This window comes from Pogoniulus pusillus, chromosome 19, assembly GCF_015220805.1.
Source record: "Pogoniulus pusillus isolate bPogPus1 chromosome 19, bPogPus1.pri, whole genome shotgun sequence".
NCBI lineage: Eukaryota > Metazoa > Chordata > Aves > Piciformes > Lybiidae > Pogoniulus > Pogoniulus pusillus.
Genome location: NC_087282.1, coordinates 2,008,521 through 2,080,609, shown reverse-complemented (window position 1 = coordinate 2,080,609; position 72,089 = coordinate 2,008,521). Strand labels below are relative to the sequence as shown.

The following is a 72,089-nucleotide window of genomic DNA, read 5'->3' as shown; positions in this document are numbered from 1 at the left end:
GTCTGGGCTGAGGGTGCTTCACTGAAACCATCTGGCCAGATTTTAGAAACACAATTCAGAAGCAGCATTAAAGGGCTGGCCAACATGCAACCCCTAAGGTGTACGTAACTCACAGGGCAACTTCCACCCCAGCTTGGCTCCTTGAGAGATGTGTACAGCTCTGAGTTGGGTCTGCTGGGCAGCCTGCATCTGCTGTGAGCAGAGATTCATCTCCCATAGGCAGCTGAAGTCAGTATCTCTGTGTGACCCTGGAGTCTGTGCTGGCTTTATAATACAGCAGGACTATTTCTGCTGTTATTTGCAGTTCTGAACAAATTATCTCCCCCACATTTGACTGATAAAACGGTGCTAGTCTTAGCCACAGGAAGATTTGGGAAAGTAAGCTGTATATTTTCTTTGAAGTCAGCATAAAGACCTCCTCTTACTCTGCACAGAGACCTGCAGTATTTGGTCTGAAGACAATGGTACTATAACTGCCTTGACTGCTCTTAAGGACAACGCTTCCCAGAGTCATCCAGATCACTACTCTCAATGTAGGAGAAATGAAGATGACAGCATCTTAAATTTGGAGGCTATTTTAGAACAAATGTCAGTGAACCACTTCAGCTGACTATAAAACATCCAGCAGCTTAACTGAGATGATGAAAATTCACCTTTAAGAAGGGAGATATTTTTAATTTAATTTTGTAGCTTGCTTGCCTGGGTTTTTTGGTGGAGTTTGTTTGTTTTCCTGGATAGCTGTTCTGAAGTCACAGCCTATTTTGGGAAGGGCCTGTTGAACTGTTTCAGAACATGTAATACACGCTAAGGTTGCCTTCAGCATTCAACTGTGGATGAACTGGCAGGAGGTTCAGTAATACAGTGTCAGATAATGTGTTGCCGTGGCAACATTGCTGCCTGCTGCCAAATTTTGGAGCTCAAGTTTCAAAGATGATCTCAAAGCAAGGTCTTTTCCAAAAAATCTCTAGGCTCATATTAAAAAGAAGGAAGCACAAAACCATCCTCCTCTCAGAAATATCCACCCCCCCCATGAAAGCAGGCAGCCCTTTCTTGGTCATTTACTTCCATTGCTATTACTCCAACTCTTCTGACCTCAGTATTGACTTCTCTTATACTAAAATGCTGCATTTCCAATATGAAATTGCCTGACTTAAAATCAGGCATGCAATATTTATATCCTTCTTTTCAAGCATGTAGAAGATACAAATGGCATTTCTTAGGCAGGCAGCAGAGTTTAAAAGGCAGCTCTTGTATTGCAGCTCCTCAAAGCACCTTTATTCACTGCGCTGTGTAGTCACCTGTAAACCTTAGAACTACAAAGAGAAATGTCAAAATAACTAACTTTTCTGTTTCCTGGAAGTTCTGCAACAGCAGTAGAAGTGGTTGCCTTAATTTATGGGGCTTAGGGGAGTGTGAAAATGCTCTAGATCTGTCATAGAAGTTTTATTAATGCAGAGGGCAAGGCAGTAATGTTAAACGTATAATAACAGGGCTTTGGTGTCATTCACGAACTGCAGCAATGGCAGAATTCTAGCAATATACTCCAGCTGCTAAAGCATTTGAACTTGGGATTCCAGCACTAAGTTCTCAAGCAGATATTTAAACTGCGTTGCAATGAAAAAGAATCCCAAACCACAAAACAAACCCTCATCAACCTGCAACAACTCAAAGACTCTATACAGAGGAAAAAATGGCAGGAGATAATGTACACAGTTCTTTGTTTCTGTTTGGTTTTGGTTTTTCTTAAGAATGTCAACCTCTTTCCACTTGGTCTTCAAAAAGGCCTACTAAAAATAAGAGATGTAGTTTAGCAACCACTGGCACTTCAGATACAGATCTTCAACATCTTCAAAGTTCCCCTCTGTGATGGATGTGCCTATGGACTTTCCTGAACTGTTCATTGCCAAGCACACAAAATAATCCCCTCAGCAGCTGGCAAGGCACCGGCAGCTCAGAATTTCAATGTGCATGGTCTGCCTTGCACGTCTTGCTTCTGCTGCTAAAAATGAAATGCTCGTGTAGCACCTTTGTACTCTTCAGCAGTGAGAGTTCTGCAGCACAGAGGAGCAACCTGCCGCAGTTATGGTAAGTAAGGAGCCAGTTGATGCTCTCAGGAATGAGAAGCACTAATCAAAATGAATGCAATGACAATCTGCAAAGACTCTGCTCTTCTTCTTTCGGAAGGCTTGGCAAAAGCAAAAGTCTGCATTCTCAATCCCCTTGCTCTTTCTGAACAAGATGGTTCCGCATCACTAGAGATTTTCTCTGCAGATAACACTATAGCAAAGCTGGGTAAAGGACTACAAATAAATCCAGGTTAGTCACAATGTGTATGGTGAAATCCAACAAAGCATGAGGACACTGCCTTTAACAGCACCATAGGGGCATGCTCCCAAACTTTTAGAGCTGGCTGCTGCCAAAGCAACACAATAGGAACCAAAATCATAAAGCACAATCAGGTCTGGCTGATTTTTTAAAAGTAGTATATTGGGGAACTACCTCATTCCAGGTGGCTTAGCATACAAATCAGACTGGCTGGCAGCAGAGTAATTGCTTTGTTTCCTTGCTTTCTGTGCTAAGTGCATGCGATGTTATTGCATGTACCCTCCTAAAGCAAAGAGAATCTCCATCAGCTGTAAAAAAAATTACAATCTTTGAAACTACTTAAATCACAACACCCCCATGAGTCTCTGCTGTGCTATGCTTTACACAGGGGTCTTATTTGTACTTCCTATCATTATATGGCTACACATCTGCAAATGTATTTATTGTTAACGGATTACGGCAATAGATTTGAATCCTTAGAGGAAAGTTCAAGAACAATGTTCCATGCAGAGAGGCAATATGAAAGAAGACTTTTAAAGACTCACACTATTTCCTCTGCACCCATTTTCAGAAATTACCTTGTGTCTTTAATACCTTTCTAAATTTCTTAGGTGCTTAGAAATTCTAATTACCCAGTGGCATCCACAGATTTCACTGGGTCCCACAAATTTTTGAGTGCTCAAGAGTTGTATAGATTCAGACAAAAGAAAGGACTTAAAACCTCCCAGGATGGTTGAGAAAATTCTCTCCTTACTGATGCAATCAGCTGCCAATGTCTCAGTGACAGTCTCTGGCCTTTAAAAATATTTTTATGAGTTACAGGCAGAATCTGAGTCCTGCAGAAAGGCAGATGTGCCAAAGGAAAGCAAACCTCCTCTCGCTTTGGAGATGCTGTGTTACAAGGTTAACAAGAAAGCAGATTTGTTAAAAAACAAGCACAAAGTAATGTCTGCTTTATTCTCCTGGTCCTCAGCATAAGAATCATCAATTGAAAAGGGCTCATATTGGAAGTGACCTCAGAGCTCATCTACTCTAACCACCTCACCATGGGCAGGGATGTCTCTCAACTAGACTCGGCTGGTCAAGGCCTCATCCAACCTGGTCTCCAGCACCTCCAGAGAGGAGGCAGACACAGTCTCCCTGGATGGCTTATTCCAGAGTCTCACCACCCTCATATGGAAGAACTTCTTCCTCAGCTCCAGTCTAACCCTGCTCTCCCTCAGCTTCAAACCATTCACCCTTGTCCTGTTGCTAGACACCCTTATGAGAAGTCCCTCTGCAGCCTTCCTGTAGGATCCCTTCAGGTATTGGAAGGCAGCTCTGAGTTCCTCCAGGACCTCAGGCTTTTCTAGGATGAACAACCCCAGCTCCTTCAGCCTATCCTCTTAACAGAGGTACTTAGGAAGATACTTAAGTCAAAGAATCCTCCACTTCAGAGCTGGGTGAAAAGGCAGCTCTGATTTTGCAGGTTGCTGAAGAAGGAACACAACTCTTACACTGGCATAAAAACCCAGGCTGAGTAATCTTTGCCTTTCCATTAAAGTTTCTTGGTCTTGATACCAGTTCTGTGAAAAGGATATGATTAAACATAGAACCTCATCTACAAACAATGTGAATCACACAACAGATTGTGAAATGTCTGTGGTGTTCCCTTTAGAGGGTCAAAGCTATGCTCTTTCTGAGAGGACTCTGTGTTCTGGTACCACAGCAATGCCTGTGCTCAAGCAAATGAATTCAGGAATCTCAGTAAGATAAAATGCCAAATACTGTCACGCCAACTGCATCAAACACCCTGACCCCTAATGTTAAAACTGGGACCTCAACATTATTTGAAGTAAAGAGCCTTTTAAATTGGCATAATCAGCCAAGAACATCTCTTCTTTGTGACATACACTTACTTTTTTAGTCGTTACCAATTTATGTCACAAGTTTCATTTTAGGAGGCTTGAGAGGCTTTATTCCTTCTAGCACAGCTCTCTGATAGTGTATTTGCCCTATGATTTAATTTATTACAACAGATCTCTCTTTGCTATCTCAGGAATTTCTATGCTTAATGTATGCAGCTGCAAGTATTTTGCTCAAGTAAAGAGAAAAAAGCTACCTTCCAAGACAGCTTCAAGAGAAAGAAATAAGGGACTGGATCAAGTCAGACTATTGATGAACTTATGAAAAAAAATTAGACAGAATAGTGTACACTAAACCAAGAGATACTCTTCTCTGTCTCACCCCCGTCCTAGTCTGTAGCTAGACTTTTGAACTGTTTCATGCCAAACAATCATATTTAACGTCTTGAGTTCAGTTCTGTTTCAGCAGGCTGCCATTCTCTCTTCCTTTGGGAATCCAACATTAATAGTATTTGCCTCAGAATACTGCATGCCATATTCAGTAATCTCTGCTTCCTTTCTCTTTCATATTTGATATCACTTGCAAATTTGATCATTATTCTGTTTGGTATCCTGTTTATTATTAATAAATATATATGGAGATGAGACATCCTGGTTTTATCTCATGATGCAGTACTCCCATGAACAACATCCATGTTTTTCCCCCAGAAAACATAAAAACATTGACTAAAACAATCAATTTGGATATTGAGCCTGTCTGTCCTAGAGAGAATGACAGAACCAAAGGGGTTTTTCTTGCATAAGAAGGACAGGACTTGAATGATTCAAATGCATTTTTGTGGTTTTATATTCTGGGCCAGAAGCTGAGAGTAAAAGTGCATCCTTAAGGCATTTTGGTAGCTGACAACAGCCAGAGCCAGGCTGAATGACAGTAACATTGTGATGTGGATCTGTATGGCTTTTTTTTTCAAAGTAGAAATTGAGTTACTCTGTGCTTTTGCAGGTGAGAGGACCAAAAGCATAGTGTTGGGATGCTGGGAGACAGTTTACTGACAAGGATGTCGGTTTACAGCACTTTCTCAGAGCAGCTTTGCCTGTGACATTTATAATCATGTGATTTTCAAAGAGATTCTGTCCCTTACATTCTTAAGGCATCACAAAGGAGAGCTGAAACATTGGGGGAAATTGGTAGGAAGACTGGTGACAATTGAGACTCTGAAAACAGAAAAGAATTCGCTGGATGATTACACCATGAATCCCCAACCATAACAGCCTCAAACTTAGTTGCCTTACTTGTGAAAAAATGGCATGCTTCCCTGGGGGAACCTAAAGGTAACCCAGGTGGTGCACCAGAATGCCTGTTTCCACGCTTGTAGGTACACTAAGCCAGCCTGTGTCAAGCTGAGTATGTATTTGTGCTCCAATCAATACCTGCACTGGAAGTCAGAGAAGTCATTAAGGAGAAAGACTTGCATTGACTGCCTCAAACTTCCAGAAGAGCGGCCCTAAGGCAGTTCGTTTTTCCATGAATAATCAAAGAGCTCTGTAACTTTTGCTGTCAATAATTTGGAGGAGATGCATAGACACACATTCTAGAGATTCTTCATTGACACATAAGGCACCTTTCAGAAGCCCCAGAAGACATTTGTGGGGTTAAAACCTAAATGCACCTAAGAATCCTTATGTCCCACAGTGCACAGAAATACAACTGCCTCGAGGGCCTGACTCTGCAAATTAAAGGCAACATTTAATACCTTTTAAGACACAATGAACAAGAGTCACATTCAAAAACCTACCAGAGAAGCCTGACTTTGGGCATAAATCCTTATTCTGCCAAGCCTTTGAGATGATACAGACTTGTACTGACAAGTTTCAAGTCTAAATACTAGGGTTTGTAAAGGGTATGCCAGATCCTTTCCGTGCTCTTTAATATCCAATGGTATTAACTGGTGGATAAATAAGGTTTGTTTCTACAAGTGAACTAGCAGAAAATGGAAGTGTTTACTACATAAACATAGCTGCTGTGATCAATTAACATAACTATTGTGATCACACAGTGTCAGCATCCTCCCAGTACCTACAGGAAGGTTATCAAGAAGACTGAGGTAGGTTCTACACACAGCATGGCAGGATGAGGGATGATACCAGGCAATTTACTTCTGTTTCTATCACTACTAACTGCTTTTGTACACTGGAAGCACCACTGTCCAAAAGGAGGCTGTCACCTCTCAGTGAAATGGAATGAAAACATCCAGTAGTTTGTATTTCACAGCGTATAGCTACATTTCCAATTCCTTGGATGTAATTTTTTTTCCCTTAGAAACGTTTTACATGAGCAGTAATGAAGTCAAACTGTATTTAGCTCCTAGCTGCCTGCCTAATTTTCCAAGTTATTCCAATATGGGTCTAACAACTTAACCATGTATGCATCTTGCCAATGACTGGTCAGATTTCTTTTCTTACCTTATTTCAAACTCTATAAAAACACTCTTGTAGAAGATATTTGAGAGCCAGTAGAGGAAGAATGGAAAGAATTTGTTCTGGAGTACCTGAATTAACAGGACACTTCAAGAAGCAGCAAATAAACCATGAAACAATAATTAAAAAAATCAAGTAAAACCCACAGACCCATTCTGACTGGACAGTAGATGCCTTAGGATTCAACTCTGTGCTTATTTCTAGGAGGTGTGATGTCTGAGTGCTTCTTGGATTAGCAGGAGGAAAGGGATGTTTCCTGCATTTCTAAACCATGCAGCATTTTCCCAAACTCTTGGTGCGGTTCCCAGAAAACAACTGATGAAACATCGAAGCAGTGAGACTGAGAACAAAAGGCTGCTGGCCTCTGGCACTGAAGAGATGTGCCATGTTACATGGAGTTCCATGGCTTCCAATAAGAGGAAATGGATTTAAGTTGTGTTGGGAAGGTTTATGTTGGACATTAGGAAAAACTTTATCGTGAGCGTGGCGAGAGATTGGAACATGCTGCCCAGGGAGATGGTAGAGTTGCTGTCCCTGGGGATGTTCAAGAGCTCAAGAATACAGTTTAGTGGTCATGGTAGCTGGGTTACACCTGGACTCGATGATCCTAAAGGCCCTTTCCAGCTTTGGTGATCCTATAATTAACTAAGTAGTGAGAAAATTTGTTTTATTTGTTTGGGGTTTCTTAGAGGTCAGTAAAGGCAACAACACCTTCTGCATACCACATTCAGCAAGCCGACTCGGGGTAAATCAATCATAGAATCAACCAGGTTGGAAGAGACCTCCAAGATCATCCAGTCCAACCTATCACCCAGCCCTATCCAGTCAACTAGACCATGGCACTAAGTGCCTCATCCAGTCTTTTCTTGAACACCCCCAGGGACGATGCCTCCACCACCTCCCTGGGCAGCCCATTCCAATGGGAAATCACTCTCTCTGTGAAGAACTGCTTCCTAATATCCAGCCTATACCTACCCTGGCACAACTTGAGACTGTGTCCCCTTGTTCTATTGCTGGTTGCCTGGGAGAAGAGGCCACCCCCCACCTGGCTACAATGCCCCTTCAGGTAGTTGTAGACAGTAATAAGATCACCCCTGAGCCTCCTCTTCTCCAGGCTAAAAAGGCCCAGCTCCCTCAACCTCTCCTCATAGGATTTGTGCTCCAGGCCCCTCACCAGCTTTGTTGCCCTTCTCTGGACATGTTCCAGCACCTCAACATCTTTCTTGAATTGAGGGGCCCAGAACTGGACACAGTACTCAAGGTGTGGCCTGACCAGTGCTGAGTACAGGGGAAGGATAACCTCCCTTGTCCTACTGGCCACACTGTTCCTGATGCAGGCCAGGATGCCATTGGCTCTCTTGGCCACCTGGGCACACTGCTGGCTCATCTTCAGCTTACTATCTATCAGTACCCCCAGGTCCCTTTCCTCCTGGCTGCTCTCCAGCCACTCAGTCCCCAGCCTATACACTGCTTGGGGTTATTGTGGCCAAAGTGCAGAACCCTGTACTTGGCCTTGTTAAATCAAGTTGTTCTAAGAAATACTAAGGTTGAGAAAGAAGGGCTGCAGCTTAAAGAGATAAGCATATGAGAGGCTGAGTTCTCACAGAAGGCAGCCTACCACTAGTAGCCTAATGCTGAAATAGGTAGTAATTGGTGAGACATTCAAATGAATAAAGCTACTTGGGACAAAGTGTTGAGGATACAGCATGTGATAAATTGGTTACATTCAGCACATATCATATTGATTATGTTAGAATAATAACTTCATGGAGCCCTCTGACCAAAAAGAAGAGAGGTCGTGTCACTGTGCCACTTCTGAACTCAGCTTGGATGGCTGGTGATGGTTTTCACTACCTTCTCAGCTTCTGGAGAGATGATCCTTACACCGTTTGCAGTGTCTGTATGCTTACATCATAGTGTATGACACAGTGACTTCTAACAGCTTTATGTTAAAGACAAAGCTTGCTTGTCAAGATCCCTTTGTTGTATAATTTATGAGCTTGCTTAGGATACAGTAACCCGTGACCATGTTTCAATCTACATAGTTTATATTGAGTGTCTGTGAAGTGACAGATTGATTAGTATGTCATTGAACTTAAAGCCGTGAACGCTGCACGTCACGCTTGTGTCCAGGTGTCCCACTGAGCACATATCACAATAGCTCAGTGTGCTGTGTTCTCAGCTGGTGAATGATCATATTTATTGGCAGTGGAAACTGACTGCAAAAAGATATTTCCCCCCTCATGTCTTTCCTTTCTTTTTTTGAGGTCTAGTTTAAGATTTTCTATTACAAATACAATTACCAGTTTTATGTCCAATGGTTTTGACTTGGCATAGGGGAACATTTTTATCTTTTGCATAATCTTCCCAATTTTAGGTCATAGATAGGTCTAAGTCATAGTTCCCTTCAACAAAGATCAGTAAGAGAATGTAATTTCTTTAAATGCCTGGCAGAACTTCGAAGCAAAGACCCAAGCAGGCAGCCAAATACACTGCACTATGAAATCCAGGCCAGTATCTCTGCAGATTACAATGGGCAGTTAAAAATCAAAGATGGAGCAATAGGAAATGTTATGAGTCATACAAAAACCTTGGTCTTTTGGAGCCATGCAGAACAAAACATTTCCAAGAAATGTAATTTTGTCACTCAAAAGAAAATTAATATTGAGTTTGAAATTTCATAAGGATTTGTTCTCCTTGAGTGCATTTGAAGTTATTTTAAGACAAAAATTCCCTTTTGAAGCCACTTGGAAAAGTGTTTTCTTAGAAAGTCAAAAAGCACCTATCAGCTTTCTACTCTACATATAATAGTGAGCCAAGCACCACTTGTACATTTCTATCTATGGATTGCTTTTTTCCATCTCTGCCAATCCCTCTTGATAGCTGGAAGTGGCACTTTTGAAAAGAGGCAGATTTCCTACAGAGCAGTAGCTCTATTTCATTTCTCTTCATAAAAATTCCATGAGTTTATGCATGTGCTACATCAAGAAAGTCTGCAGACTTTGTAAGTAGCCAGGGAAGGAGCTGAGGAAAACTGCCTCCAGCATTCTTTGTTCCAAACTCTCCTACCAGCTGGCAGAGCTTTAGAACAGTCACTGCCTCGGCAGAAGGGAAGTGAGTTTGCAGAAAGGCTGTGTTGCAGCTGTACCATACACCTGCAGACTGAAAAGATGGATGCTGCAAGCTGGTAGTGTGTTCAGAGAACCACTGTCCTTGTTAGTGTTGGACAGGGGCAAGGATCACAGAATGGATGAGACTGGAAGGGACCTCTGGAGGTCATCTCATCCACAGTGATCCTTAAGGGAAAAGATGAAAATCAGGCCAGATGTTCTAAACTGATCAGCACATTTAACTCTTCAACACGATGCAACTTAAATCACCGTGCTCTGGAAGCTGCTCATGGGTCTGCTCCTCAGATCCCTTGAATACAGCACCCAGACTAGGAGCAATTCTGAAATATCCTGGTCCTGATCCTTTGCCACCTTCCTTCGTTATTCAAATCTGTTGGCAACTATCTTCTCTCTCTCACCTGCCTCAGCTCCTATTAGCAACAGCTACTATGGCTGTGTCCTATTAGCCAGCCACTCTCAGGCATATTTTGGTGGGTGGAAGAGACTATTTAGCTTGGCCATGGGTTCTACTGTTGTGCACAAGTATGATGAAAGGCTAAACTCCACACTCCCGAGAAAGACGTAATTTTTCCTAAGTTTTCCTGCCTCTTCCCTTTTAGAATCATAGAAATCAGTCAGGGTTGGAAGGCACCACAAGGATCATCTAGTTCCAACCCCCCCTGCCATGGGCAGCAACACCCTACCCTAGATCAGGCTGCCCACAGCCTCATCCAGCCTGGCCTTAAACACCTCCAGGGATGGGGCCTCAACCACCTCCCTGGGCAACCCATTCCAGGCTCTCACTACTCTCATGCTGAACAACTTCCTCTTCACATCCAGTCTGAATGTCCCCACCTCCAGCTTTGCACCATTCCCCCCAGTCCTGTCACTCCCTGAGATCCTAAAAAGTCCCTCCCCAGCATTTTTGTAGGCCCCCTTTAGATACTGGAAGGCCACAGTAAGGTCACCTCAGAGCCTCCTCCAGACTGTACAGCCCCAACTCTTTCAGTCTGTCCTCACGGGAGAGCTGCTGCAGCCCTCTGAGCATCCTCCTGGCCCTTCTCTGGACACGCTCCAGCATCTCCACATCCCTCTTGTAACAGGGGCTCCAGAACTGGATGCAGTACTCCAGGGTGGGGTCTCAGCAGAGCAGAGTAGAGGGGGAGAATCATCTCCCTCAACCTGCTGGCCACACATTTTACAATGTTGTGTTGTGGTCCTTGATTTTACCAGTGGGTAATGAAATAATCTGTGCATTTCTTCCTGGCCACAGCAGCTTGAAAAGTCAGAGAAACATCTCAGATATTACTTGATATTAGAAAGATTGGTATGAAACTTGTTTTACTTCTTTGCATCTGCTCACATTCTTTTCCACTGTTTTATCTCTTGAGTTTCTTTTTGAGTTGTGTTTAAGCTCACTTTTGCTGCATTAGTGTCATCACTTTCAAGTCCTTCTTCGTGGGAGATCCTTCCCAGCTGGCAGTAAAGTGGATACTTGTTTCTTATTTCACTCTAAAATTAGGGGTTCATTTTGGTGGTGACAACATTCTTCCTGTTTAGCAAGATCTTAATCAGAGTTACTTCTATCAGACTTGCTTCTCACATTCTACTTCTTTGGAGAAAATGCTGTGATTCTTTCCAGCTTTGGCAAAAGCTTTGTAGGTGGGGTGCAATCTGTAGTACCATTTCCAGTTATTTGAGGAAGCAATTGTGTTTAAATGTGTCAACACTTTCCCTGCAACGGTTCATCTCTACTGCCTCCTGCAGTAGGAAGCCTCTAAAGGAACTTGATTGTCTTGAACTGATTTGCATTTAGTGAGATTCGAAGTTTGTTTTTAAAGGAGTGTTGAACTTTCCTGCACTTTTCAGGTCTAGCTACTTGGTTTTGGTTTTGTCCTGTTCCTTTCCATTTCACTTTGACTTTTGTTAATGGTAGTGTTTTGCTGTGCAGATGTTTCCTGGAATCTCTCTTTCACAAAGGATGGACTAATGGGAATTCTCTTGAAGCACTACTTTCAAAACAGTGCAATAAAAATACTCCACTTGTTGTTCTCTTTATCTGGCCTCATACTGAGTGTAACTACACAGGCTGAGGACATAAACCTGTATAACACAGTGTTTGGGTGGTGACCCTGCAGCCTTTAAACATGGCTCTTTATTTAGTTATTAACAATCTATGCATGTGTAGATCTTTTAGGATGTTTTCCCCAAGTGTGGAGTGTACAGTACTGATATGAGCTTGTAACTGACTTTGCACTTTGCAGAAAGCCATGTCAGATTAGACACCAAATATCTTGCAAAGTATGAGAAACCATTCTTGGTGTGCTTAGCTGGCTTGTTTCATTGCCTCATTCATTGCACACGGAGTTTTCCTATTTGGGCTAATGAGCTTGAAGACCTCAGGTCTAAAGCTGTCTTTCATGATTATCTAATAACCCCCCCTACTTTCAATCAGGGTGCCTCACACCAAAGATCTACTTGATCAGCCCTTGCTAGCAACCTAATCCTTGAAATACTGGCTTCAGTGCCTGCAAAATCATAGAATCACAGAATGGTTGAGTTGGAAGGCACCTGGGAGCTCATCTACTAGACTAGATGTCTCTCAATTAGACTCAGCTGCTCACAGCCTCATGTAACCTGGCTTTCAGCACCCCCAGGGAGGAGGCAGTCACAGCTTCTCTGGACATCCTATTCTAGAGTCTCACCACTCTCATACTGAACAACTTCTTCTTAGGATCCAGTCTAATCCTGCTCTCCCTCAGCTTCAAACCATTCGCCTTGTCCTGTCTCTAGACACCCTCATGAAAAGTCCCTCTGCAGCCTTCCTGTGGGATGCTTTCAGCTCTTGGCAGGCAGCTCTAAGGTGCCCTTGGAGTTTTCTCTACTCCAGGCCGAACACCCCCAGCTCCCTCAGCCTATCCTCATGGCAGAGATATTCCAGCCCTTGGATCATCTTGGTCTCACTCCAACAGCTCTGTGTCCTTATGATGAGGACACCAGAACTGGAGGTTCATTTCCTTAGTTATTCTGCAAGAAAGTTCTACAATTGTTTTTTATTACTCTTTGCTGGGCTTGTGGGAACAGAGAGGGATATTTCTAACAGGCTTTTTAGACATGCAGTGTTCTACCAGCCCAGGGCAAATCAAAAAAGACTAAGAAATCATTTGCCATGTCTCTTTCAAGAGGAGAATAAACATTACATAACTGCATGAATATATTCCACTTGCTTTAGATCCTCAAAATAAATGTTCATATTACTAACTAGAAAATCCAGACATCTTGCTATGCATTAGAAAACTTTCTGTAAGGTGTTTTGGTGGCAGATGAACGTGGGAGGCAGCTGCTGCTAAAAGGAACTTTAAAAGCCCATTTCAAACAGGGTTTGTGGCAAAGAAAATTCTCTTCTGATAGGTATTTATGCCCAAAGTAATGCTATAATTAGCTAATTCGACTGCCATTGTAGGTATTTACACCTGCAAACTTAAAATGACTGTAAACACCTGTTTAGACTCTTGCTATTGAAACATAGCTTTCAAATGATCTGGAAGCTTATCCTGTTGATAATGATGGCAAATTTGCTGCTAGATGTTAGTCTGCCATCATATTTGGTACAATTCCCTAATGTGGTCAAAGACCTTCCTCAGATGCTCATGGCCATTGAAACAGAGGGAGGTTTTTCAGAGAACAATGACTTGATTTTCCTCAAGCTACTGGGATGGGATGAACCATATGGAATCCTCCACAACTGCAGGCAGCAATATTTAGCTGTTTTGCTGCCAAACTGGAGCTAAGATCTCTAGAATCCATCTCTTTTTCATAACTGACAATTGCATTGATTTTACCTGGCATTACTGTAGCAGTTAGTTAAACATCCCAGACACTTCCCAGGATGTCAAACAGTCACAGAATAACAGAGACCGCTAGAGCTGATCTAATCTGATCACCAGCTCAAAGCAAGTTCAGTTGGGGCACCTACAGAGGACAAAGAAGGAGGTGTCACATCCTCTCTTGACAACCTCTTCTCACCTGTTTGATCAGCCTCCTGGATTAAAAGCTTTTCCTATATCTAATCATATTTTGCCCTGTACCAACATGCTCTTGTTGCCTCTAGTCTCACCACTGGGCACCTTTAAAAGAGCCTGGCTCTGTCTTTTCCGTACTCTTCCATTAGGTACCCAAAGGCAGCAGTAAGATGCCTGTAAGCCTTTTCTTCATAAGGCTGAACAAATCATATTCTAGCAATCTCCCCTCATCCATCATCCTCTGTAGTGACCTGGACTTTCTTGGTGGCCCTGGCTAGGGTGGCTGTAGCCCTAGAAAATCCTTACTTTTGGATATTTCCAATTACAAGGGGAAAAAACAATGCCGCTGTGGTGGATGCTTATCTCAGTAAGACCAAACATGCTAAATTAGGACCAGTAAGAACAGAAGAATATCTTCTGACATAGAGAAGTTTGAACACACAAATATACCTACAACTACATTACAGATTTATACAGAAATCATGAAGTAAACACATTGTATTCACTTGCAAGGGAACAAGTTTCTTCTCACCAGAAGATAGATCTAAATGATTAAAAGCAGGTATGTGGAATATAGATGCATAAAAGTGGCATAGCTTTATGCTACATACCTGCTTCTAATAATTCCAGGCATGATGTTTTGGATTATCAGATCACTCCTGCTTCCCTGGTACAGTACATGGCATTTTTAGCCAGAGTGGTAACAAGCTTTGTGAAAAATAATCTACTTATGCCCTACCTGTAAGATATACTGTGCTGACTCAAGCTGACTTATTAAGCAAGAGTCTTCTCAGCAAATCTCCAGCACTCTTTTAATTTTAGCTAGGTGCACTTTACATCTGCCTGAGCAGGCACTGAGTTAGTGAGAAACAGAGTAATTCACAAGCAGAAGTGCTGCTTGTACACATCCTCAAGTAAAATCCAAGGGATGTGCTTTTGATGATATCTTGGGTAAAGGATGAGTCCTGCAAAAGGGATTTAAGGAAAGGAAACCCACAGAAGCTTTGTGCCACAGTGAAAAAATATGGATTAACTTTATCAGAGCTGTTGCTAAGAGGAACTGACAGAGCTGCTGAGATAGCTCAATGACCTGATTAAGAGAGCAGTGAGAAAACATGTCCTCTGTCCTGCTCTGCAAGGTTTTGTCCTGGATTGTTGTGTTGATTCAGTATATAGACACTTCTTCCCTAATGTAGATCGCATGAAGGCAGTCCTGAGGAATATACATAGATACCACCAGGTCTCACTACTTTAATAAGATTGAAAAGAAGAGCATCCATATGCGTGGAGGATGGAATTGAAAAGTTATACTACATTAAATTAAATATTACATAGTTGCAATGGAAGAAAAAAAAGTGCCTGAAACCTCTATATCCCCAGAACATTTCAGACTGTTACAGGTCACATCACAGGCTGACTTCTGGACATACACTAATCCCTCTTACTCAGTGACCAGCATTTGCATTTATCCATTTGTTCCCCGTGAGTTCTTTAAACCTCTGAAGTTTGGGAGCAGCTTCTTCATTAGCTTCTAGTCTCGACAACCTCCACTTGAACCCCCCTAATAAACTCAGAAGCAAGCCTTTACCTTAATATGAAGTCCTAGAACTTGCACCCATTTTCTAGGGTCTGTCCATTCTTAGAACACATGAAACAGAGGAGTATCTTTACAAAATGTTTCAAGAGCAGCTACAGTGAGTTCTGACAAGTGCTGTGAGGCCAGCAATCGCTGGCAGAGCAGCGGGGTCAGCGATGGGAGCGACTGTGCCAAAGCACTGCCAGCCTTGCTGGGCCTTGTGCTCCAGCTCCCACAAAATTGATTTTCCCATAGGAGAGAGGATTCCTATCTGCAACCAAGTTTCTCTTGTTCTGTCTGTCATAGACCTTTACCCTATTATCAAATCACAGGTTAATGTACAAGTGATGACAGTAGCGCAGCCTCTGTGTTCTATGCAGCAATAAATATGCATTGGCTATGTTTGTTACAAATATTTCCTTCACTTCTTCCTTTGCCTTTTTGGCCAACTGTTTGGCTGTTTGTATGAAGCCCTTTCTTTCCCTCTGTGTGCCCAAATATTCCAACATCTTTAATCTATTCTACTTTTCTTCACCTTACTGTAATTTATCTCACGTGCATCCAGTCCCTGATGTTGCACATCATCTGCTTGGAAACTGGGGACAGGACAGGAGCTTGACAGCCCAGCAGAAAGGCTGAAGGTTCCTCAGTCCTATCCTCTCAGTTTGCTTTATCTTTCCAAAGCTCCACTTCATAGTTCTCTGTTTGCATTTTAGTGTTTGAAGGTTCAACAGCCTGTCAGTAGAGTTTAGAAGACAAGGAAGAAAAAAAGTCACAATAGAGACAGAAAGAAATTAACACTGGGAGTTCTGAAGAGATGTCAGGAGATGTGTCAGAGAGGGGTATTCCTCTCTAGCTCTGAATCCTCTTTTACTGACTCTATCTTGCAGCTTTTTTTTTTTCTTTTAATTTCTGCTTGCTGTTAACAGCTCTACAGATCCTCAGTGTCAAACTGTGGAGGATGTAAGGGGAAAAAAAAAACCAACCAAATGCAGTCCATTTAATTATTCTCAGTTTGCATTGAAACATTCTGTGTATATTATTTCTGAAGACCAGGGAACAGATCTCACTGCCTGTTCCTGTTAACAAATGGATGGGAATGAATAGACAGCATCCATTAAATCTGCTGAAAACATGTTCCAGTGCACACTGTCAAAAGAAAGGTGTCTGCTGGAAAAAACACTCTCGTTTCAGTATCCGTGAGAAATGAAGAGCAGGATGGCAAAGGGTGTTTGCACAGGCACTTAGCCAGGAAACGGTATGTTTTCCACAGATACTGGCATTCAGGGAGCACATCTCTGATTTTCATGAGCTCCCTTCCTCTTTTCTCATCCCCCTGTAATTATATCCAGAAATCTACCTATAGGTGAGTAAATACATTCAGCTTTGCACGATGTATTCAAACGCTGCCTCTTTGCTTTAGCTAAGTGCTACCACGCTGAGACCATTTGTAGGAATTTTACACAGCAAGATAAACACATGCAAGCCCCTTAAGGAAACACATGAACTGCAGGAGAGTTTCACAGCAGATCCTCACAGAAAACCTACGTAAGGAGACTGCAAAACAATTCTCTCTAAACCTTCTGTGAAAGGCAGCACTGCTTATTAGCAGGCTTGATGGAAAAGCTCGTGAGATAGAAAGTCTTGTCACTTTATTTGCGTGTGCTTCCCTGCATCTTAAGTTGCAGCTTCGGATCCCCTAGGATCATGTGAGGCTAGGTTATATATTGGAGAGCTGTGCTATAGAGCTGCGAGCGTGTAAGCCTAGCAGCTGGGTAGTGTTACGGTTGCTGCTTTCCTGTGCTAAGCTGATTTACTTGTTTAAGGTCTGACCTCATCATCCTGTCAGTATGGATTCCCACCTATACAGTTAGCAGCAGCTTAGCATCGGCTTGAAGAGCTTGCAGTATATTAGTCAGAAGAGAGAGGGAGAGAGCTGCCGGTATTTGTTCTTTTGTTGTGTTTTCTTAAGAAGAGGAGTTGGAACAGAGGAGATAACAAAGAATCCATTTCCCTTCCGAAAGAATAGGCTTTTGTTGGTTTTGGTTTGTTTTTTTTTCTCCTGGAAAAAATGTCAGTATCTGGCAAGAAGGAGTTTGATGTGAAGCAGATCCTGAGGCTCCGCTGGAGGTGGTTCAGTCACCCCTCGCAAGGCTCCACAGGCACGGGGGGCTGCCATCAGCAGGAAGGATATGAGCACAGAGGGACACCAGTTCAGAACAGGTTGAAGAACCACGCTCGGGACAGAAATGGGCTGAAGAAAACCAGCAGTCCTGTCCACCACAACATACTGGCCCCCGTGCCAGGTCCAACCCCAGTGCACCACCGATCTATTCAAACCTGGCATCAGCAGAATCTCATAGAACAGCTTCGATCAAATGAGGATATCCCTAAAACAAGCACTGAGGAAAACTGTCTCAAAGAAGATCCAAGTAAAAGCACACAGGAGTTGCAGATGATCACAGAAGAAAATTCAGATGAATCTGCAGAGAGGTAGGAGTTTTAAAGTCTGCACTTAGCCATACTTCTAACCAGGTTCTGCCCTCGTGTTCTGTCTTTGCTTTTAACCGGAGTTCCTTACAGCATTAGTCTCACTTAATCTGTGTGCACACCCACACTCAGATGCACAGGAACAGCTTCATGCTAGAGAAATGAACACTGTCAGGAAATGCTGATCTTTGCCTAAAACACATTATTGCATAGCTACTCCTTAAACACGGAATCTGCCAGCTTGTCACATTTTCTGTTACGTGTTTTGTGTGTCTTGATCCATTATGTCTAAGTGCAATGCAAAAGGGAGCCTTCTGAAAGAGTGTCCTCATTCTGACTCTATCAATGGGTGCAACTTTGACAAATGAGAACTGCAGGAGGTGCACAGTCTGTGGGGTTGCCATCGATCTGTCAAATTTCTGACAGCTGTTGGGGTTTTTTTTACTACCTTCTTGGCAAGCATAATTAACCTTGAACTCAGTGGAAAGGAAGCATCATTACTTGCCTTTCATTAAGCTTTATATAAGACATAGTATTTTCATGGCTTGTTTAGTATACTAAGACAAATACTTTCTGCAAGGTCAGGTGAAAAAACATTACAGCTCGGAGCCCTTAAAGATCTAAGCACAAGAGAAGAGCTACTTTAAAAATGTCATTTCAGAGAAGAAAATATTAAGAGCAGTTATTTGGTTAAGTGTGCCTTTAATCTCAGTATTTTTTAAACTGCCATCAGTATTATTAGCTTACACAGCAACAACTTTAGCCTGCCTTTACCCCACCTTGGACTCAACGATGCATTCAGAATGTGATTATTTGCACCATTTGATGAGATTGCCATCAGTGCTTGGGGATAATTTAGATGTCTTACATTGTATTGAAATACAAATCTAGAATGAGATAGTTTCTCTCAGTAAAACCAAAGCTGACGTTTTGGTGTATTTTTAGCAGTTACTATTTTTGATGTTGAACATCTGGTGGAGGGAACATCTGCAGACCAACACAGTAACATGCATTTCAAAATGTCATTTTGAAAACGGTACCTGTAGCCAACCTGTACTTCATCAGCTCATTACAGGGTGAAGTCAGTGAGGTGTGTGATAATTCTGTGTGTTTGTGATGGTCTAGTTTGTCACGTGTGAGCAGTGTACTCATACTATAACATTTTGAATGACAGTACAAATCTCCTAGGAGGGAAAACCCAGTAATTTTAGACATACCTTAAAATGAAAGTAAATTTCATTTGAAGTAAAATAAGGAACACTATCAATTAAAATAAGATTCTACATCAGGTGAAGGAGGCAAAAAAACCCATAATCCTTTCAGTTTGGAAGCCACTGTCTTCTGAAATAAGATGTGACAGTTTCTCCAGCTGTATCTAAACTTTCTGCCAAGACCTCATGAAGTTTTGTGCCTCCATTCTCACTCAAATTTAAGTCTTTCTGTTGAGCTGCTTAAGCCTGCAACTTTCAGCAATGTTTGGGGAAGGTACCCATCTTACAGTGCATTGTTAGATATAATAGGGAGCAGTTCTGTGAAGTTATCAGTGAAAATGTTTTATGCACGCTGTAGGTTAAAAGCTATCTTAACACACACCTTCAGAAGCTGAATTTGTAAGAAATTGTTTGGAAAATTATTCATGACTATGAGTTCCTCTACGGTTTTATTTCAATAAAATAAAATAGATCCTTAAAGACACCTTAACATAGCTTAAATATCTTAACTATGTGCCACCAGAGATCACTGAGTAAAATCACCACTCTCTTCCACTGTAGCATCCAGCAGAGGCCACAGATGAATCAGTGTGCTGACTGGGTTGAAATGAAATGAAGAGAAGAAATCAAGAGAAGCAGCCCTATATCTCTATTTATATCTAGTTGTTAGGTGTGTTTGAATATTTTCAGAGTGATTCCTTATGCTACATCCTTGACAACATCATTTTAAATAGTTTAGGGTCTCCTTCTCCTTCTAGGTGTTCCAAATAATCACAGTAAATTGTAATCAACAGGATCTGCTAGTAATTAACATAGCTGAAAAATCAGCTTTTGAAGGATCACTAAGTCATTGCTCCATGAGCTACACAATTATTGCAGCACTATGCTCTTGCACTTTTTTTTAGCTGGGGATAGGTTGGACTGGATGATCTTGGAGGTCTCTTCCAACCTGGTTGATTCTATGATTCTATGATCATAATCTGACACAAATTTGTCTCTTATTCCAGAAAATCTTCAGACTGGTTGTTTTTAATCCAGTGAGTTCACCTCTGCCTGTCCGAGTCCCATTTTTAGCTGAAGGCTCAAGCTACATGTCACTTGAACATTGAAAATGGTAGAAAAGGAGAGAAAACGAGGCCAGTACCTCAATCTTGAGCAGACTATTTCTTCTAGTGGTTTAATGGTTCCTGCAAAATGCTTTGGAAGCATGGAAGCAATATTCCATGTTTCTTCAGAAAAACTTGAGTTGTCTTTCCCTAGAAGCCTCAGAAGTCAATGTTTTCAGTGACAGACTGAGCTTTGATGAGCTAAGGCTGAGGTACTGAGGAAGAAAAGGAACTTAAGAATGTTCCAACCAACACTGCCGCTTTGACTGTAACAGTATCGACCTGCTTCTTTCTGCTGCCTTCCATCTGCCTTGGTACTCCTGTACCCAAATTAAATAGAAAGACCCAAAGAAGCACTTCAGACCCACGGGCCTTTTCCTGGATGATATCCTATGACATGACTGACAAAGTAAATGAGGATGTAAGTGACCAAAACTCAGCTGTTTTGTGGTAACAGTAGCCAGTCAAGATGTGACCAACCACTAAATGCTAGGTGCATAACAAATACATGGCTTAAGTAAGGCCTCCCAGCATGCCTAGGGACTCAATTATCCAGTGCTGCCAAGGGAACATACTCCACAGGTACCATACAGCCTCTAGAAGCATCTATAATGATGGGCCTTGACTTGTAAATCTTTCTGGAAGTTGCATCTATAGTTTTGAAAAAACCTAAGCAGTGGATGCCATACATCTCATTGATCTAATCAGGTTCTCAACAAGCCACTCCCTGAATGAGGACTGGGACCCTTTCACAGGTGAAAACTAGAGAAATTGGCTCAAATGTGAACAGCTACTCAGTTATTTTATTTGTACATTGTTTTTTCCCACTATAAAATAGTATGATATCACTGGGATGGTCCAAAACCTGCAGAGAACAGCAATGCAAACAGTGCCAAACCCTGCAAAGAGTTTAGGTTTTGCTTAAAACAAGTAGGAGCTTGAGTGAGCTCTGGAAGAATGCACAGTAAATAAACAGTGAATTGCTTCTGCTGCATTTTAAGTAGTTGATGACTACCTCTGATCTTCTCTGCCTGGAATATTTTGAAGTTCCAGGCTCCTCCTTCAGGGAGACCGTGGAGCAGTTGCATTTCTTTTGAAGAACGGGATGTGTCAGTGGTCCAGATACAGCAGGGAAGACTGAGGATTTCATGGCCAGATTTTGGGTTGCTCTTGGGGGGCAGCAGATGAACACACACTTGTGCATGCAAGCTGAAAACGTACTGACATCTCCTAATAAGAGGAAATTTTGATACTGAATTACCTTGATTACTTGATAAAGTTTGGCCTCAGAGGCATGACTATGCTGACCTTTGAACGTGAGCACTATGCAGAGCATTCATTACCGTGCTACACTGCCACATGCATTTATGCATGCTTGCTAGGAGGTAGATTGTGACTGTACAAGTGTGGTGCTGAAGACTGCCTGTGCTGGTGGTGTGTGTGCCTACTCTTTTCCCAGCTGCCCAAAAGCAGGCAAATTTCAATAATGAATCTGGCATCCATTCATCATTTTTCTACCACATTTTCTTCTAAGATGGTTGAAGAACTGCTGCCAAACTAGGTTGGGTAGTAGCCCCTAGTTTTGCTAAAGATAGGTGCTGTCTGGTTTCCATGTATGAGATAAAACACTCTTCTAACTCACTTGATGTCAGAGTCCAAGCAGTGAGTTCTGATGTACGAGGAAACAGGTATGTGGGAGGAGTACCCGTCTTAATTGAGGCAATGCACTTTCTGTAGTGAGTGTTTATGACATTCACTGACTTTGGTAGCTCATCTAATTGTCTGTTTCATTGTTGTTCAGCCACAGGGAAATAACTAACAGGTCATTTCTTTAACTGTCCTATTTATGTACACACACATCCATAACTATTTTGGATATTATCCCCTTCATGAGAGATTTGCCTGGAGTTCTGTTCTGTTTCCAATAGCAGATAACAACCTTGGCTCACGTTCCACTGTGAAATAAAGGTCCCACAAGGTGAAAATACCCCTTGAATTGTTGCAGTATCCCAGAAGATCCTGAACAGGTGGAAATGAATAAATCAGTGTGCATGCCTGACCCCAATTTCTTGCACATACAATGCCATTTTTTTCTTTAGTGGCTGTGACACAGATCAAGGACACATGCTGTCATGTTGCCTTCTGTTGAGCCTCCCCTATGGGGAGGGCCATAACACCACACATTGATCACATCCTCTAAAATTTGTAACAGATACTCACTGAAATGATGTCTGCTTGATTTTCCAACACAACAAATAATTTCCAAAAGAGAAAACATGTGCTAACTTCCCTGGTGAGAAAGCAACCTATGGCTTATTCTATGAAACCACTGGGCAAAGCAGATTGAGAGGGTTTCTTTCCACTACGAGTCCACGTCTGGGTATCCAAAGAAGCTGAGTCCTGCCACTGATTCAGAGAATAACCAAGTAAACAGAATGACTGTGGTGTATCTTTTGCAGAGATCAGAAGGCACTGCATTCAGAGTCCATCATGACACTCTTTCCCCTCGTGACTAAAAATTCAGTTTCAAGAACACCTCTGGGGCTTCAGGTAAAAGATTAGACATGATTATTGCTAATCTCACTCATCAGCAGCCCTTCTTTTAGAAAGAAAATATAGCTGCCCTGATTTAACTTCCACTAAATATCCAACAGTTTGAAGATCTTAACTTAGCAAATGAATGCTTGTGAGCATTATACAGGACACTGGCTATCTATTCAGATGTCATGCTCATCCTTCTATGACAAAGCTGGATCAGCTAAATGTGTTTCCTTGGTTCTCTACAGCACAGTTTAAGCTCATTATTTCCTTGATCTTTGCCCCAGGCTAGAGATAGCATATTGTTCCCCTTACTCTTATTCCTACATAATTCTTCTTTACAGTATTCTTGTCAGTGTTCGAAGATTGCTGCAGTTCTGGCAATCTTTTTCCAAAGTCTTATGCTACAATAGGATGACAATTTGCACTGCTCTCCCGACTCCCTGCAGCATATCTGTCTGGACTTGCAGCACTGTGGTCAGATCTGGATATGTTCTGGGTATATCCTGACAATTTGGGTGTAGAGCACAGGACTACTTACATGGCATTCTGACTAAAATTCCGTTTGAATATCCCGCTCAGTGCTTTTTTCAGTCAACAGCCCTGTGCTGTTGCTGATGCCTGGCTTGTGAAACTCCAGACCCTGTACCAAAGACCTGTTCCTTAACCATCTGTACATGTTTGCAGTTATTTGTTCCTGGACATAGTACTTTGCACAAATAAATCCCATCTTAGGTTTATCAGCCAACGTCCCCAATTTGCTGATTTAAAGTCCAGTTCTGATCCTATGCTCTCATATATTTGCAGATCCTCTCTGCTTGGCATGATCTTACATTGTAATAAACTTCCAGTCAAAGCTCTCTCTGTATGTCCTTCTCTCTCCAAGTAATCTAGAAAATGTATGAAAAGTCACAGGGGAGTTGGACTAGACCTTTGGAGGTCCCTTCCAACTCAGTCTAGTCTATGATTCTGTGACAGTGGAGCTTTAGTGGAAAGTTCCTTAGTGATTTAGTCTCCTATTTGTCAGTGAAGCACTGACTTCTGTTTCACACCTGTTCCATGACAGTTTACTCCAAACAGTATTTCAGATTTTTAGTACTAGTGGTTAAGATTCTCACGTCCAAGCTACAAGTGACAACTACTTCATTCCGAGCTCTCCATAACGCCTACTACATTCCATTAATGACTGGCTTCAGTTTATTTTGCCTTGTTACTCTTGATATATCCTTGCTGACTGTTAGTCATCTCCTCTATTTCTAAGTGCTCAGAAATAATAGTTGTATTACTTTGACACTGCAGAATTCAGCAAGAAGTAAAAGCTAAGGAGATAAACTACACCTCTGGCCTGTTTATATATGCTCTAGTTTATTTAATTCTAGTAAGAATTTAATATATACTTCAGGAGTGTATCTTTAAATGATTATTTAATACCAATGTGCTATGGATAACCAAAACGTTCCATTATTTCCCGAGGGACAAGTGAAAACTAATTGTCTTCTAAAGATGACCTTTAACTAAAGTTCAAAATATGAACTTGAAACTGCAGACATTTGGAATCAGTTATTTTAACTGTTGTAGCTGATCCCTCAGAAGTGATGTTTGGACAGCTCATGTGGCCTTTGGAGGCTCCTGCACAGTGGAAGTGCAGGCAGCAGCAGGGGTGTGGGGGTAACTTTCCAGGCAGTGACGGTTGGTGAATACCCTCCTGGCACCAGCGAGATGCTGCATCTGCTAGCACCAGGGATTACTTTAGGCACACATAGCACATGAAATAACAGTGGCATTAAGTTGAGCTTTAATAGCATTTAACAGAAAGTCACTCACAATTGACTGAAGAATTATATGAGAGTAACCAAGTCAATTTTCCTTTGATATCTGATGTTTGCTCAGTGTAGAAAATTTGTGAAGATATAGTCATAAGTGGCATCTGATGCAAGGTTTTAATAGAACAGGAGAAGCACTTTGTTCCTGGAAGTCAATAATAACACAAGGAGAGAGAGGACTTTTCAGCCAACAGTGATCAATGAGGTCATTCTGAGTAAATGAATGCTGCTGCCTCATCAAAGAGCCCTTGCTATAGGAATCAGAATCAATGTTTCTCATGAATGATGTTGCCTCATCAAAGAGCCCTTGGTACAGGAATTAGAATCAATGTTTCTCAAAGACATCTTCAGCAGATTTCATTCTTTCTTTCTTTCTTTTTTTTTTGTTATAACAGACTATGAGGAACTTCAAAGGGCAAAAAGTAGGTGAAGTTACTGTGGGTTGAAACAGTTATTAAAAAATAATGGAAAGAGTAGGCTTGTGTTTTGAAATTAATTTGATATTTAGCCTGTGGAAAGAGTGGGAATTTATTGAAAAGACTGGGGGGTTTGCATAAGTTCACACTGAGAATCACAGATGCTAAAAAGCATTACTGGATGCCAGCACTTCTACCCCTGTCCCCCAACTCCCAACCAAGGAGGTTATCACACAAAGCAACCTGACTTCCTGAAAGCACCTGACATTTTACACGCTTACATTTAGCATCCCCAGCTTTCAGAGATGAAATATTACAGACAAGGGGGAAAAAAACCCTATCATTTAAAAGTAATTTAAGAAACTAAGATAATTCTATTAATTAAAAAAAAATACTTTATGATTCAATTAGCTTCTCATTTCCACTTTGTACAGCTTGCTCTCAGCAAAGACAGCTGTTAAATTACTTTTTAAAGAGTTATTATTCTTCTTAAAATCACTTCTTAATGTCTCCAGAAAAAGTTAAGGAGATGATTAAACACATGCAGAGCAGCTTTTGCAGACATACTGTGTCTATGCAATTGTAAGATCAACAGGAAATCATATGGATGTTGAAGGATTCTTGGAAAAAGGGGAGAGAGTTTGCTTGATTGGAGAGCTATAGCTAGACAGCATTCTGAAAGCAATTTCTAATTGATGTTTACTGGGGGGTTTGTGGATTGGAGAGTTTGGGCAATTTGAAATGAGGAATATTACCAACATCTTCCAGATTTAAAGAAATAAAGGGATTTTGTTGGTTGTGGTTTGCTGGTATACTCAAATAGCTAAGCTCATTCAATATCTACCATGTCAGCTTAGCTCCTTTCTTTCTGCTAAAAGAAAGCAATGATACTATATTTAAATAATGGCTATACTAGGTGATAAGATATAGAATGTGGCTTGTGTATGCCATACCAATGTGTATGCAAGCTAAATGAGTACAGAAGTGAAGCCGAAGTACTGTCAGGATTTACAGAAAGAGTAAAAGCTAAGACCTGGACACGAGCTTTAAAAGTAATCTCTAAAACAAAGCCATAAAAAATTTCCTCCCCTGTGAAATCAGGCTCGACCTCAATGACTATCATCAGCTACACTGGCACGAGAACTTTCCCCACAGCTCTGACATGAAATCTTCTCCTAGTCCACTCCCTGCCCTCCTTTTCTAAGCAAATGTTTAATACTCAAAACTCAACTCAAAGCTAATTAAAACAGATAGAACTAGACCTCTGAGCCTGGCTCTTTCTGACAATTCTGCCCACCCAATAATTATTACCATAAAACATTTTTCACTTCATTCTAGTAACTGATTTCTATTCTACAGCATAGGTCAGGGCATTTCACTAAAAAGCTGTCTGCTCCTCACAGGTTACAAGAAGGATGAGCACAAATATTTTAGTGTAGTATCTAATGGCTACCGTGATTTGAGGTTGGTATATCTGATATAGTGTCTAAACGACTACAGTTCTGCAAGGTTTTGTCAGGAGACAGGCACAGTGTTCTCCTGCTGTGCTCTACAATTGTACAAGGCTGCCTTTCTTAGAGATGAAAGAGCACACAAAGACTACACATCTCTAAGTTTGCTCCAGTGTTGTCTCAGCTGAGACCCATTTAGAATCTATATCTCTTACCTGCATATTGACACTTGATTTAATCAAATTCAAGCTCTCTCTGCCAGCTCCTAACTTTCTAAAGCTGTGACTTGATAAGTGGTTGTATCAGGATCTGAAAATCGATACCTATGTTTTGTGCCTCATATTTGTTGTTTACTTCATGTATAAACTCATAACCTCTTGGTATCACAATTTACTCATGTTAAAGATAACATCTAATACCTCTTTTCCTAAGGACACAATCAGAACTAATCAGTGTCTGCAAATACCAGTATTTCCCTGAAGACTGCTACTAAAAAGCCAAGTGGTCACCTGTACATTCTGACCCACACATTACACGATACAGTTGCACAGTTCATCTTCTCATGACATCTACAGTACAAGAATCAAAGTATACTATTTTAACTAGAAGTTTCCTGTTACAACAAGCAGTAGAGACCCCAACATACTTAAAATAAAATGTTCTGAGCATTGAGAAAAAAGAATGCTTCTGCTAAAGTGGACAGCTACTGTCACCATTTTCAGTGCTCCAGTTTACCTGAAGGGAGGCATTCTTGCAAGAAATGAGCATTTTCAAAGCCTTGTCGTTTTAATAGAAGTTGAGAAAGTAAAGAACCTTATTGAACTGGGCAAATATACCTTGATTTAAATGGAAATTGTGAGCAAACCACTAAGATATCCTAGGAGTTGGAGAAAAGCTATTTTAAGCTATTACATATGGCTTGCGTTGCTAGGGAAACCTCTTTTCCAGTGTTCATTTAGCACAGATGCTCAGGAAGGCTCTGTGTCTCCATGTCAGACCCTTTCAGAATGCTTCAGAAAGTGAAGAAATAGAGCTGCAGCTATACACATGTGCAGGCAAAAATAGCTCTGTAATTTTATCTTAGTCATGTTGTGCATCTTTGGGGGAAGTAACTTCTTTCCATTTCTGCCATGATAAATTATAAGCTTTGTCATTAACTTCCTCTCTTTTCCAGACTGAGGATAGTTTCTCAAACATTTCCTTCAGTTTTGATCCATTTGGGTTCATGGTTTACTTAGTCATCTGTTTAGAGCAGAAGATTTACTTTTGCCATACAAGTACTGAAAACACACTGAGAAAGCCAGCCCTGGTGACACCATTTCTGTCCTCCTTTTTCACCCTAGGGCAGCCATGGCTTACCAAACCATACCACATACCCTGCTCCATGCAGACCTCACTGCCACTATGGTCTGCATTCCCTCCTAACCTTTTCATCTGCAGTCTGTCATCATCAGAGACTCACCTGCCTCTCTTGAGCAGGCAGAGGGGCTGACCATGAGCATGCCACTGTGTATGCTGATGCTTGCTGCCTTTTCTTTTTCAGAGAGAAGCAGCTCCATGCATTTAGAAAACACAGAACTGGAATTCTTGAACAGTAATTACTCTTTCAAATTTTGCAGCATTTCCCTTTCTTGGGTTTAAGAGACCTCATTTAGAATCAGAGTGGTGGCAAATGATTTCTGTATACTATTATCCACTCCTGGTTCCTTCCATGAACAGAGTGCCTTCTCATTGTCTCTCCAAGCAAGGTGCTCCACAACGGCATTAACACTGTTGATGAATTCAGCTATGTGAATGGTAACGCCTGTGCAGGATGGACCTGTAAATGCATACAGCGTGCAGCTCTGGAGACACAAGTACATGCAGCCAGAGAGCAGACAGATAACTACTTTTAGGCTTAGCTGCAAGCTCATGAAGCAGCTTTTAAGAGTTGTATTATTGGATCCAAAAGTATGCCAGGAACCAGTATGGTGAGCACTAAACTTACAAGGCCTTGAAGTTTCACTTACAATTGAAAAGTTTTAATCTGAACCCTTCCCAACAAAACAACAACAAAAAAAAGCTAAGAGAAAATGTTTTGTCTTTAAAAAGCTACAAATTAAAGCCTGTTTATGGATGTGCTGCTGAGGAAATCCCATAATATGCTGTTAAAAGCTCTTGACTTGCACTTATTCAGTAAACCAATAACATACTCAATGAAGAAGAGAATAAAGACATACTCTGAATAAATAGTATGTTCTGCCGTTTGAGATGGTGTTTATAATGGCTACATATTGGTTTAAACAAATATCAATAACTACAGAAACCAATCCTGCCAGCAGCGCCTATCCGCCTGCCAGCAGCGCCTATCCGCCTGCCAGCAGCGCCTATCCGCCTGCCAGCAGCGCCTATCCGCCTGCCAGCAGCGCCTATCCGCCTGCCAGCAGCGCCTATCCGCCTGCCAGCAGCGCCTATCCGCCTGCCAGCAGCGCCTATCCGCCTGCCAGCAGCGCCTATTCGCCTGCCAGCAGCGCCTATTCGCCTGCCAGCAGTGCCTATCCGCCTGCCAGCAGCGCCTATTCGCCTGCCAGCAGCGCCTATTCACCTGCCAGCAGCGCCTATCCACCTGCCAGCAGCACCTATTCACCTGCCAGCAGCGCCTATTCGCCTGCCAGCAGCGCCTATTCACCTGCCAGCAGTGCCTATTCGCCTGCCAGCAGCGCCTATTCGCCTGCCAGCAGTGCCTATCCGCCTGCCAGCAGCGCCTATCTGCCTGCCAGCAGCACCTATTCACCTGCCAGCAGCGCCTATTCGCCTGCCAGCAGCACCTATTCACCTGCCAGCAGCGCCTATTCGCCTGCCAGTACTGCCTATTCACCTGCCAGCAGCGCCTATTCGCCTGCCAGCAGCACCTATTCACCTGCCAGCAGCGCCTATTCGCCTGCCAGTACTGCCTATTCACCGGCCAGCAGTGCCTATCTGCCTGCCAGCAGCGCCTATCTGCCTGCCAGCAGTGCCTATTTGTGAACCTCACTCATTTAAGCATCAGAGGGTAATGTCTGAAAACGAGCACATTAAAGATATGTAGGGTCTTAGCCCTAGTACAACAGGTTTAGATGAGGTAGGAAAGAGGCAGAAATTGATTCTTGCTACTAAGTAACTTAAGTGGAGCAACGCAAGCCACCAGTTATCCTGGACATGACAACTACAGCCTTCTGCAGAAAGGTTCCCATTTTGTCCTACACTGGAGAATTTTGTGCTTCATTTCTGGGCCATGCAGTTTACAGAAAACTGTATGTAAAGCCAGACATTCCTTCTCGTGCCATTACTCACAACCCCCTAGCCCCCATTCCATGTGATAGTACAGCTGCTTGGGATGGATTCTTGATCTTTCTGTCAGAGATGCCTGACCTAGTAAAATCGCCCAGCAGAACAGCCAACTCAGTCTCCGGCTACGTCTTGTCAGAGTGGATTTACAAGCAGCATAAGACAGCTTCCTGGGAAGCTACAGCATTGTGATCATGCAGGAGCCAGACTGGTCAATCAGAATGCAAATAAGCAGTAAGAAAAGCACAGAAAGGAACAAGGGTGTAACTCAGGAGTAGTTTTTGCTCATAACTTGTTGCTTTTTAAGTTCACTTAAAGGATCCCCGAAAAAATTCAGAGTGACTTGGTTTTACAGCATGCCAATAAAGTTGATCAGCATGAAGCTCCCACGGGATGCCACAAAGAAACAGAGCTCATGCATACTTCTTACTTCTCATTCAAGAGGTAGCTCAGTTACTATTTAGCTGTTTAAGGTTTCCTTACACTTTTTCATTTAGTGCTACAGTGAAGTTGAACTTGGATTTAACACATTAAGCAAAAAGTAAAGGCAGGATTGGAAGGACAGGTTGGCCTGCTCAGTGGAGCAATAAAGCTCCAATATGTTGCCTAGCAAGCTACTTATTCTTCATCTGGAATGATCCCCTTAGATGTTTTAAACACTACATCAGGTTGAAGCCTCCTTTTTGAATTGTCACAAGTTGTTTTCTTTTGACTCTCTGTAGTTCCTGAAATATCCTTTGTTGCTCCTCATGGATCATGCCATTAAATGAAAAGGTTGCTCCCTTGCTAATGCTGTGACACTTTGAAAATCAGCTGATGGAAACCCCACAGATTTTTACCTTCTCTAATAAGTAGCTTTCAATCACAATCCTTTTTTTCCAGAAAATTTTGAAGAATAACAGAACTGAAATGTGAAACTAGCTTCTAGACTCTTCACTTTCTCATCTGTTAGTTTTCCTTTATTCCATAGACTGTTGTTGAGGGCTTCTTGGTTTTCCCATACCCTAGAATCTCTCTCAAATGCAAGGTCAGTTTCTAAGAGAGACTATTTGAAGGAAAGCCTTTGTAATATATTAAGGCGACCTCTACACTCATGACAAACAGAAAGGTAAGACCCTAGGGACAAAGAAAGAAGAGAAATCTAAAGAAATAGCAAAAATTGAGCAAAGCTGGAGGTGGGTAGGTTCAGACTGGACGTGAGGAGGAAGTTGTTGAGCATGAGAGTGGTGAGAGCCTGGATTGGATTGCCCAGGGAGGTGGTTGAGGCCCCATGCCTGGAGGTGTTTCAGGCCAGGCTGGATGAGGCTGTGTGCAGCCTGATCAAGGCTAGGGTGTCCCTGCCCATGGCAGGGGAGTTGGAACTGGCTGCTCCTTGTGGTCCCTTCCAACCTTGACTGACTCTATGACTCTAAGTTTAGATAAGAGCATTCTGGCACATGTTTCATTTAGTCATTGTTGTATTACAACCCTGACAAAAATTCTGTTGTATAAATGTGACAAAATTGCTCGGAGATTTTTTGGTAAGATCGCCTCACAAAGTGATTTTGCATCCCTCCAGCCTGGAAATGTGACTACTACAGGCACTCCAGGAAAAAAAAAATCTGTCATAATAATACTCCATGCAGTACTTTCCACAGTTCATGTTGATTCCACCTGCACCTTTTAGCCTTTCTTTAGTTTTCTTTTGATTCCATATACTACTTTTATTTAGAGTTCCTGTCTTTATTCTAATCCATTTACATCAAACTGCTGTTGGCACAGACCCTGGCATGAGGGGGCAGTTTTCAGTATTATCTATCAGGACAAATACTAAGTTAACAATGGCAGCAAGAGGATTTCTCGAGACATATTGTCAGAAATAGTGTTAAATACACTTGATACTGGTGGATAAGAGTAGGCCTAATAGCCTGTCTGTAAAGGTAGTAAAGACACTTCTCTTTCTCACAAAGAAAGCAGTGAAAGGGGATAGCACACACAGGTTGTCTTCCCTGCAATCTCTCCTATCAAGAGTCTTTCTGAAAGGCCCTTAATGAAGTATGAAACATGGACTTAACCAGTTTGATCTGCCAATAGTCACACTTAGATTTAAAGCATTTAGGTTTTTTGTTTGAATGTTCTTTGGTTTTGTGCCATTGGCTTCTATTTCTTTTAGTGTGTCCTCTAGCTAAAAATGCAACAAGCTGAGGTCCAGCATTTAGTCATTATTCTTCATTTGTACATTCTGACAGCTCGAGATAGGGCTACATGGTGCCTTCTGGTCACATCAGCTTCTGGTCTTCATAAAGACGCTATTAAATTATCTAACAATATTGTCACCAGCTACAAGAGTGGTGAGCAAGAAGTAGTCAGCCTCACTGAATTTCACTGTCATGACTTTGAATTCCCCTCCAATATAATCACGTAATTTAAATGGTAGATTAGAAGCCAGGCATTGCAGGGACAACTGCAGAATGCTTCTGGTACTGTTGGAGTCTGCACTAATTAAGACACTGGAATATTCCTGATAGCTTACATGACACCACATCTTGCGTGGTAAATTTCAATGTACAATAACTGAGGGAGCTGGGATTGTTCAGCCTGGGGAAAAGAAGACTCTGGGGGGACCTTAGAGCCTTCCAATACCTGAAAAGATCCTACAGGAAGGCTGCAGAGGCACTTTTCATGAGGGTGTCTAGAGACAGGACAAGAGGCAATGGTTTGAAGCTGAGAGAGTGCAGAGTTAGCCTGGATCTTAGGAAGAAGTTCTTCAGTAGGAGGGTGGTGAGATTCTGGAATAGGTTGCCCAGGGAGACTGTGCTCACTGCTCAAAGCCAGGTTGAGCAGCTGAGTTTATCTGAGAGGTGCATCTCTGCCCATGGTGGGGAGGTTGGAAGAGAAGAGCTCTGAGGTTCCTTCCAACCTGAGCCTATGGTGTACTACAGCATATAACTACATACATAATAACCATTCTGTACGTGTGCAAACAGAGTAAAGGTGCTCTGAGGCATTGGGAATGATTTGGGTATTTGAGATAAATGCCCCCCACCACACTGGCCATTATGACAGCAAAGGTTAATTTTAAGATCTTATTTACTATATTCCTCTCTCTTCACCTGAAACATTTCTCTTGGTTATTGTTCTCTATTAGATAACATCAATGAATACAGTGTGTATTCCAACAGAGGAATGGAAGAAGCTCTCAACAGATTGTGTGCCTAGTAGCAAAAACTCAGCCCATGCTAACAAGAACAATCTGCACTAGGCCTAGAAAACAATTTTATAACTAACCTTCCCTGTTGAATAAATAAATACACAATTTCCAAAGGATAACAGCTTACTGGGGAGAGTGTTTGGATCTATCTCTCTTCGTAACATGAAGTCATAAAGGGCTGTATGGTGCTCTGAGGCCAGTTTGGTTACAGCCTCTGTTTTCCATTCAAATTACCCCACCAAACACACACTTCCTATTCATGTGGGAATTCAAAACTTGATAATCCTAATTCACCCTGGCACAAACCATAATGGCAATCTGTATGTTACCATGTCTGGTGGGGAGAACAGAACTCAGAGCAGTTACAGGACTTTCAGTGGTATGCTGAAGCTCCCAAGTCTAATGGTATGCACATTTCTACTTGTAATCTCAAACGGGAAATGGTCTTCCAACTAATGCCAATGGAGAAACCTGGCAGCTTTGTCTTATTATGAACAATAAAAGTTATTCAAACCAGGCAGTTTCAAGAGCTCTGACTTCTAGTGGAACTGTCAGTGTGAACTTCCAATGTAGACAGGTTCTCTGCTAACCTAAAGAATCCTACATTTCAACTGCTTATTTGTTTGCTGTCATTGGTACTACCTTACATTAATGTTACTACCTCAGCAGTCATCAACATATAGCACAATTTTCCATACTCTTTTGGAGTTTTTTACCCATAGTCTCGACAACACAATCTTTATCTGTCACATTTACAGAGAACAAATTTCAGCTACTGGTGTGGTCTAACTACATCAGCATGCAATTAGTACAGGTGCATCGATTATGTCATTGTTTTAACTGTGTTCAGCCATGGCTGAAATATTTTCTTGTTTCTCAGCCAGCTGAGAGGGTTTCTGTAACAGATGCTACAGCCCTATGATTTCGTGTAGGAAAACAGCATCTCTCAATCTCCAACCACATGACATCGCCCAGCAGAGGGTCAGAGCTCAAACAGCTGCACAGAACAGACTCTGCCTATGTGGGGGCTGACTGTAATTTTCTAGAATAAGCAGAAACAGAGAGGAAAAAAAAGAGTTGTGCTGTAAATATTGCTGCACAAACAAACTGAATTGATGAAGCTGCAGTTTTGTCTTGTGCCTTGTCACCGCTAAAGCACAGAGACAGCACCACAGAGCTGAAATCACACTGGGCTAGCAGTTCTGATTAAAGGGGTTTGGATGTCTAATGTCTAGAGCTGGTATCCAGTCTGCTGCTGACGCCTGGTGTGATTTACAGTGCAGAGGTAAGGTGATCCCAAATCAGAATCTGTAAGCGACACTGATAACTGAACTTGTCTAAACTGAATCTCACTAACACTGTGGCAGGTATATCCAACGAACATATATCACAAAATACAAGTGATGGCCTTAGCAAGAACAACAAAATTAAAACACTACATTTCATCATCTTGGTTTCTGCTTCTAAGTTTCCTCAGCTTTATGTTCTGGTTTCTGGCCAAAAGCACATCTGAGGTGGCACTTAAAAAACTTACTGAATTTTAAAAAGCACACGGCAAATAAATGGCATTTATGTTCTAATTAAATAATGAGGAAATTTGAACTTACCCTATATATACTGATTAATGAAGAGAGCTGTGCTGATTAATGAAGAGTACTTTATGAAGACAGAAAAAGAAAAAAAAATAACATAATTCAGGTAAAGAATTGTAGGCCTGGAGTGAATCAGGAAGCTCATCACATTGATTCTCCTGACCAGAGAAGAAAGAAATTTTACCTACACACCATTTTGGAGCTACGGCTTGTCTGGGGTCCAGTATAATCTCTTATCTCACCTGTCTTTTCTTAGCCAGTGCTTCATTCAGCAAGTGTGAGCACATCTTTGAGAGGTAAATATTTTCTATCATTCACTAAGAACAAGAGCAAATTCAAATTCTGAATCTGGATCCTGATCCTGAAAAGCTTGTGGCTCACTGCCATACGTTGATGCAATAACAAAAGCCTGTTTCACCAAGCTGGGAGCATGTGTCATCTGTTGGAGGGTAGGAGGGCTCTGCAGAGGGACCTGGGCAGGCGGGGCAGATGGGCACCATCCAACACCAGGAGTTTCAACAAGGTCAAGTGCAAGGTTCTGCACTTTGGCCACAACAACCCCATACAGTGCTACAGGCTGGGGACAGAGTGGCTGGAGAGTAGCTAGTCAGAGAGGGACCTGGTGGTACTGGTTGTCAGCTGAATGTGAGCCAGCAGTGTGCCCAGGTGGCCAAGAAGGCCAATGGCATCTCTGCCCCTGTACTCAACACTGGTCAGGCCACACCTTGAGTGCTGTGTTCAGTTCTGGGCCCCTCAATTTCAGAAATGTGTTGAGGTACTGGAATGTGTCCAGAGAAGAGCACCAAGGCGGCTGAGGGGGCTGGAGTGCAGCCTTATGAGGAGCAGCTGAGGGAGTTGGGGGTGTTCAGTCTGTAGAAGAGGAGGCTCAGGGGAGACCTCATTGCTCTCTATGACTACCTGAGAGGAGGCTGTAGCCAGGTGGGGTTGGTCTCTTCTCCCAGGCACCCAGGGACAGAACAAGAGGACACAGCCTCAAACTGTGCCAGGGCAGGTTTAAGCTGGATGTTTAGGAAGAAATACTTCGTGAAAAAGGGATTGCCCATTGGAATGGGCTGCCTGGGGAGGAGGTGGAGTCACCATCCCTGGAGATGCTTAAGAGGAGGCTGGATGAGGCACTTAGTGCCATGGTTTGGTTAGAAGGGTTAGCTGATAGGTTGGACTCGGTGATTCTAGAGGTCTTTTCCAGTCTGGTTAACTCTGTGATTCTGTGGTTCTATCATATGCTTGTCTGCATTAGACTGAATTTGCCTGGAATACCTTCAGAACATCACCTGCCTTTGAAACTGAATCCCTGATACATTTCAGCTCTAACTCTGCAAGTTATTCCCTCCTCCTATATTCTTTACATTTAAAACATGCCATGCTAGCTCGATTTTGCAGATGCCATGTGAAATAGTGTCACAACCCATCCGAAAGTCAAGATGACTTCTGACAACTAATGTTTTCCTCCCAGTAAGCTTTGCTATCTTGTCAAAAAAAATAAGAGAATCGTTCTGCTATGATTTACTCTGAACAACCACACTGACTGGTGTTTCTCTCCTTCATGTCACCCAGGCACTTAAGGCTTTTTGATTATTTCTTTGAGTTTTCACTTTACATTGTCCCTTTCAAAAGTTCACCTTTCCCCTTCTAAAAAGCGGCACCATATTTGCACTGGTCCTTACAAATCCCCACAGCAAAACCTCAGAGATTATTTCACTTTGTTCTATACATAGGAGGAAATTCACTGAGTTCAACTACTTTAGAATCATTTAAATATAGATTTATCTCTGCTCTCTCCAGGCTAATCCACCTTCTTAAGGCCTTATTACTAACGCTAATGGTGTTAAAACAACTTGGCACGGTGAACGTGAGCGCAAAGTTGACATTAAGCAATTTGGGTTTCTGATACTTGAGAACAGCTCATTGATAATTTCCTCTCCCAAGTGGAAAGCTAATTCCTTGCTCATGACAGAGCTCATGCAGTTTTACAACTTCTCTTGTGCAATATTCAGGTTTTGTTTGTGCAAACTTGTTCACGTTCTATAGAAAACAAATATTTCCTCCTTTCTGAGCAGGTTCATGTGGACCTTGAACTGTCTTAATTAACTCATCCCACACAGAACAAGATATGACAGGGAGATATATTCTTGCTAGCACACTTACAGCCAGCTTGACTGCTTCAGTATTACAGTCCACAGCACCCCCTGTTCCTACACTAAGGAACATGTATAAATATTTCTCTTCCAATTTGATTTTTACCTTCTGTAATAAAATACAGGTACAATTTTGAACCAGCTGTGGAAGCTAAAGCAGCAATTATAATATTAACACAGTTAATGGAGCACCTATTTTCATTTCCAGTATTTTTCTGGTCCCTGAAGACCTTAGTCCTCCAAAGAATTAATTACATTAGTGGCATTTCTGCTGTAAAGGTCTAGGTACAAAAGTACCTAGAATTGAAGGAAATTATTAGACTTCAAGTCCCTCTGTAAATATTTGCAGCCTAAAACCGATTGTTTTACCATAGACATTATGGGGAATTATTTACTTCAAGAAACTAGCACTAGGGATGGTTGAGTATTGTTTTAATTGATTTCTGCAAACATCAGGGGTGCAATGTAATAGAGCTCTAAATACAATACACAGAGAGAATATAATGAACCTCAAAAGAGATGTTTTCTGGAAAAAAAAATTCTGAGAATCATTAAAGAAAACTTCGGAGGTAAACAGCAAAATACGAATGTTATGGAGTCTGAATTTGGCATCAAGGAGCTGATCCAAAGCTAATGGGCATATAATCCAATTTTGCAGCTCCTTCATTTTCAATGGAGCATCGAAGGAAAACAAATACAGAAGTACAGCCATTAAAGTCACTGAGACAAATTAATTTCTGTAAGCTGTAAACTACAAAGGAGAGGCATTGTGGGTGAACTTGATTTGCCCCTTTTTCTTGTGGAAAAGAAAGAAAAGAAAATGCACTGGAAATTGTAATAGAGAGCTTCAAAAGGAAGCTAGACTTTGATGCACTGATTTGGTATCTCTCATTGTGTTTGCAATTAGCACTTTGAGCTGCCCAGACAGAAAACACAAGTGCACATACTGTGCACACATGCAGTGCACTGGAGGATTATGGTGCTCAGGTCTGCTCTTTCCCAGGGGACAAACAGCTGAGGGCTGACCTACCCCATTTACTCCTGAAATACCACACCTCTGCACACCTTGTATGATCTCACACAGCCTGTGGGCCTGGCAAAGGTGAGCCTCTATGAGTTTCTTTGCTAAAAGGTTGTCAGGCCCTAGAAGAGGCAGCCCAGAAGCAGTGGTCCAATCATTGCCTGTGAAGCTATTTAAAAGGTGCTGAAGGACAGGTGTTAGCAGTGGCCTTAGCAGTGTTGGGTTAATGGATGGACTCAATGATCTTAAGGTATTCTCTAGAATAAATTGTTCTATGAATACACTGGAATCTGGTACATCTGACATGTACTAAAGAGACAAGGGCTCTGAAAGATTTTGACATGCCATTGTACAAGAGCTGCCACATTCCAAATGGCCTATGGGACATCTATAAATATGGCACAGAAACCCAGAAAAAAATCATACCCATAGATTTTCAGATGAAGAAAAAAGAGTTATGTTGGGAAAAAAACAGATCCACAATAGCCATAGCAACTGAGGCTTTGTTCTGCACCATTCTGAAAAGTGTGTAGAAAGTACAGTAACTTCTTGTACTGCAGAAGGAACAGAAAACTCTATTGTCTCTCAATTCAATAATCTGATTACTATTTCCCTTGGATTCTGATTAGCCATTTAATGAGGAATGATATTTGAAGTCCATGATATATGAGATATATGAGGTGCAACTTATCTCTGTTTTTTTGATAATACTACTGATCCCATCCGAGTTATCCATTTTTGTTTCTTTATTTTCTGGACTCAGTTATGAATGGAATCCAATATTCTGCTGAATTTAATAAATTAATTTAATGAATAGATTTTATCTGTCCTAATCACTTATGCACATGCATTAACAGTATCAAAGACGACCTGTAAATGTAGTCAACCAACTGTCATTTCCTGACTGGGCTTGGAAATTTAAAACCCAGCTGCTCTACACCTTACTAATAGATGATATGAAAGGGAGAATTATAGAAGCCTGGAATGGCTTAGGTTGGAAGGAACCTCAGAAATCATCATATACATTCTAAAAGTGCATTGCTTTCATCAGCTTTCAGTTTGGTAATTTGTCTAGCATTATATGGTCCTTGTAAACTGTGTTCTGATTCATTTCTATGGTTTAATGTCATTTAATACAAAAATAAGAAGAGAACGAGAAGTCCTAATGATGTAATACCCAAAATTTCATGCCATGAGGTATCTTAGCTATTAGCATCACAGGAAATTGTATTCTGCTTGTGAATGATCAGGGGCTGTATTTGTCACACTACTACTGTGCGAACAGTGCACTACTGTCACAAAACTGAGGGGAAGCAGGAAAGCCAGTGGTAACTGGCAAACTATGGTTTGTGGGCAGCCTAGTAAACAACTTGCAGATCACGAGCAGAAAAACTGGAAGGAGGCAGAGTAAGAGCAGGGTCCTTAGGGCTTGATGATTTTAAACTCTTTTGTACTGCCATGTGAACAAAAATGGTATGAAGAGCATAATCAGCAGCTGTGAAGCTACACTCATCACATGGCTGCTTTCTCTCACAGGCTGTCAACGACCAGCAGCTCCCTGCTTGGAATGAACACCAATGGCTCAGATGAGTATTTCCAGTCTACAAACCACGCAGAGCAAACGTTCCGCAAGATGGAAAGTTATCTGCAGCAGAAACAGCTTTGTGATGTTCTTCTTATAGCTGGAGACCAAAAGATTCCAGCTCACAGGTACTATTCCCACTATTGCTTACATGGCTTCAAAGCCTGAAACGTCCAAATGCTTGCTCGGTTTATGTCTACTCTGCTTAGTTATCACAGAATCACAGAATGGTAGGGGTTGGAAGAGACTTCTGGAGATCATCCAGTCCAACCCTCTTGGTAAAGCTGAGTCACCCAGGATTGCAATGTCCAGGCAGGTTTTGAAAGTCTCCAGGGAAGGAGACTCCACAACCTCTCTGGAAAGCCTGCTCCAGTGCTCCATGGCCTTCAAAGGGAAGAAGTTTTTCCTTAGATTTATGTGGAATGTCCTGCATTCAAGTTTGTTCCTGTTGTTCCACTGGGCACCACTGAAAATAGTCTGGCCTCATTCTCTCCAACCCCCCCCCCCCCCCGCTCTAGATATCGATAAGCATTGATAAGACCCTCTCTTGGTCCTCTCCAGGCTAAACAGCCCCAGATCCTCAGCCTTTCCTCATCAGAAAGATGCTCCAGTCCCTTCAGCTTTCCATTAGACTCTCTCCAGTAGATCCCTGTCTCTCTAGCTATGAGTGAACAGTGACTATAATAATGATGTGCTCAATATTTCACATTCATTATTCCAAACAGAATGACATTCCAAGATCAACCATTGACATTCTCCATCTCATCTTTCTGCTGTCAAACTGTAGAGTGATCTGTGAAGAAAATCTGCCCAAACAAGCACTAGGGGAGAAAATAAGATTACTAATTAGTCTTTTAACTTTATTGCTCACTGCTGTAGATTTGACTCCTCTGCTAAAGACAATGTTCCTATTGCACACACAATTCATTAGATAATAATACTGCATTTCATGCTTGCTATTGAGATGAATAACTAATTTTCAGTCCTCTTAAAATGCTTTTATTTGAAGGTTGGTACTCAGTGCAGTGTCTGATTATTTTGCTGCAATGTTTACTAATGATGTGCGTGAAGCAAAACAAGAAGAGATCAAGATGGAGGGAGTAGACCCTGATGCACTGCAGGCTCTGGTGCGCTACGCTTACACAGGTAATTCCTCCTCTGCTGCCTTTACAACATCACTGCTGTAAAGGAAGATAAAATCTGTTCGACACATACACAACTGTCACTTCTTCCATTTCATTCCAGTATATAAATACAAGCACAATTCATGCATGGGTGATGTACACCTGTTTCTAGAGAGGATTAATAAATATTGCTGCTTATGTAAAAACTTAATCTAGAAGATACACATGAAACACTGTCTAACATGATGGATAGACTTGATGATTGGGTTGGGTTGGAAGGAACCTCCAAAGGTCATCCAGTCCAAGCCCCCTGCATCAGAGCAGGGACATCCTCCATTAGATCGGATTGCCCAGAGCTCTGTTGAGCTTGACGTTGAAGATCTCCAGAGATAGCGTTTCAACTACCTCCCTGGGCAGCCTGTTCCAGTGTGCCACCATCCTCATGATAAATAACTACCTCTCAGTTTCTATTCTAAATCCTCGCTTCCTTAATTTCAAACCAGTGACCCTTGTCCTATCTCCACAGGCCTTTGTAAACAGTCCCTTTCCAGGAACCAGAATTTATAAATTCATTTTTTTCTTTTTAGACAAAATCAGATCTAATACTGTTACAGTGCCAATAAAATTGCTCCAGTTCTTGCATTCGAAGTCCACTAAATCAGTTAAGTCTGTTAAAATATGTCTTTAAAGAATCCTTCAGCAAGGAAGGAAAATGAACATGTGAATCACAGCACAATTATTTTGAGACTTTTCCAGAGAAGGATAAAAACTAGCGAGTGGAAGGTTTCAAGTAGTAAAAATGCAAAGAAAATGACTGAGATTTTTTTTTCCCCTCTATATGCAAACTGCACAGGTATTCTAGAGTTAAAGGAAGACACTATAGAAAGTTTGCTAGCTGCAGCTTGTCTTCTCCAGCTCTCCCAGGTTATTGAAGTATGCTGCAACTTCCTCATGAAGCAGCTTCACCCTTCCAACTGCCTGGGGATTCGCTCTTTTGGAGATGCTCAGGGCTGCTCAGAGCTGCTGAAGGTGGCACACACATACACCATGGTAAGATAACAATTGACTGCTTTCCAGTTATAGTGTTAACAGCAAGTGAGAATGTTCTCCTGGAAAACATATGGCAAAGTGGAGCAGGGCTCAGGGCTACTGCTCTCTCCTAGACTGATGCTCGTCCTATGCTGGCAAGGTTCATTCTGTAAAGTCTCTGACACAGGGACATCTCTGCCCAGATCAGTCTCTTAAGGGGGATTTAAGAGAAAAAAGCATGCTTGGAACAACAGATATTCAGTTCTGTGGTATCATGACTCAGAGGTTTGCTTTGTGGAAGCACAGACTTATCAAACTTAAATTTGCAGTAGGACTGGTATGTATTTCTTCCAAGAAATGTAACAGGGCTTTAACATGGCTAATGTCAAGAAGCAAACTGCAATGGACCAGTCTTATGCTTTTTATTCAGCACAAAGGACACCCTAAAGCTGATTTTAAGGTGAGACACACAAAAAGAGCCAAAATTAAGAATGTATGAGAAAGATGTGGAATGCTAAAAAGAAGCACATCCCTGTCTGAAGCATAATCCTTCCCTGGCTCAAAGCAAGAAATGAATATTCAAAGTGTGGGAAACAGAAGCAAGATAGCTAGCTGTGAAACCAAATCAGGGGATAAATATTCAGGGCAACAAGATGAGCTACAGCAACTTTAAGCACAAAAAGAATAGCAACTGCTACAGCTAGATATAGAAAAGGAACTACTTGTTAGGAGACCCATGGAAGCTTTATGCTTGAAATATTAGTGTAGTATGTCAAAACCAGTTTAGAGGCTTCATTGTGCTGAAAGAATTCCACCAAGAGATTGTACATTTCCACATGCTGAAATAAACGAGAGTGGCACTTGCAGATTGAGGGCACTGGTTGTGCTCCTGCCTGTCATACTAACGAATGGTTTGTTTAGCAGCAATCTAGATTCCTTCTATATTTTACAGTTGAAAAAGGGCATTAAAGTTAGAGGTCCACTCAGCTTTTGTACAATAGTGTTGTCCTTGCAGCTCCACACCATTGTACACTAATCAAAATCAGGTACCTCTCCACTCTGCTTTTGGCTCTCTTCTCCCACTAGCCATAAGACATGGGAATGAACTTAAAGCATTTAAAATTCACAGACCAGATTTCTGCAAAACTGAAGCAAAATCATATGGTTAGCCATATGATTCTATGATGGCAATCAATAAGAGAGCCTGTTTTGGTCAGATTTCTTTTTAACCATTCAAATCCTCCAGTCTTCCCCAGGAGTTAGACTTTTTTTTTTAAATCTGTGTCACAAAAATGAGAGTTGAGTCTTTAAGAGCAGTGTCTTATGTTAGTCTCAGCAGTATCATGCATGCAGGCTTTACATTATGTCCTCCTGAAAACAACCAGAACTATTTCCTCCTCTAGAGCTGCCTCTGGTATTTTGCATGCAGCCAGGAAAAGAGGATTTTGCATGTTATAAAATCACCTACCAGATTTGCAGCTACTGAAAATTTATAAAGAGAAAATCTGCCCCTCATGGAGATAACCTTAAAGGACATTTTCTTTTAAACCCTTTAAATGATTAAAAAAAAAATACTCAAGAACTCACAACTCCGAGAATAAGAGATCATAACAATGCACACACACAGGGGTGTTGTGGAAGCAGGTAAATAAAACATTCTGTTATGTTTCATGGCAACCTCAACCCCTTGAAAATGTGCACCTTGGGGGAAAGACTACAAAGCTGCTCTCTAAATATAGAGAGAATTCAAATGAACTGGCAGCACTGAAACAGCTTCTGAAGATAACCAACAATAAACACCACATCCACTCAAGGAAACCAGACACAGTGGAGACCTTCCCCTTCAATTACTTTAGACATTGATGGCAAGTATTAACAGTTTCCTGCCTGGTGTCTTTTTGTGCAAACAGAACTTGTTCTGATAAACATCTTGTGCTATATTTGTCCCTAGATGTGGACTGACCTTCCTGTTCTTATTCTCTGAATGTCACAAAATATTCGAGCAGGATGTGCATAACAGAACAAAGTTTACATCTCCTTCAATCACTTGGACTTCTGTATTTACAACCTTGGAACTCTAGAAAGGAGTTTGCATAATCACAGAACTTTTAGAGTTTGGAAGGGACCTCCAGAGATCATGAAGTCGAATCTTCCTGCCAAGGCAGGATCCCCTAGGTTAGCTTGCTCCAGAACACATCCAGGTGGGTTTTCAAAGTCTCCAGAGAAGAAGACTCCACAGCCTCTCTGGGCAGCCTGCTCCAGTGCTCCGTCACCCTTACTGTAAAGAAGTTTCTCCTCATGTTGAGGTGAAACCTTCTATGTTCCAAATTTTGTTCCAAAAAACAAAAAGCTAAGAAACTACTGAAAGTATGTAACACAAATAATCAATTAGTACATGTCTTCATCCACCCCTCTATACTCTGGATCCAAATCAGATCTACTACTTTCTAAAATTCTCCTCTCTCAGCTTCAAACCATTCACCCTTGTCCTGTTGCTAGACAGCTTTATGAGAAGTCCCTCTTCAGCCTTCTTGTAGGATCCCTTCAGGTATTGGAAGGCAACTCTGAGGTTCCCCCTGGATGTGCATTGTTCTGTTCTGCAACAGTAAGGCAGTAAAGAGTACTCAAAATCTCCCTTGAAAGATAGAAGTAGATTCAGTGATCTTCAAAACAGACATTTTTATTTGCTGTAGTGCAGAACAGAACAGGAGCAAGAAATGTGCAATGTCTTCACTAAGAAAATGTTATTTCAAGGTGTGAAACCCATCAGTACATTGGGTTTGGTGTTTCTTCTTAATAGGAGCACTTCACAGAAGTCATAAAAAACCAGGAATTTCTTCTGCTCCCTGCTAATGAAATTGCAAAGCTCTTGTCTAGTGATGACATCAATGTTCCAGATGAAGAAGCCATATTCCAGGCATTAATGAAGTGGGTGAGGCATGATCTGCAAAACCGGCAGCGAGACCTGGGCATGCTCCTTTCCTATATCAGACTGCCTCTGCTTTCACCACAGGTATGCACAAGAAGGGCTAACAGGCAGCTGAACTATTAACTGAAGTTTGCCTCAACCATCTTTGAGGCACAGGAAAGAATTCTGTGGAAATATTCTGATTCTGGATAGGGGTTTAGATGGGGTTATTTTCACCTTTTGTTTTTGTAACTGTTTGGTAGATACATGTATTATTTGTAACCACAGATGAAAAAGAATTTACTGTAAGTAGATGTCATGCTTAGAGACTTGCTCCTACCTTCGCATCATTTTGCTTGCATTAAAGCAGAGTTTCCAGCTAAGATCAGGTGAGAGGTGAACTGAAAATGAGTGTCTGTAGCTACTTCAGTTGAACTACTTCAACTACTAAAGTATATCCAATTGTACTGATTTAGATGTATATAAGACTCTTATTTTTTCTATTTCTTAGTTACTAGCTGATCTAGAAAACAGCCCAATGTTTGCAGATGACCTAGAGTGCCAGAAGCTTCTTATGGAGGCTATGAAGTACCATCTCCTACCAGAAAGGAGGTCCATGATGCAAAGTCCTCGAACTAAGCCTAGAAAATCTACAGTGGGTGCACTTTATGCTGTAGGAGGTATGGATGCCACTAAAGGTAAGATCAGAAATCAATTAATTTATGTAAAGAAACCAGATAATATAGAGATAGATAACAATTATTTAAATATATGTAAGGAAAACAGCATCTGAGGGATGAAAAAGAGGCAACAAAATAAGTTACAGAACACAACACTGTGAAATGGATGCTCTTATTTCTTGCAAGAATCATACTTGTAATTTAGGAGCATCCCCCTTCGGGTGCAGACTAAATAAGTTTGATTCAGGTGGTAATCTTAAAATAGTTTTGTAATGACTTTTGTATAGTTTTGACTTTTCAAATAAGAAGAAAATCATTCCCATTCAAAACATATCAAGGTTCATTTATCACTGTTTAAAGACCTGTTGCTCCAATTTTGGGACAAAACTTAGAAGACTGGAAAGATTTTTAAAGGGCAATACAACCAAAAAACACTAGTGAACTATAGAGAATTCTTAGCTGAAGCTTGTAAAGCCTCATTATAAATTCAGATGGGAAGATTTGTACTTTTTTCATGAGGGCAACCACATGTGTAGCTTTTTTCCAGGCCTTCATACTGAGGTTATTTTCAGACTTGCAGTTGAAAGTTAAATGCTATCATTTGTATTCCAATTTTTATTGTGATTTCCACAACTGCAGTCAGCTCACAGCTTTACCCATTTTAGGATTCTATTTAATAGGTAGTACATGGAAATAATTTTCTACAGGAACCTTAACTTCAAACCCACAGCTTGGAGCCAAAGAACTGTAATTAAAGTCTAAAAAGCTTGCTGAACAGTGGGACTTTGAGCTGTGTGAATTCACTTGCAATAGAAGCAGAAAGCAGCTAATCCATTTCATGGTTTGCAAGAAATTGCTGATGACTGATTTTTCCTTTATGAGAGATCTTGCAGTGCTCCCTTCCTATCTCTGTGGCATCAAATCAGGTGCAAACTACACAGTCATTGCCCTCACAACAGGAAATCTGCCATTCTTAGGATGATTTAGCAAAATGAAGATAAACTGTAGCAATTAATAGTTTTGATAGTTATGAGTTGGATAGACCAGCCAAGAACTCAATCTTTAAACTCACTTCTACCACAAAAAGAATTAATTTTTTTCATAGTTTTTCCTCAGCAAAAGTTATGCAAAGCAAGGGCTATTTCAGTCAACATCTGCACTTCCTCTTGGTGCCTCCTTTACTTATTACCTTGGAATAAAGTCAATTGTTTGAACTCTTGCCTTTTGATGGTCAAGAAGAACAGCATTTCCTCTCCTCCCTACTGTCCTCTACAGCTCTGACTCATACTTTCATCCTGTACTAGACTGTAAGATGAAGGAAACAGCACCTAAGAGACTATGATGTGCTGGAAGAACAGCTCTGAGAAGGGAGCAGCTTCCACCTCTGGCAATAATACGCTTTCTCTGATAAAGAAAACTCTCAGTAAATGCCAGGTTTGGCTTTGCACTTATCTCAGGTGGTACACAAAGACAAACCTCAACTTCAAATGATCAAAAGAAGATCAAAGACCTACTTTTGGGTTGGTATGTTGAAAAATGTGAGTGTGCCTACACCACACTAACTCAAAACCTACCTTCCAGCCTTTGTACAAATTGCAGCCTACAGGGTATGTAGGAACACACTGAAAACTTAATGTAATTTTTCCTGGTTTTCAGACAGTCTGCAAGACACTTTTGAAGCTGAGATCTTCACTCACACATTAGAATAGAATAAATGAGGAGGAGTCAAATCCAAGCAGAGAAAACAGACTAATGAAATGGAAAGAACAGTCAACATAAACCAGTTGCTGAAAATACCAGCTGTCAGGAAAACAGAAAAAGTAGAAGTTCTTTCTTTCATGGCAGATAGAACCAATAGTTTCTTTCTCCATCTATGCAATTGGACTAGTATGCAGAGGAGAAAAAAAAAGATGTCATGAGATAAGCTCTTATTTCACTAGATTTATTGAGTATAACAGATGATCTCTAGCAGATCCCTAAACCAAAGGCTACCTCTCTTTTCTGCTTTATTGCATAGTTGTTTTGCTGTTGTAAACCATTCCTTAGCTACTAACTACAGTAATTCTCCAAATGCTACTTCCCTAGCCTCAACTCTCAGTAAAGGAACAGGCAGGAAATCAGCTCTGTTTTTCTCATCCTGTGGCCTTCAACTAAGCTGAAAATGAGCTTCAGGATGCATTTTACGTGCAACTGACAATTGCCTCCTCTGCCTTGGTTGTTACTCAGCCATCTCTTCATTGTGCTAAATCAGCTCTCAAAGGAGCAATTACGGCTGCTGAGTGACTGACAGGAGCCAGGGCACGGAGAAGTGTTGGATTGGAATGGCAGAGAGTTAGGGCCCTATGAATAGCTGCAGTAAAAGCATTACTAGAAGTTCAGTGACCTGAAGAAATTGGAAATACAGCTTATACATTACAGCCGACAAGCAGCTATTGCAAGGCTGCTGCAAAGGTGAAGCTCAAGGAAGGTACCTGCGGGAGCCAAGGTGTACTTGTACACAGCTAGGCCTTCTGCCTGTCTCCATTACAAAGAGGAGAGCATCCAAATTATTCATGCAGATGTACACCCAAGTCCTAAGACAGACATGTGGATACTGTCTCTCACTAATGGTCTAAACACAAATTCAGATAAGGAATACATAACTGTGAGGTACTATATTCATGAGGAGTATTAAAAACCCAACCCTAAAATACCTACCCTGATGGTATTTACATGAGTAACAGATTTAACTTCTCTCCAAAACATTCAGCATTCAAAAAACCCCAAAATTGCTGGTGTTTAATTTTGCATCTTCTTGGCCCTGGCTTATTCATATAGAGGTGACAGTCCTACATACATGCAACTAAAGCACTTGTCTCACTAAGTTCACATTTTGTAGCTGAAGTTCTCAAGGAGCCACAGAGTCCCTACACAGAGTGTCAATGTCTCACCATTCAATAACATTCTGTGTCTTAACTGACTGCTGGTACCGACCACTTCATGGCTATCTCATCACCACACTCACTATTTCCACAGGTACCACCACAATTGAAAAGTACGACCTCAGGACTAACAGCTGGGTACAAATCGGCACTATGAATGGCAGACGACTGCAGTTTGGAGTTGCTGTCATTGACAACAAGCTCTACATCGTGGGAGGAAGAGATGGTCTGAAAACCTCTAACATTGTCGAATGCTTCAACCCCATCACCAAAGTTTGGACTGTAATGCCTCCTATGTCAACACACAGACACGGCCTAGGTAAGCACTGCTTCGTCTCTGCGATCTTACATCTCTCACAAAACAGTTCTGTTTAACACAAACACTGCTAATACATATTTTTCACTAATATGCTGCAATATTGGTAGAAGGTAACTTACAAAGACAGAATTGATTATTGCTTGTTGCCATAACTTTATGACATTCACAGGGAATGAGTAATATGAACATGAAATCTAGACTTTATTTCTGGAACTATAAAAAAATAAAGGTAAGTTTGCAGTTGAGGAGGCTGTAAGAGGGAATACAATCATATTTGGATGCTATATCACAGCTTTTATGGAGAAGCTGGTTTTTCTTCAGTTTGCAGCCACAGGTATTGCTTGCAATAATTCACCAATTCAAATGACATTGAATATTGTATTTTAATGACTAACAGACAAACACTAACCCAGAATTACTTGATAAACCTTTGCAGCCTCTATCAGCTTAGTCTACTGAAGAACATACAGTGTAGGGTTCTCACCAGCTAGCCTGTCAAAGTTATAAAAGCAAATAATAGTAGGAGGTAAAGGAAAAGCAGATAAAAAACTCAAACAATTCTCACTGAAGTTTTTTAATCACCAATTGCAGAGGCACAATTTTACCCAACCTGTAGGTCATAGTGGTAAATCTGAGTGCCCAAAGTTAAGCATCTATCTGTGCACCAGCCTGACTGGCAAAGCTGCCTCACACTTACAGCTCCTACTCACTTCAGTGTGATTTTGTGGAGTTAGGACTTCTGCAAAAATGAGGTCGTGGATATTTTGGCCTGAAAAAAACAGATCTGGAAGACTTCTAAGCAGGCAAATGCAAACATTGTGCCTTACCTAACAAAGGAAGCAAACAGCAGCAGCAGTAGCCGCAGCTCCCAAAGGGGAGGCACCAAAGCCCTTCTCTCCAGAGGAGGGGCAACGACACAGGATATGTCCACCCAGAGCTTTGTAGTAGTAGCCAATTTCACTCTCCTGTGCCTCAAAGGACAGCAGATACAAGCCAGCTCTATTTAAACCTGTGTTCCCCTTTGTAGGCATTAAAACGTCATAGTTCCTTAGCTATTAAGGGCAGCCAACTACCCATCCACTCAGGCTTCATGCAGGCAGGATTACAGAGCTTGGGCTGGCTCAGAAGGAGAGGTGGCTGGTTTGGGAATATTTATCATTGCCTGGCTCAACCTTTGCCTTTCTTTAAAAGAAGGGAATTAGAGGCTCACATTTGTTTCAGAACATGGTCAACAGAAGTGGAAGAAACAAAAGTCTAAGAAAATATCATGAGAATTAGAGCAGCTTTCCTCTAACCTTTTGGCAGAAAGCTGTATATTAAACATTTTGTGTGTCTTGGTGTATTCTGCCAAGTACCAAGGCAGTTTCTAGATAGTTTAATACCAGCTGAAATCAATTATCTGCCAACAGGTAACTGAAGTATGAAGTGCATACACTACTGGCCACTGAAATGGCTACTGTTGATGTCTCTCTAATTCTATCTTGTAAGGAGTAGCAATGCTGGAAGGACCAATGTATGCTGTTGGTGGCCACGATGGATGGAGTTACCTCAACACCGTAGAGAGATGGGACCCACAAGCACGGCAATGGAATTACGTTGCTAGTATGTCAACCCCTAGAAGCACCGTGGGGGTTGCAGCACTGAATAGCAAGTATGACAACAGGAAAAGCTCTCTTCTTTTTTTCATCTCCTTCCTTCCTTGGAACTACAGTTTCTTACATTTTCTTTTCAATCCTATAGTAATTAATCACCTCAAGGAAACAAAGAGGAACTGTAATGCACAGAAATAAGAAAGGAAAGCCTTTCCTCTGTGGTACAGTACATTGTTTTCCAACTTGCAGCTGTGCTTTCAACATATTTCAGCACTCTAAAGTTTTAGCAATTTGAAAATGTTAATTGCACACAGATCACATTTTTTCCTAGAATGTAACTTATGGGGTTATAAGACCATCTCTTTTCAAAACATAGTCCAAGTTTCTGATGACATCTTAAAATCATTGTGTCTAAGAAAGCATCACTGGAAAGAATATATACAAAAAAAGGTCATTCCTCTGCCATCTCCTATCCTAATCTTCATCTGTTGCTTAAATTGTGTCAACTGTACACTACTTTTCCCAATATGTTCAAACATCCTTTACTCTGCCCTGCTGAGACCCCAACTATAATACTGCCTCCAGTTCTGGTGTCCCCAGCATGAGAAGGACACAGAGTTGCTGGAGTGAGTCCAGAGGAGGACCACAAAGATGATCCAAGGGTTGGAGCACCTCTGCTATGAGGACAGGCTGAGGGTGTTCAGTATAGAGAGGAAAAGGCTCTGGCGGGACCTTAGAGCTGTCTTCCAGTACCTGAATCCAGAGGGGCTTCTCATAATGTTGTCTAGAGACAGAACAAGGGGGAATGATTTGAAGCTGAGGCAGAGCAGGGTTAGACTGGATTTTAGGAATAAGTTCTTCAGTAGGAGGGTGGTGAGACTCTGGAATAGGCTGCCCAGGGAGGTTGTGGATGCCTCCTCCCTGAGGGTGTTGAAGGCCAGACTGGATGAGACCTGGAGCAGCTGAGTCTTCCCTGACCACTTTTTAAATTCCAGAGAAAGAGAAGGATAAAGAGCAGAAGGAGAGATGTCATCAAACACATACGTGACTTCCTCACATACAAGTCAGAGATGTGCACTCAAACATGACATGGCTTCAGTCACTAGCTAAAAGTCTAAGAGAGGTAGAAGTGCCTGTTCAAGTTCCTGTTGCATCTCAGAGGAAATGTTCTCAGCATAAACTTCACCACACACTCCTCCTGGTACCTTCCACAGTGACATGCAGGAAATCACTTTGTCAAAGAGGACATCCATCCTGATCCTGACTCATTCTCAATCACTCTTGATACAAGCTGTCTGCAGCCTGGCTTAAATCATGTCTGTTAGTCTAGTGATGCAACTCCTGGCATACCAGGAGAAGCAGAGATCAAATGCCCATCATTCAGTGGTCGAAGCAAGCAGAATGATTCTGCTTCTCCTGTTTCCCTAAGACACACCAGTTTTTTTACTGTTTCACCCCATCAGAAAAGACTTTTAAAACAAGTTTCTGTGGAGCAAGCGTTTTTGACCAGTAAATGATCTATTGAAGACATCAGCCAGTAGTGGTGGAGTTGCTCTTTTCCTTAGAGAACGGGAACCACAACCCTGATTGTCGACAGTTAGAGAAAAGATAACCCAGGCAATCTGTTTGCATGTGCAGTGGTTTCCTCTCTCTGTGTAAGCTCCGTAAAGGAGTAAGCTGTATCTAATGCCAGCATGTGAAAACAATCCAAACCCTCAACTATTTTATGGGCCAAGGAACAAGCTGCACAACCGAACTCAAGTCTGTCTCTCATTCACAAACATTAGAGGAGAGAGGGAGAAATTTGGTATTGTTCTAACAGTCATCAAGAACTTTCCAGTTAATTATATATCAGAGTGCTCCCTGGAGAAAAACAGGCACTCCTCAAGCAAAATTCAACTGATTTGTTCTAGGGGATTTGCTGTGAACAAGTTCACATGGTCTCTAGGCCTCTAATTAGTTGCAGTAGGCAAATACAATTTAATGGCAGAAAGTAAGAGCCAGGATTCGAAAGGGACCTGGATTGGCACACACTACAGAAAGGCAAGAAAGCTGGTGAAGGGCCTGGAGAACAGGTCTTATGAGGAGTTGCTGAGGGAACTGGGATGTTAAGACTACAGAAGACAAGGCTGAGGAGAGATCTTCTTGAAAGGAGGTTGCAGTGAAGTGAAGGTTGCTCTCTTCTCCCTAGTATCAGGCGATAGAATGAGAGGGAGTGGCCTAAAATAGTGCCAGGGGAGGTTTAGGTTGGATATTAGGTATCCAAATAAAATTCCTACTGAAATGAGAGACTGAAGACTGAACTTGTTGCCCTCTTTGGGTGTTTATCCCAGGCTGTACGCTGTTGGTGGACGAGATGGGAGCTCCTGCCTAAAATCAATGGAATGTTTTGATCCGCACACAAACAAGTGGAGTATCTGCGCTCCCATGTCCAAGAGAAGAGGTGGTGTTGGTGTGGCAACTTACAATGGGTTTTTATATGCTGTAGGAGGTCACGATGCACCTGCTTCCAACCACTGCTCTCGACTTTCTGACTGTGTAGAAAGGTAAGGACATTTGGTTCTTTTTTTATTCTTTGTATGTTTTGCATTCCAGGAAGGAAATATAATTCACAACAGCAAGGGAAATGCATTCACAGTTGGAATGTTCCCTGGGTAAAACATGGTATGCTTTAAAAATACTATTTAATAATTGTTTTCCAGTGCTTTTATGATAGCAAAATAATTAACCCTAAAGAGCAAACTTCTCCCAGCTCCCCCTTCTATTTGAGCTGCCCAGGAGCCAGGTAAAGACAGCATAACACGACAAGGTTATAGAATCATAGGACGGCTCAGGTTGAAAGGGACCTCAGAGATCATTTACTCCAACCTGGCTCCCAAGGGCAGGCACATCTCTCAACTAGACTCAGATGCTTAAAGCCTCATCCAGCCTGGCTTTGAACACTCTCAGGAGGGGGCATCCACAACCTCCCTGGGCAGCCTGTTCCAGAGTCTCATCACCCCCCTACTGAAGAATTTCTTCCCAAGAACCAGTCTAACCCTGCTCTCCCTCAACCTCACACCACTGATACTCTTGGGTCATTTGGTGATAAACAAGGAAAACAGAGCAAGTATTGGGCTCCCTGTGGTGAATAACAATGGCTATGCTTTGTTCTCACTGTGATGGTTTAAAACGTGGAATTCACTTGAATTTATACTGGAAATTGGCTGACTACCTATAGAAAATAAAAGCAAGTGGTATAAAATGATGCCATGCATTTTGTGTCACAAACTTTTATCAGCTGTGTGAGATATTTAACTTCTTTTGCAGCAAAGTTTTCTGAAAACATCCATTCTGACAGGAAGGAGAAAACAGAAGCCCTTATGGAGAAAGAATGGAAAGACTGAAACGAACCTTGCTGAGTCAGCTGGTGGCCATGCCATTATTCCCTCAGGCCTCATTTATATTGCATTCATCGTTTAATCTGTCATCAGAAAGTGAAAGCATGGGATTTTTCATGCGTTTGAAGACCCCTCTAGTGGCCACAGCAGACTCTTTGCTACATAATTACACTAGTTCATGGTGTCAGCTGAATTACGGCACAGGAAAAAAGAAAACAGGTTGTTTCAATTTAAAACCTGCTTCTACAATGTCTGTTTCTTAATTTGATCCCAGGTATGACCCTAAAACAGATGCTTGGACGACAGTGGCCCCCTTGAGCGTACCCCGGGATGCTGTTGGAATCTGTCCTCTGGGGGACAGGCTATATGCTGTTGGGGGCTATGATGGTCATACCTACCTGGACACTGTGGAATCCTACGATGCTCAAAATAACGAGTGGACTGAGGTAAGAGGAAGAATTGTCTAATAAATAATAGGGATTCTTCCTGCAGACAGGAAGAATTGTGTCCTAATCAGGGAGGTTGTGTTGCAAAATTGCCACTGGTTTTGTGAAAAAAGATAGCTAAGGATGTGGTGGTACTGTAAAATAGTGGCTGCCTCTCCTCAAAAATAACTGCAAACAAATTCTCAGACTAAAGGGCAAAGGAACCGGGCTGCAGTCATGGTGTGCTTGGAGCTGGAATGTCTGTGTCAGCAATGCCCTCTGCTGGGGCACCTCCAAGTTTTTGTACTTATCATCATCACCAGAGGAACACCTTTAACTGTCAGGATCATTTTGTAGCTGCACAGCCTGTGCTTTTGGAGCACAGGGTATGAAAGCTTTCACGAAAGGTAAGCACAACAGCAGCCACGACTCCTGTAGCTCTCAGTGGCTGCTAGAGCCTTTTCCCTCGAAGCCAAAGCTCTGGGATTAGAGCACCAGTTAGCTTTCTATTTTTTTTTCCACAGTACATTACATTGAACAAACAAATGACTTTCCTTTAATCTGCAGATTCTAGGCCTATCCATATCAGTCTACTCAAAATGTTTCCTCCTTGTTCTTCCCCTTTTTCCTTCTCTTCCTTCTCCCACTGTTCTAGGAAGTTCCTGTCAATATTGGAAGGGCAGGAGCATGTGTTGTTGTTGTGAAGCTGCCCTGACCACTATAAATACTGTGATTCTAAAGCGAATGGAGTTTCACGAAGACTGAGTCAGGAAGATAAGAATCACTTCCAGAAAGCACTGCAGACTCTGCCCATCGTAACAGCCCTCAATTACAGAGAATACTTATTTCTGAGCCATTGTGCTATTAAGCACTAAAGTGTCTTCCTGCACTACAGAAATCAGAGAGCTTTGCATAACTGAATGATTTTAATACATAAAAATTCAATAATATGTTTAAATGGTTGAATTTGTTACAGAGGTGTACCTGTTATTTATAAAAGGCACAGGTGTATAAGATTTCACACACATTTTCCTGTACTATACTGACAGAAATGCTAATGCTTAGAAAGAGCTTTTATGTTTGAAGTAAATGAAAATGTGTAACAGACAAACAGCTCCAACAGAGAACTACACAGAAGGAAGTATCAGCCCACAGCTATCACAGGCAATAAAATAGTCTTTGCAGAAATAATTTCAGTTCTGTATTCAGAACCCCCCAAGTCAGAGAAGCATAGAATTGGCTGCTCTTCTACCTCTGGCATGGCTAGTACTGTGAGAGTACCCACTTCAGAGAATCACAGAATGGCCCAGGTTGGAAGGCACCTCAGAAGTCATCCAACCTCGCTGCCAAGGGGAGGGACACCTCTCAACTAGACTCAGCTGCTCAAGGCCTCATTCAACCTAGCCTTCAATACTCCAAGGGAGGAGGTATCCACAACCTCCCAGGCAAGCCTATCCAAGTCTCACCACCCTCATACTGGAGAACGCCTTCCTAAGATCCAGTCTAATCCTGCCCTCCCTCAGCTTCAAACCATTCTCCCTTGTCCTGTCTCTAGACACCCTTATGATACCTTTAGGATCCCTTCAGGTACTGGCAGGCAGCTCTAAAGTTCCCCCAGATTCTTCTCCAGACTGGACACTTTCAGCTTCCTCAGCCTGTCCTCATAACAGAGGTGCTCCAGCTCTTAGATCATCTTTCCAGCCCTCCTCTGGACTCACTCCAGCAGCTCTGTGCCCATCTTACGCTGAAGACACCAGAACTGGAGGCAGGATTGGAAGTGGGGTCTCACAAGAGCAGAGCCAAGGTGCAGAATCCTCTCTTGTCCTGCTGCCCACACTCCTCTTGATGCAGCCTAGGATACAGTTTGCCTCTGGGCTGCAGTTTACAGAACTGAATAGTGCAAGTGCAGAGACAGTAGGGCGAAGGTATCTCCACGTCATTAAGTATGTGCCAATACACAATGCTAATATAGCCTGCAATCACGTTCACAGTGCATAGAGGTGATGATTTACTGCTGATCAGTGTGTCAGGTTATTCATGGATTTGTCTTTGCCTACTAACCCTCTGTCAGTACACGTTAGACTAATTTGACTATTCTTGGGATAATCACCATGCATTAAACTTTAGAACAATCATAGAATTACATTCCTTGAATACAGCCTACAAAATGGAATTTTTATATCATATTGATATGACAATCTTTGACCTCAGCTGAAGATTCCCAGCTATGTCTCTGTACAGTAGAAATATGGTAAGAAAAAGCCAGATCCACTGTGTAACATTGTTTGCCATTCATATGTGCATGTTTATGCTTCATTTTAAACTGAAGGGATGTCAAGAATCAAGAGGAAAAGAGCACATAACATTCCACATGCATGTGGTTTTCTCCTTGTGTGCCAACTTTGAATGAAGATTTTGTAAACCATTCCAAATGTTGAAAGTGTATTTTAGAAGAAGAATGTATGTAAGATATCCTATATTGTAAAGCACAAAATTTGGACAGTACCTACTCTAGTGTTTGTTACATTGTTTTGTCAGTACCAGAGAGAGGAAAATTCTCTGCAGGTGTAGACTAACTCTCCTGGTAGAATACAGTGTTTTCAGAACCCAGCAATATGCTATTTTTAAATGTTTGTAGTATTAACCCTACTGAATGCTTCTGAAAATGAACTCTCCTAAGCTTATTTATAAAAAGAAAACCATTTTTAACTTTAAAAATCAATTATAGCATGCTATATTCAAATAAAGTTTACTTTCTCTGCTAAAAGTATTTAGACCATATTTTAATGACTTTATGGAGTGTATTTGACATGTGTTCAAGAAGTATCAATCTCATTTTTGCACTCTAAAAGAACACAAGATCCTGTCTTAATGTCCTCACAGCATCTGGTCCAAAGGAACAAAGATTTACCTTCCTTCTAGCATTTCTTTTTAGATAAACTTCATAATTTTTCTTTCTTTGAGTCAAAAACAGAATCACAGAATCAGAATGGCTTAGGTTGAAGGGACGTCAGAGATCATTTGCTCCAACCCCCCTGCCATGAGCAGGGACAGGTCTCAACTAGACTTAGATGCTTCAGGCCTCATCCAGCCTGGCCTTGGACACCCCCAGGAAGGAGGCAGCTACAATCTCTCTAGGCAGCCTATTCTAGAGTCTCATCACCCTCCTCCTGAAACCCAGTCTAAACCTGCCCTCCCTCAGCCTCAAACTATTCTCCCTTGTCCTGTCTCTAGATACCCTTATGAGAAGACTCTCTGCAGCCTTCCTGTAGGATCCCTTCAGGTACTGGAAGGCAGCTCAAAGGTCCTGCCAAAGCCTTCTCTTATCTAGGCAGAACAGGCCCAGCTGTCTCAGCCTATTTTCATACCAGAGGTGCTCCAGCCCTTGGATCATCTTTTTGGCCCTCCACTGGACTCATTCCAGCAGACCTGTGTCCTTCTCATGCTGGGCACACCAGAACTGGAAGCAGTATTCCAGCTGGCGTCTGAGTAGATCACAGTATCACAGTATCACAGTATCACCAAGGTTGGAAGAGACCTCACAGATCATCAAGTCCAACCCTTTACCACAGTGCCCAAGGCTAGACCATGGCACCAAGTGCCACATCCAACCTTGCCTTGAACTGCCCCAGGGACGACGACTCCACCACCTCCCCAGGCAGCCCATTCCAGTGCCCAATGACTCTCTCAGTGAAGAACTTTCTCCTCACCTCGAGCCGAAATTTCCCCTGGCGCAGCCTGAGGCTGTGTCCTCTTGTTCTGGAGCTGGCCACCTGAGAGAAGAGAGCAACCTCCTCCTGGCCACAACCACCCTTCAGGTAGTTGTAGACAGCAATAAGGTCACCCCTGAGCCTCCTCTTCTCCAGGCTAACCAACCCCAGCTCCCTCAGCCTCTCCTCGTAGGGCTTGTGCTCGAGGCCTCTCCCCAGCCTCGTCGCCCTTCTCTGGACACGCTCAAGCATCTCAATGTCCTTCCTAAACTGGGGGGGGCCCAGAACTGAACGCAGTACTCGAGGTGTGGTCTGACCAGTGCAGAGTACAGGGGCAGAATGACCTCCCTGCTCCTGCTGACCACACCACTCCTGATGCAGATCAGTTACCAATACCATCATGTGAGGAGTCCCTTTCTATGAAAGGAGCTCACACACCACAGCCCTTGGCAACCTGATCTACTTAATAGCCTGAAGCATTTGTAAATGTGAGGTAGGTGCTAACTTTCTCTCTCTCCCCTGAATTCTCTAGAAAAAAGGGGTCCCACAGTACTGATTTGTTTTATTTCCCCCCCTCTATTATTTGCACAGCAGTGAAAACTCATGTGAAGGGAAACTAGCAACTCACAAAAGGACACTGGACACCTAATAAGAAGACAGAAGAAATGGGGAGAAGCTGGAGATGTTTAGACATGATTAGGTGAAAGGAAATGTTAGAGTGATTCTCTAACGAGGCGTTTCTCCAAACACGAGTAGGTGCAATTATGGAGCACCTTTTCTTGTTAGGTACCCGACAGCTGCAGGCACAGCTGGCTCACTGGCACAGTGTGGGAGGGAGCCATCCTCTCTTATCTCTGACCCTGTACTTCGCTGGGTTTTTCACTGGGGCGCTTGCTGACAGAAGGATTATCATTTGTGCCACTTCTCTTTTTTCTCCTCAGCCATTCATGCTTTCTTTCTTTTTAAGTCCTAGGCCTTAAATTACCCTTTTTCCTCTTTGGACTAGGTGATAATCTCTACATTAACTGGGCCAGCAGCAGTATCTTATCTAACATAAGGTGTGAGAAACAGAGACATCACTTACTCCATGAGATCAGTTATGGGAAAGACTGAAAGTTTATCTTTAACAACTATTCTCTAGCTGCCAGTCAGCGACATTAAGGCAAAGAGCTCAAGAACCAACCAGGCGAGAAAAATCCCTTCCATCACTTTAGCTGCTTCTCCAACGGATCAGGAAATGATGCCTAAATGACAGACACCAGTAGACATTTGTTCCTTGGACAACTCACTGTCCAGGTATGAGCATAGATCAATGCTTTATACTTAATAATGGAAAGTGTGTTTGCATGTTACTCCAGCAGGAAGCGTAGTACAAAACACTTCCAGTTTCACTTGGCCTCTTGGATGAGAGAATGAATCTGTTTTAATCAAACTCAGTGGCTGAAAAAGGGCTCAGCTTCCAGGAACTGAGAAATTGCTCTAAATTTAGCTCAAATTATTGCTGCAAATTGAAAGTTACAATAAGTGTTGAGGAATGGGGAGAGGATGTGAAGAGCAGGAAAATTTTAGACAAGACTGTCAGACTGAATACAAACTCAAGGGTGGATATGAAGAGTAGGACAATTTTGGGCAAGGCTGTGTTGGATTGGATACAAACTCAAAAGTTCATGTTGGTGATTGCAAGAATTTTGGCTTTTCAAGGCAGGATTTCTCCATGGTACAGTTGTTATCTGTACCTGTGTCTGTAATTTATGTGTCATTTCCTAACCCACTGGAGAAGCAGTCTGTGACATTCCCTTTTTCATTAGATGTAGGCAGAAAAAAACAAACAGGAAAGAAAACAAACCAGCCAACCTTGGTATGTGGACAACATAAGTCAGAGTGCCTTTGAAATGTCAGAGGGTAGACTGACATTCTGTTAGCAGGTTATTGCTTTATCTGCTTTACCACAGGTAATTGTGGTGCAACAAGATTGTTTCTTTGACTTAATAAATCTGACAACAGCAGTGGAGTAAATTACAACTAGAAGATACAACGTCCCACAGAACAACATCTAACTTTGCCTGCACTCATGTCCTCTGTCCTGGCAACTTTTTCTCCTGGAAATACACCTTTCTCTGAACTTTACAAATCTGTTTGCATACAATTTTTACTTTTTCTGTTTATGGGACTTGTAGAGGTAACTTCCTTGTGTGTGTTTTCTGGTTGGGGTTTTTTGTTCTATTTTCTATAACCACTGCAATTTGCAAAACCGCTACCCTTTGGCCACATCATTTTCAACCTTAAAAGCATCAGAAGTGTTTATTTATTCTATTGCAAACCAAATCATCACCAAAACGTTACAGTATCCCTGTAATGTATTGCTAGTATACAGTCCAGAAAACACTTTGTAATCCAAAGGGCAACACAGAGAATCTGAAGAATAAGTAAGGTAAAAATCAGGTGCAGCTTTTAATTTCTTGCATAAGAATTTTGCCCTACTGATCAGTGTTAGATATCTTAGAGCTGCAGAAATAAAGGCTTTAATAGCCTTTCTCAGCGTTTTTCCATCTGTAGATTAACATGAGACCTTTTTATCAACAGGGTCACACATATTTGATTTTCTACTTAGTATTTTCTCATTGTTACCTGGCTTGTCACAGAATTAGAGTTACTTGGAATCTGTCTGAATTTTTCAGCCAGACAAGACAGAAACTTTTGAAGCTGAAACCCACTTCCTAACAAACCCAGTTCTCTCTCTCAGCACATGCAATACAAGTTTGCCCATCATCTGGTGCTTGAAAGGTTCGGTGAGCAATTGCATAGCCCTGAGTTCAGTTTGCAATGCAGCGTTTGCTCAGAAGATGGTGGTGTGTGACAGGTTTTAGAGAAGCTTGGCTCTTCCAAGAGAATATGAGGCCACCTTGTAGCAATATTCATCCTTTAAATATACACAAACTCTTCCCTATTTTGTAATCTCAAGAGCCTACCACATTTTTTGTGAAGCTGGCTTCCATTCCTGCCCTTCCACCAGGTGCAAACGCACATGCTGCTGGCTTGAGAGACGTTTTGGGATCAGTTAGAGCAAAGCACCTTATGCATGTTTCCAGCACCACAGTTGGGTGCCACTGGCCCTGAGCCTCTCCTGTGGTTTTGGCCCATTGGAAAAGTTGCTTATTTTTAATTTTGCTGAGCACAATTCATAATCCCCTTCTCTTTAGTGGCAAAGGCTCAGCATGGAAAGCTGATGGCATATGGACAGACTGATGAAGAGAAGCCTCTGTTTTCCAGCTGTCCACTTAGCCCACATCGAGTAGCCAGCTAGCCCACACCGCCCACACCACCCTCCCCTGACTTCACTCAGATGCAGCCCTTGAGAAGGGGCTGTTTTCTAAGCAGGAGATGCCCACAGTTATATGTATATATACATGTAATAGGAAATGTTCTTCTACTTCCCCATTTTCTATACTAGGACTGGCATGAAAAGGGACAGAGGAGAATAACTGCTTTATGTGAATGATAAAGAAACACAACCTTGTTGGTTTCTCCTGCAGGGTATGAACTAAGGCCTTCTTCCTTTCCTGTAGCAGTGAAGAGAGAGACTGCTCCCACAGACCAGATACAACTTTCCCAGGATTCTCCAACAGCCTCATTTCATCTTACCTCTCTCTAAAACTATTTTACTGCAGCTTGCTTTCACGCACACAAATGCTGTCCTTCTATCACCTAAAATTAATATACAATTCAATTCTATCACTTCTGGAAGTAAAAAAAGTGGTTCTGAAGTACAACATAAAAAAAAAATTCTCCAGCTTATGAATTATTTATTTACAATCAGCTTTCTGTGGTTTATAAGATGGATCTAAATAAAAATAGAAACAAAAAGTAATGTTGGGGAAAGTGAAGTATAACACCACTTGAAAACTACCCTTTCCTCCACTGTACTTTAATCAAAGGGATAACCATTACTGACTTGTGCTGTCAACTCAAGCAAAGTCTGAGGGCAGAGATTTTCATTATGCCCTATCTGTGTGAGTAAAATACCATAAATGTATTATAAGTCCCTTAGGCACCACCAGTACTGTACAGCAGATTTTGCATTAGTTTGAGGGCTTTGTCCCCTGCAAAGACATTGCCTCAACAGTCACAACTGTGGGACAAAAAGAAATTCCAACGTGCCTTTATTTCTGGGGTACAAGCAACAGAGACAGAAAGAGATCCAAACGTCAAAATGTTTTGATGTCTCTGCTCTGCAAACTGCTCAGTCTCCAAGACAGAGCCAGAGCTAGTTCTTGGATGCTGCTGTTCCCGCTAACAACCTCAGTGCTTGACTCCTTCATTCTCCCCTCCTCCCTCACCCCACCAGCCAGGATCTTTCTTCCAATTTCTTCCCAAAGCAGCATCATTTCCCTAGGGACTGGCTAGGCTGTTCCAACCATTATTTGCTCTTCTATTCTCACAGGCTACTTAAACCCAAATACCCAACCCTTACCCTCCTCAGACCTCTACATGTCAATTTCTTGGCTTTCCTACCTTAGAGTTTTTCCTTCTAAAGATTTAGCTCAGTAGTTACAGGGCAGTGCTTACATGGAAACTCATGCAAGAGGAAATAAAGTCAGTTATCAAGACAGCAGCCCAAGCAGGAATAGTTTTAATTTCAAGCATTCAACTGGAATTTAATCTTTCTTAAAATAAAAGATAAAATCAGCACTTCTAGATGATAAAAAAAAGCCTCTGTGTACATCTCCTGAACAACTGATGATAATTGAAAACCCACATTCTGCCTGACATTTCTGATAAGAATTGATTATCAAAGACCTCATCAGTTTCTTTCACTCTGCACTGTTTGCATTGAACAATAGTAAATAAAAAGCCTTGTGATGATTGTGTCTTTACAACCTTAAGTATTACACTGACACTCAGAAAAACATGTGCTTGTCAGATTCACAGCTCACTACAGAAAGAAAAATTCATTTTAATCACACTCAGTAATCAGATGCTTTTGTGAAAAACCAGGGCCTGCAGCTGCTCCATGGAATCAAACACACTTTAAAAATAAAGACAGAAAATCAGGGTGGCACATTTCCCCCAACAACAACACTGCACACACTGCATTAACTGTATGCTATAAAAATGAGAAGGACTGGAGAGAATAGGTCAGGAGCCAAAACTAAAGAGTAGGGGGGAGGGGAAATCCACACAAAATGAAAAACAGAGTGAATAGTCTAGAATAACTCTGAGGAACCTCTCAAAATCCATTTCCTTTCTTAAACACAATAGAAAAAGCCTCATTCAATCATAGAGTCAACCAGGTCGGAAGAGACCTCCAAGATCATCCAGTCCAACCTAGCACCCAGCCCTGTCCAGTTAACTAGACCATGGCACTAAGTGCCCCAGCCAGGCTTCTCTTGAACATCTCCAGGGATGGTGACTCCACCATCTCCCTGGGCAGCCCATTCCAATGCCAATCACTCTCTCTGCCAACAACTTTCTCCTAACATCCAGCCTATACTTCCCACACAACTTGAGACTCTGTCCCCTTGATTTAATACACTGAAGTAAAACTACCATGGAGCAATAAAGCTGTGTGAGTTTTCAAGAGCATTCATTGCAGGATTTCTTCCCGCCAACTAAATAATTTTGTCAGTTGAGAAAGTAATGTGGTGTTTGGAGTCTGTTTCACTCTATACTTAGTATTTTGGAGAGGAATATTGCATATATATATATATAGAGAGAGATATATTAACAATTCTAGCATGTAGACATAGAGCAATGGAGTTAAAATACAGAGTGACCAAATGCCAAGAGGATTTTATTTCATTTAAGTGCCAAGAGAACACAAAATGCCATAAAATTTTCTTAAATTTCAGATGTCAGCCTCAGTTTCTGTGAATTTCTCTTTACCTATACTTTCTCTGTTAACTCCTTGTATTTGTTCTTTTTTTGCTCTTTTGTACACAGTTGAGCCTTTTTTGTTTGTTTTCTTTTTCTCCACCCCTCGACTATGTTGTCATAAAGACCTTATAATTCTCTCAGGACTGTCAAGTTTTCGAGCCCTCAGGAGACAGATAGAATGCAAGTTCCACTACATATGTTGGCATCTTGTCATAAATGTACTGTAGCTAGAGATGAAAGAAAACTTTTGCTACAGTTATTTCAGGAATATTGTTTGGAACCTGATTCAATAACTGTCACTATCTTGAAAGGTTTATGGTCTCATAATTTATTTCTCTCTATATATTTTATTACTATTTAAACCAAAATCTTTCCAGGAAAACAACCTTGAAATGTCTTTATGTTTTCTAATCAATCACTTATTTTCCCTCATAATAACTACTAAGGCAACCTATTTTTTTCCACGCAGTGCATGTTCATCTCATCTCAAATTGCTTGGCAAAATTACATTAAAGCAAACAGAGAGAAGAGAAGAATTTGTTATGAGCTCTACAATACCTCACATCCAGCCTTGACCAATGCAGTCTGGTTTCAAGAAATAAAAAAACTTACTGTGAATTGAATTAAAGTTTATTTGTTTCTAAATGTACTGCAGAGTGGGTTTATTCTCAAATGGTCATTTGAGAGCAGACACTGGTAAGAGTAAAAACAGAGGATTGCATAGAACTTGGGTATTGAATGATAGTTACAAATTAAAATCTTTTCTCTTGAATTAGGTTCTTGTTTTTCAGATGCCAGAGTTAGTGGCTTCCAGAGGAAACTGTTAAGGACACCAGAACCAAATAAGAAGACAAAACCAAAGCTGAAATAGCCAATGCTCCCCTCAACCAATCTGTAATAAAACACTGCATTTAAAATCATTCCCTATTATTTCCCAGGTGCACATTTTGGACACGCAACAGCAGCTACATCAATGACTGCAATGGAGCACAATGAACGACCAACAGAGCACTGTGATAGCTGTAATGCCTCTGAAGGGAAACAGCAAACAGCTTTTTAAAAGCAACAGTTAGAGCACGTTTTAATGCCTTTTAAAAAAATATACAGAGATATTGTTAGAATCAGGAAAAAAGGATCAGGGATCTAAAAGATATTCTAGAATGAAAATATACCTTTTGTGAGGGTGTATTACAAGTTTGTCTCTTCTGCTGACAGAAGTTCATTTACTCTTCTATTATCAACCGCTGTTTAGGAAAATAAATTCAAGCTCCACAATTCATGTAGAAGTAAACCTCTATTATAAACATCATACCATGCCTCACTGCTAGGTTTCATGGCCTAGGAAAAGTACAGGGGGCACATCTTAGGGCAATAACTTCAGCTTAAAATTAAGTACTTGAAATTCTAACCTGGTGACGTTTTTACCTTTTCTGCAGTCTATTGCCAGCCTCAGCTCTACACATCACAGTAGTAAAATAAAGAATAGTTAGTTAGTTTATTTCTCAGTTTTGCAAAGCTGAACCACTGAAAAGATAAAGTTGTTGTTACTATGACCCAAACTCTTCTCCCTTATCTAAGTAGATATGTGGCTCATGTTTCCAGGTTTGAGGTATGAGTAGATTGTAGATGCTAATAATGATTAATACTAAGATAAATATCTCTATATATGTGTGCCCAGGATCAGGAACAGTGTAACCAGTAGGACAAAAGAGGTTATTCTGCCCTGTCCTCAACACTGGTCAGAGCACATCTTGAGTGCTGTGTCCAGTTCTGGGCTCCTCAAGTCAAGAAAGATGTTGAGGTACTGGAACAGGTCTAGAAGAGGGCAACAAAGCTGGTAAGAGGCCTGGAGCACAGCCCTGTGAAGGGCAGCTGAAGCAGCTGGGGGTGTGCAGCCTGCAGAAGAGGAGGCTCAGGGCAGAGCTCATTGCTGTTTGCAGCTGCCTGAAGGGAGGCTGTAGCCAGGTGGGGGGTTGGACTCTTCTGCCAGGCACTCAGCAACAAAACAAGGTGACAATGCCTCAAGCTGTGGCAAGGGAGGTCTAGGCTGGATGTTAGGAGGAAGTTGTTGTCAGAGAGAGTGATTGGCATTGGAATGGGCTGCCCAGGGAGGTGGTGGAGCCACTCTCCCTGGAGGTGTTCGAAGAAAGACTGAATGGGGCACTTAGTGCCATGGTCTGGTTGATTGGACAGGGCTGGGTGATAGGTTGGAAGAGACTCCAGTCCAACCTAGGTGATTCTATGATTCATTATAGGTTAGCTGATAAAGACAGGGTTGTTAGATTTCTGTGGTTGTAAACCCAGATCATCCTACTGCATAATTCTTTAGCTTAAGAGGTTCAATAACCAAAATTTCACTTTAAGACAACTTGAGCTTACTACTTTGATATTGGTGTTTTTGGACCATAAACTGAAACAAGAAGACCTCAACCAGCATGAAGCTCCTGACTGAAATGAAACCAAAGACAAAAGAAAAGCAACTTGTTTGAAAATGATCACACCCAAACTGTGTGTGTTTGATGGCATTCCCTAGAGTGTGCCTCACAGGAACCGAGCACATGCTAAGACATGAGCTTTCCTGTCCCCAGCCAGCCTTTCTTCCAAACATGAGAAAGGAGGGGCAACAAACTATTCTTCCAATAGTGGTGTTAAAAGATCTGTTGTTTTAGTAGAGATCACAGAATCACAGATTGTTAGGGGTTGGCAGGGGACCAGCAGAGATTGTGGAGTCCAGCCCCTCTGCCAAAGCAAATCACCCAGATAATGATGTTGTTGAAAATAAGGATGTGTATGAGATGAGGCTGAAAGGAAGAAAAAGGGAGGAACCAATAAAGCAAAATTAATGAACTGAAAGAAAAGGACTCCAGGTGATAAATAGCCTGTATAATGCCCATATCCATAGCTACACTTGTTACAGTATAGATCAGAGGCTACAGGGCCAATTGTGCACCCTACCATGACTATTCTCTGCTCTATTTACCATTTCAGTATTTATACCCTCTGCTTTTCGCTATTATTATTTCCTCCTCCTCTGTTGAATTTTAAACACTCTTTTAAGCTAAACATACAGCATCATAGTTTTGATATGGTAGAGAAATACCAGACTATTTCTGAGTCATGAAAACTGGATAATTAGTTTAGCTTCCTGATTTTTCTAAAAGTTAATTATTTATATTCTTATTGAGGTATTTTCTTTGATTTCAGGATTTTCACCCCTTCTACAGCTGTCCTAAGAAGCAAGTGGACGTTTTCACAAATCGGCCAACAGCTATTCTGAACACTAAAACACAGCGAGGAGAAAAATATCTGCTGGAAAGAAGGATAAACAGAAAGGCTATCAGTGTGTTGAATCTCCAGAATCTAACTACTGTGTAAACTCCTAAAGTTTATAGGCCTCTAAAATCATCACTGCCGAAGGAACAGCAGAGTGAAACTCAGTCTGTAACTGCGGAGAACTAACAAGGATCAAAGGAGAACAAACAAGCAAACAAATTATTTGAGAAGGATCAACAAACAGAGAAATGTGACATGCCTCTTGACGTCTCATCTTTATTAAGCAATACTGGAATGATCAATCTTTCAAGCTGAGATAGCAAACTATGATTGAAATCATTCAATAGAAATGACAAAACACTCAATATATGCTGTGTGCCTTCTGAATGAATGACCTTGGGATTTGCTTTCATTTCAGTAAAGTTTGCATTGCATCAAACACGATATCCTTGGAACTCCTTACAACTTATAAGTCCTGGCATTTCACCCCTGTCTAGTGGCTTGTAAATGGTCTTGTAATTCAGCACAGACAAATGTTACTTTGAACCTCCCACAGGTGCTCTCTGGGAAAGTCACACAGTCTAGCCAGTCTATCTGTAATGGCACTCCAAGCTATTTTTACAAGGCAAATCAATTTTAGAATATAGTATTGAATTACAATATCAGTAATTTAATTTCAGCTTGAAAAAATACCACAAGCAGCAGACTGTTTGGCTGATGGCATCAAGGAAGAGAGGAAGAAACTGCATTTGAACACAAGAGCAGCTGAGGTTTGGACGACAGAGAAAACTCAAACTCTGTCTGAAGCACCATTTTGAATGAAGGAAACAATGACACATCATAGTCCTGACTGCCTATCCATTACTTCTATGGCTTTTAAAAGTTTAAAAGCTTGTTATGTGTCTCAATAGTATGAGATTTAACATCAGGAAATTACATTACTGGGAAAAATAGCTGCATACAGCCGATACAGGCGGGAAGTGCTGTCTCTGTGTGGAAATGCCTCCTGTTTTTTTGGTGGAGGGAAGGGATGACTATTTACTCAAAATATTTATGAGGAAAGAGATTTGATTAGGAGACAACTCAAACTAAAAGTTGTTCTGTTAATTAGGATACTGAAATGCATAGCATTTAAAGAAAAAATGGCTCTTTTTAGCACATATTTATTTGGACTGACTTCCAGTAACTGGCTAACGAAGATATAACTGATCAAAATCAAACTCTCCTTATATCTTTGGCATGCTTACCAGGGTGAAAGTACTTCTCTGCCACCTGTTAGTCGTCTGTCATAGCACTGCTTTTCTTATTATGATTCTAAGTCTGCTATGTGGTTGTTTTACATTTAGGAGCTGGAATGGTCAGGGGCTTCAGCAGCCTTTTCTTTTGAAAGAATACAACTAAAGATTAGGACTGCAAAGAAGCCTGAACTTCAGAACTTAATTCAAATTCTTTTAGGGATATTCTTTGATAGTCCTTCATCACCACTATGCTTCTAGGCCTTACAGTACAAGCATAGAGCCTTCATGGTTTTAGACAGCAGGAAGGGACAAAAGGAGAGCTTTCATGACTTTTAAATAACGGGGCAAAAACTAACACAATGAATCAAACGTGAAATGAGCCATGGTGGAGTTCCGCACTATTTACCAACAACCGAGGTGAGGGTTCTGCAACATTTGTCTTTAAAATTCAGCCTGCATCATAAGATAGATAGCTACAAAGGAAAGCAACAACCTCTATTATAAGATGGCTAACTGCTTTAAAACTGTTAAATATACATGCCATTTTTAAAGCTCAAAACAATAAATTGTTTCTAGCACAACCCTGTGTTTCATACATCCTTAGGAAAAAACATCTCCCATCAAATGACTTTAGAAATCAACACAGCAGTCATCTGGGGAAAGAAATAAATCAATGGTCTCACTCCAAAATGCTTCTGCAAGGGAAAAAATTGGAAAGGTCAGAAACTGCTAAAGATTATCTTTACAGTCACAATTAGGGAGTTTCTCTTGGCTTCACAACAGCTGAGTGACTTGGTACAATGAGGGTCTGCAGGACAAAGACTACCAAAGCCGTGTGAGAGCAGCTCTGAAAGAGCTAAGCATGTTTCAATACACAGCCATTAGCGGTACTTAAAACCCGCTCGTCTTTTCAGACTGTGAATAATCTGGGAGCTCTGTAACCCAGAGCCTTTAATTACTGATGGCTCGGATCAGGATGGAGAGCTGGATGTGGATGATCAGTCCCTTAGAGCCTCTGGGAAGAACTGAGAAAGTTCAAGAAAAGGCCACGGCGGTCTTTACATTTGTTTTACAATGTCTGCGGTGCCAATAGGGCCATAAGGAAGGTGCCTTGGGATGACATTTAGGTCTGCTGCAATCTAATGACAGAGTTGGAACTCAGGAGAAAAGGAGCTGAATCTGTGCTCTCTATGAGTGGGGCCAGTCTGAGCAGGTTGATGTATGCAGTCAGGGTCTGCGGGAGTGGAGACAATAGAGTTACTCCGGGTGACCTGTTCCAGTACTTGACCATTCTCTCTGAAATACATATGAAATGAAATACAAAACTTCTGTGTTTGCATGGTCCTGTCCCTAAGCAACTCCATCTGATTTCCAAGTTAGGTCTACTTTGTGAATCTATGAGTGAATGCTGTTGTTTTTTCAGAATACCTCTTGCATTGGGTATGAAGGGTGGTTGGGTTTTTTTCCTTTTTGGACACTTACTGCTTCTGTGTGTATTTGGAAAGCATAGGAGAAGTTCTGGACTTATTTACCTGGAAACTTCATAAGGTTGGCAAGGAGCTACAGCTTCTGGCTCAAATGCAAAAGCTAAGTGCTCTCATTTCTACTCCATCAGAGTCCATACTGCAGAAAAGCAGCAGAAGTTCTAAGTTTCAGGCGTGTGATTGTTTGGGAGTTACCCACCCCCATAGACACTGAAATCACCCAGACTAGACTCAGCCACCTGTAAATTATGGAATGAAGATCTATTTACAGCTTAGCACAATTTACAAGCATATATATGCAAATATTTACAGTTAAAACTAATACAGAAACAATGTTCCTACCCAGAAAATCAGAGTCTCCAGAGGCTCCTGACCCAAACCTCCTCCTCCCTCCCTTTCTCCCTCCCTTCAGAACTAACCAGATCAATCCCTGTATATCTCATGTGATAAACTTGGAGAGATCTGAGGTGAGATGTCAAAGAGACGACAAGAAGGTTAGAGGGAAAAGGGTTAGGTTGGATTAAAAGAGTTGAGGCAGATACAGCCACACAGAGTGCCAGAAAGAAGGAACAGCCCTGAGAGCTGAGCAGCACTAACCTCAGAAGTGGGTCATGCACAACTAGAAGGAAAGACTGGACTAAGTTCAGCAGCTAACTCTTACTGTGCCTTCCCATCCTTCCGCGCTGCCTTTGCAAACAACATCACAAAATCTTTAAATAAACCCATAACTTATTCTTCCATGTGGTCGTTTGACCCAGGTCCCCTTAAGAAAGCCAAAGAGTTCTCCAGGAGGAATTCTGTTAAAGTGTTCAAATTTACTTTCAGAACGAAAGGCAAATATTTCTCTAAAAGTTCTAGAACCATAAAAGGAATTAGCACAAGGAAACTTAAAAGGAACTTACTGAAGCATTAAGTGTGATATTCATATATTTGCATGAGGCTTTTCTCTTACTCTATGCCTATTATACAGAAATATAATTGCAACTTAATAGACTTTTTATGAAGAGGATAATTTATATAATGCATAATTTTTAATGTAGACGGAGGTTACTTTAAAAAAAAAGGTAAATGAAACATTTTAAAGAGTAAAGATTGTAAGCAAATGGAAACATAATTCAAAGCTGGAGAAGAGTTATACTACTCACTGGAAACTGAAAAGTACTAATTTGCATTTCTGTAATCATTAATAGGGGTTATGAGGTGTCAATTATGTTCCACGTGTGACCTTTTTAGTTTCTAGGTAATGTACCTCAATTAATTGTCTGTGGCATCATAAAGCACCTTTTCCACTGCACCATGACTATGGAAAGCAATAAAATTCTTCCTCTGCAGCTGAAGTATGAAATGCACAACTGACCTTAGCACTTAGCTGTAGCTCACTGATGCTAATGCAGCCCTTCTATTGGCATAAATTACAAAGCAGTCAAAACCTGAGTGCTCAGCTAATGCTTTCCTAGCTCGTGGTAGACTTTTGTATAGTCACTAAAATGACCATGCTTTGCAATGGCTGTTTCAGTCCTTTGTTGCACTGTACACTACAAATTCTGCTTTAATAAGACTGAATCAACCGCTTTAAATTTCAGCACAGAAGCTGCAGTGAAAAGCAAAATTATGATTCAGCTACACTGCTTGTTCCTTAGGAAGACAAATCAATCAAAAATCTCAATATTGGCAGCATTAAGAACACAGATTGATGAACAAAATCAGATGGATGTCATGCAATACTTTTTACACAAGAGTCTTATGCTGTAAATACGACAGAATGATAGAATCATGGTTGGAAGGGACCACAAGGATCATATAGTTCCAACCCCCCTGCCATGCCCAGGGACACCATACCCTAGATCAGGCTGTCCACAGCCTCATCCAGCCTGGCCTTAAACACCTCCAGGGATGAGGCCTCAACCACCTCCCTAGGCAGCCCATTCCAGGACCTCACTACTCTCATGCTGAAGAACTTTCTCCTCATGTCCTCTCTGAACCTACCCATCTCCAGCTTTGCTCCATTCTCCCTGGTCCTGTCACTACCTGATAGCCTAAAAAGTCCCTCCCAGCTTTTTTTGTAGGCCCCTTCAGATGTGTAAACATAATCTGTGAATTAAAAATCTGTAGTTAAGTCATTCAGTGTTTTTTCAAACATTCACATAAACAGTAGCTGAAATTAAACTTAGAGAAGCAAGAAGCCTTCATGGTAGGACTGTGTTTGTTGTAGGTGTGCTGGATACTAAAGGAACGATCTGGACAGAGAGAAGGCCTAAAGTCATCTCTGCTTCTTAATGGCCTTTAGTGATTTAAATTCTAGATTGAGATATGTTAGCATAGCCTGCTCATTAAATGGTAAGGCAATTTCATTTTTTGAAGTCTTTCTCTAATTTAAAGTAATTTTAGGAAGCCTACATTGCAGGTGCACCACAATTGTAAGAGGAGAACATTGTGAAAAAATAACTAACTGTAAAATAAAAATAAACCTCTTAAATTTCTTCTTCCTGATCTCCTATTCTGTATTACAGAGATGAAATTCTAATTGACAGACAAAAGTAAACTGAATTCAACAGAACATTATATCTTTCTTGGCATTCTAAATCTTCAAATAAATGTTGCATGCAAATATATTTCCCAAACTGACAAAACTAAGGTGTATGAAATCCTTGAGGGCTTCAAGCAAATTATTTTTGATGCTAACAAAGACTCTGTGGATCAATGGTGAGATATCTGCTGAAGTTTATCACAAAGACTGATTTTCAAAGCCCACCTGTCAGTAGTAGTTTTATTTAATTTTCATTCATTATTGACCCACATCCCTGTGGAAAGGCAGACATGGCAGAGGATTCATCTCAAGTTCAGAATCACAATTTCAGAAGGTATTTACTAACATGTATAGAAAATTTGCATTAC

General features: G+C 41.5%; 1 protein-coding gene across 1 annotated transcript; it reads left to right on the top strand.

The window, feature by feature from the left end:
* The first annotated feature begins 17,065 nt into the window (after positions 1 to 17,065).
* KLHL4 (kelch like family member 4) lies at positions 17,066 to 56,382 on the top strand. The gene is made up of 11 exons (XM_064158953.1): positions 17,066 to 17,848; positions 39,192 to 39,365; positions 40,247 to 40,383; positions 41,215 to 41,411; positions 44,191 to 44,403; positions 44,810 to 44,996; positions 47,994 to 48,218; positions 49,707 to 49,869; positions 52,144 to 52,356; positions 53,465 to 53,636; positions 54,271 to 56,382. Exons 1-11 carry the CDS (start codon positions 17,427 to 17,429, stop codon positions 54,328 to 54,330), a joined length of 2,163 nt encoding a protein of 720 aa, XP_064015023.1. The 5' UTR covers positions 17,066 to 17,426; the 3' UTR covers positions 54,331 to 56,382.
* Positions 56,383 to 72,089: the final 15,707 nt, after the last annotated feature.

Excerpts from the sequence above, each read along its gene's own strand:
- KLHL4 (XM_064158953.1), top strand. The coding sequence starts at position 17,427 with ATGTCAGTATCTGGCAAGAAGGAGTTTGATGTGAAGCAGATCCTGAGG. Across the intron at positions 17,849-39,191 it reads TCAGATGAATCTGCAGAGAG|GCTGTCAACGACCAGCAGCT; the intron begins GTAGGAGTTTTA and ends TTTCTCTCACAG. Across the intron at positions 48,219-49,706 it reads AACACACAGACACGGCCTAG|GAGTAGCAATGCTGGAAGGA; the intron begins GTAAGCACTGCT and ends CTATCTTGTAAG.